This window comes from Mixophyes fleayi, chromosome 6, assembly GCF_038048845.1.
Source record: "Mixophyes fleayi isolate aMixFle1 chromosome 6, aMixFle1.hap1, whole genome shotgun sequence".
NCBI classification, from domain to species: domain Eukaryota; kingdom Metazoa; phylum Chordata; class Amphibia; order Anura; family Limnodynastidae; genus Mixophyes; species Mixophyes fleayi.
In genome coordinates, this window is record NC_134407.1 from 144,096,397 (window position 1) to 144,168,485 (window position 72,089).

Here is a 72,089-nt window from a genome sequence, read left to right on the forward strand (position 1 = left end):
AGTCTATTTGAAATGCTGGGCTAAAATATATATAATATATACATATATATAAATAACATAAACTCATTCTATAAATCATCATGTTCACCATAATCTTATCACTAAATGATATTCTTTACCACATCATTGTCTGTTGAGAAACTGCAGCTTTTCACAGGTGGTTTGGGGTATATTTGCCGCAAACCAATTCCCCCCGCTGCAATTGCCACAGCTCTTGGGTAGCTATAAAGTTGGATGTGTAATACCCTGAAAATCACAGGTATATATTACTGTATGCAATCATTCAGAAAACTACAGTTCCGCAGAGTGCCTCTGGGAAGTTAAATGCAAATTGAATCTGCTATTTTGGGATGGGCAAACTGCAGTGAATGAACTAGAAGGTTCCAGAAGATTCTTGGGTAAAAGGGGAGGAGCAAAAAACAGACTGGCTAGTGAGAGAAGTGATGTGTGTGACTGCTGGCTGAGCTAATAAAGGATCTTCCCACAAAGAGTCACGGAATGCTATGGCTGAATTGTTGTTCTGAGGAATGTTTGCAGCAAGACTAGGAAGAAGCACCGTTGCAGTATAGGAAAAGACCTAACTTGCCACTGCCCATGAGATGTCATCAGGACTCATATGAAGACAGATACATTTCTTTTGCTCTCCTATGTTCAAGTTATTAAGTGAGTAACTATGTTATTAAAACTTTTGACCGGGATGGTAATATTGCTATTGAGAGCTGTTATAGCACTGGCTAAAGGAAGAGTTTGTCCAGCCACATCTGCTCTATTTAAAGTTATCTGCAAGCTGACTGAAACTGCCTAAAATGGATGCTGATGAGAGAATTGCAAGTTGTTTAACCCTACAGTTGCTGGGAGAGAGTTGCTTAGTCAATTAGACGGACTGCTAAGTGGACACTGTCCTTTACTCTGGAAATCGTTTATTGTGCAGAATTGCTGTTGTTTGCGGAGCTCAGGAGTCACGCATGTATCAAGGTGACTACTGATTTCAACTTGTACAAGTAAATAAGCTTCATGTGTCAGCGATAACTTCGCTTAAACCTGTGGATTAAAAATTACCCCATCCGGTTCTGTATATACTAAAATGAACTAGAAAGCATCTAACCTGAACACACTGCATTAATCCTTGTTGCATTTCTGCTGATGTTTGTCTGATAAGTAAAATCAGTATAATTGCTCTAAAAGTATTGTGTTGATTTATGTTTGCATATTGTTGACCCAAGATTCCTAAAATGTTATTTATTTTGTAACATGTTGAAAAACATTGCATGTTGATGGTAGTGTGCTACTACTTCTATTTAAGTCATTTTATCCCTTACCAATAAAACATTGTCCAATGCGATTGTTGTGGTTCCAAAGCATAAAGATCTTTAATTGCAAAATATAGCAGGATTTACAGCAAGCCATTATTACGCATTAAAGATGTTACAATAAAGCAGGAAAGTATAAAAACAGTTAATACATTACATTTTCCTTACAGTGCTTCACCCAGGCCCAGGGGATACAGTAGTAGTCACATGTGGTCAGGATCAGAGAGACCGAACAATGGGGGCCAGCATGCTTATATGCAGCTTCAGTATAGAAAAAACACTGATGATGTCACTATGTATACAGATAACACTTAGTGAGGTCTTCATTGGCCCAGGGTTAATGATATTCCTGTTGCCTGCTGGTCATAGGTCAGTTCATTTGATCCTTTCAAACGGTGAGGGGCAACTTCCCCCAACTGTTGTCTACGTGTCTTCACTCTGAAGAACCAGTTCAAACTGACCCACACAAAGTACTTTTGAGTATTAATCTCATATTGCTTATATCTTGCATTGTGTTCCTTGTTTTATTCCAACACTACTGGGGGGACCTTCACCTCCCTACAATATCACTGGGCCTGTAGAATCTTTACTTATACTACTTTTGGGGTGCCAAACATCTGCCCCATTACAGATATATGAATTTTGTTTAATTTATACATTTATTACACACATTAGTTTTTGTAAAAATTGGAATAAACAGTGACACTTCATCATTACATGCAGGGTTGCCATTAGAAATTTTGAGGCCCAGTATTAATGAAACAGGCAGGGCCCCCACTATCCTTATCCTCATGCCATTGATTCCCCCCTTCACCCCCGGTTGATTCAGAAGTGTAGAATTGTACCATGGTGTCCAGAACAACCACATGCCCTTCAGACCTCCCAACATGCCCTTCAGACATTCCCACGTGCCCTTTACATGCCCATTAAACCTCCAAACATGCCATCACACCTCCCCTCTCCAGAACTTAGACAAGAACTGGACCCCCCGGGCCTGAGACTATTTCGGCAGGACAGCCAGACGGAATATCTCTTTAACAAAGTGAGATGCCAAAACCAGAGAGGAGGTAAGACCGGACAGAGGGATGAAGTGGGCTATTTTAGAAAAACGATCAATTACAACTCATATTGTGGTACATTTCTTTCTGGGTGGAGGGTCTGTAATAAAGTCCATACTGATATGGGTCCAAGGTTCCCGTGGAACGGGTAACAGAAGTAACTGGCTGGAGGGAGCCTGGTGAGCAGACTTGTGTTGGGCACAAGGAGGAAACAAAATCCTTAACATCAGCACGTAGGCTTGGCCACCAGTAGCCTCTAGACACAAATTCGATGGTTTTATGGACCCCCGTGTGACCGGAGAAATGAGTAGAATGGAAGTGACTCAGGAGCTTTATTCGGAGACCAGAGGAAATGAAAGTCTTCCCAGGTAGAGGGGTTGGAGATTTGAGCACCGTGGAGGATAAGAGACATTTGGGGTCCAGGATGAGACGAGAAGGAGTGTCCTCCGAAAAGTATCCAAAGGAAATGCACAAGATTGCTAGTAATTCCTTGTCTCCAATGGCAAAGTTCCTCCCCGCAAGAAGAAATTTCCTACAAAAAAAGGCACAAGGATGAAACTGCCCTCGAGGTGACTTCTGTGAACGGACTGCTCCTATGCCCACATTAGAGGCATCAATCTTCAGGAAAAACGGTAAGGGGGTGTCAGGTTGTCTGAGGACAGGTGCAGATGCTGTAGGCCAAGATTTGGGATTACAACCTTTCCGGGTAAGGGCCACGATAGGAGCCACAATGGTGGAATAATCTTTGATGAAACGTCTGTAATAATTTTCAAACCCGAAGAGCCGCTGAATAGTCTTAAAACCTAATGGAAGCAGCCACTCCAGAATTGCTCTAACTTTATCAGGATCCATTCATAATCCAGATCCAGACACAATGTAACACAGGAAAGGCATTTGATGAAATTCGAAGGAACATTTCTCAAGTTTACAAAAGAGTTGGTTTAGGCGTAACCTGGAAAGAATTTCTGCCACATGCAGGCAGTGAGAGGAAATATCTTGGGAGAAGATCAAAATGTTGTCAAGGTACACGACCACGCATAACTAGGGAAGGTCTCTGAATATTTAATTGAAAAAACTTTGAAATACTGCGGGTGCAATGCACAGACCGAATGGCATTACAAGGTATTCGTAATGACCGTCGCGTGTATTAAACGCTGTCTTCCATCAGCTTTGATCCTTATGAGGTTATAGGCTCCACGAAGATCTAATTTGGTGAAGACTTTGGCTCCTTTCATACGGTCAAACAGCTCCATAATGAGAGTAATGGGGTAGCGGTTTTTGATGGTTATGGTGTTGAGCCCCCGGTAGTCAATACACGGCCTTAAGGAGCTGTCTTTCTTCTTCACGAAGGAGAATACCACTACGGCAGGCAAGGAAGAAGGTGTGCTGAAGCCCCGTTGAAGATTTTCTTTAATGTATTATGGACCGAGTTTCAGGTTAAGACAGGGGGTATACTCGGCCTCTGGGAGGAGTCTTCCCTGGCTGAAGTTCATTGGGACAGTCCTACTGTCAATGAGGGGGAAGATGCTCTGAATGGATTTTATCAAAGACATCCAAGAATGAATGATATTGTTCGGGCAACCACATGGACCTGGGTCCAGGTAAGGTAAAGACAGCTCTGAGCGGTTGGACTCGGGTAAGACATCTCCGAAAGCAAGCAGAACCCCAAGACAGGATCTGGGAAGTAGACCAATCCATCTGGGGAGAATGCTGTTGGAGCCACGGCAAACCCAGGATGATAGGTGTCACGAACACGCTCCCAGCTGCCGTGACTTTGGGGTGTTCGCTGTATGAGGTCACACATGATTTCAGCCTGCAGTCTCTCTCTACCTATCACACAGGTTATAGACCTATGGAATCCCCCCAAACACAGCACTCTCACACCCCCAGATGCTTCAGGTTTGCCACCACCTATTGAATACGGGCAATAGGACCCCAATATACTGTCCCACACTGGAACACAGGTTTCTAGCTATTCCCAGACTAGCAAGACCCACACCAGCAAGCACAGGGTTACCTCTTCACACCTCCTGACTGTTACACAAATGTAAATGCAAGCACACACAGCTTGTTAATCAAATGTATCAACAATTCACACATTGGCTGATGGATTTGTTAGAGTATCAAGGACGCAACATATTAAATTATAGATTTAATATACAAAAGTACAGGGCATTCAGATATAAAGAAAAATACTGAGTAACAATTAATAGATGGACATAACAAGCAAAACAGTTTAAAATAAAAGGGGTTACATTCATAATAGCACTTACTTGAGTTCCATAATCTGCGCCATGGGGAATTGGCTAGGAAGATGAAACATTTTCTATGAAACATTTTCCTTTGAAGCTCATATTTCCATATACCTGTATAGGCTTCCACATGATGCCTACAAGGATCTCCAGCTGTGATCGGCCCCACCAAGTCTATTCAAGTGTCTAAGACTAACCACCAGAGATCTTGAAGCTGCTACTGGTGATATGGTTATCTTCTCACACTGGAATATGCAAAGCCAGCAAATACATTTACATCAGACTCTCTGTCTTCACACTTTACACTTTACCAGCTCAATTGATCCATGGATTCATTTGAGACAACCTATTTACACTGCAGTTATGATTTATCCCTTATAAATAACTGCAAGTTCTCTATGTTCACGACAATAGGAGTAGTGTTAGTAGGCAGTACGTGGAAGGAGATCTGTTTGTGATGTAATACTCCAACTTGGAGGGTCATGGGTTTGGTGCAAACTTCCACGGCTATATTAGCAATGCGGGGCCCATCGATGGCTGTAATAGAAACAGGAACCTCCAGAGGTTCAAAGAATATGGAGCCCTTGCAAAATTAAAGAAAGTGAAATAAAATTCCCAACTGCTGCAGAAAGCGGAGGTGTGAATGGAACCCAAAGCCCCTGGAGAATGACAGGAAAGGAGCAGGTTTTAGGAATTTCAAGAGATGGAGAGGTTTTAGAGAGCCCTAATCTGACCTCTCTGGAGCAGGTTAAGGCCTGGCATTTCCCGATCTCTTGGGACAAACATTCAGCAGATGACCAGGACAAGCCCAATTTATTCTTGAGTCTCCTGTCACGTTCTTCCAGAGTCAGACGAGAACGTCCCATTTGCATGGGCTCATCCTCCAACACTGGATGAAGAAAGCGAGGAGCTAACATGACCATCACCAAAGCATCATTATTCCAGCGAAGTTCAAATGATAAGGTTTGGAATTGAATGACGTATTGAGCCACAGAACGGGAGCCTTGGCGGAGATGACGAATACTGGATGCTGCAATAGTTACTCGTCCGGGCTCATCAAAAATTTTACGAAATGCAGCAATGAAGGCGGCACTGCCTGCCAGGAGTGGATCATCTCGCTCCCAGAGGGGGGAAGCCCAAGCTAAAGCTTGACCCAACAACAAATAAATTAAATACGCCACCTTGATTTTCTGAGTTGGGAAATTTTGTGGTTGCAAGTCGAACTGTATGGAGCATTGGTTCAGGAAACCACAACAAGATTTAGACAAGATTTAGGATCCCCATCAAACTTAGAAGGAGCTGAAATCCATAAGGTAGAGGTAGAAGCTGAATTTGCCATTGGAAGATTCTCTGCCGGTGCAGCAGATGGCGCTTGCAAAGTGTTAATGCAAGCGCCTAAAAACACTGTAGGAGTTGACGTTGAACTGCGCCTTGTTATTCCACTTGATTAAGCAAATGCTGAAGCATATCTTTGTCTAATGGTTCACCAGCTGTATCCAACATGACCTGTTCCTGCTGTTACGGTTTGGTAATGGATCCTTTAATTTGCCTAGATTAGCACTACTCAAGTAAGGCGCTGAGTCTAATGGGGAGACGGTTTTCATCAGGGGCCGCCGCAATGCAGTTTGGTCTTTACTGCGTCTGTTCGCAGGTCGCGGCTCGTACTAGGAGTACCAGGCGAAACCTTTAGGGGAATGTGCAGAGATGGTCAGCAATGGAGGACTACACAAGGGGAGGAGAAGTAGAGGTTAGCAGATTACCACTGGAGGAATGTGAAAAGCTATGCAGAGTGTCAGCTCTGCAGACAACAGGTTGTCACTGGAATGGCGGCAAGTACACTGTGGAATGTAAGCTCTGCAGTCAGCAGGTTACCACTGGAATGGTGATGAATTCTCTGTAGAATGTCAGCTCTGCAGCCAGCAGGTTACCACTTGAATAGCGGCGATGTACTCTGTAACGCGTCAGCTCTGCAGTCAGCAGGTTACCACTGGAATGGCGATGAATTCTCTGTAGAATGTCAGCTCTGCGGACAAGTAGAACTGGAATGCAGTCCACCAGAAGGTAGAAAATACAGCAGGAGAAAATGGAGCCAGAGATGTGTGCTCAGACCGAGGCCCCAGAGACGTGTGCTCAGCCCAAGCCGAATTTTCTAACTCCCTCTATGGATAATTTAGTGAGTCCTATTGCCGTCCCAGTCGGGGACTCCTCTCCTGCCATCCCAGTCAGGGACTCCTCTCCTGCTGTCCCAGCCGGAGACTCCTGTTCTCAATCCAAACTCCCCTCCAAGGTTCCCGTTAACCCATCATCTAAAGTTTCAAAGACTGCTGACTCTCTTTTGCTTTTGAATGCCCACCACCAATTGGGGTATAGGACAATTTAGTGCACTAGTGAAAATCTGTTTATCATATTTTCCCTCCTTACCAAATCTTATTGACAACAAATATAAGCAAGTACTTTTCTTGCTGTCCAATTTTAGAGGGAGGGCGTTGGAATGGGCAAGTCCCTTTAATAAAACCAGAGATCCCATTCTCTCAAACTTACTACCGTATATACTCGTGTATAAACCGAGTTTTTCAGCATACTTTTGTATGCTGAAAAAGGGCACTCGGCTTATACACGGGTGAACTTACCTGGTGTCCGGTCCCTCGGCTGTCAACTTCTGCATATGCGTTCCAACAACAGGAAGTTCCACTGCCGGGTAAGTGAACATCTCTCTCTCTCTCTCTCTCTCTCTCCTTTTATTTTTAATTTACAGTGCAATTACATAATGAACAAACAATACAGCCACCATGTTCATACATTTATATCCCTACCCCCTTAGATACCCCTTTATTTAGGTTAGGTTGTACCCAATGATTTTATAATCATTTATTAATGTTCCTGGTCATCTAGCTAAAAATGATTTCATAGATTGAACCTATCATTTTTATTTAGCTTTTTAAATTAGCGCTCTTTTCCACCCTAGGCTTATACTCGAGTCAATAAGTTTTCCCAGTTTTATGTAGTAAAATTAGGTGCCTCGGCTTATATTCGGGTCGACTTATACTCGAGTATATACGGTACTTTGTACGGACGCTGTGGTTGAAGAATTTGTTCTATCTCTTGCCAATCCAACCTTCAGCACTTCTCCTACGATATCTTATTTACTCTCAGTTACCCCAAACTAGAAGCGTTCTTTATCTTCGGTGCTTATTGTGGTTTATCCTATACCTTGTGCCTCATGTCTCCTGCCTAAACCAGGCTTGTGAGCTTCTCTAGCCTCTGAGTTAGGCTAGTGTTCCCATTTGTGAATCTCTGAGTTATTCATCCATATTATCAGTGCGTCCTCCTCTGCTACCCCTGTCACAGAACATTGCACCTTCCGATCCTGCCTCCTGATGCAGCTACCTGGACCCTGGTGTTTTCATGCTGCAGTTCATCGCATCTTCTGATCAAGTCTCCTGCAGCAGCTACCTGGACCCTGGTGTAAACCTGTCATAGAACATTGCACCTTCCAATCCAGTCTCCTGCTGCAGCTACTTGAACATTGGTGTTAGTATGCTGCAGTTCATCGCACCTTCTGATCCAGTCTCCTGCTGAAGCTACCTGGACCCTGGTGTATACCTGTCGCAGAACATCGCACCTTCTGATCCAGTCTCCAACTGCAGCTTCCTGGACCCTGGTATTTACCTGCCGCAAAAGATTGCACCCTCTGATCCAGTTTCCTACTGTCGCCACCTGCACAATGCTGTATACCTGCTGCAGATTCTCTACCCGCCTGATCCAGGCTCCTGCTTGCTGCTACCCAGACCTCTGTGTACTCCTCCCATCATCATCATCACCATCATCCACATTTATTTCTAAAGCGCCGCTAACTCCGCAGCGCTGTACAGAGAACTCATTCACATCAGTCCCTGCCCCATTGGAGATTACAGTCTAAATTCCCTAACACACACATAAGATGGACGGACCAGACAGATGGACGGGACAGACCCGACAGACTAGGGTCAATTTTTTAGCAGCCAATTAACCTACCAGTATGTTTTTGGAGTGTGGGAGGAAACCGGAGCACCCGGAGGAAACCCACGCAAACACGGGGAGAACATACAAACTCCTCACATATAAGGCCATGGTCAGGAATTTAACTCATGACCCCAGTGCTGTAAGGCAGAAGTGCTAACCACTACGCCACCGTGCTGCTCCCACAGATCTTCCTTTCTGCACTCTCCACTGGGCCTTGCTGAGTACCTTCCTTGAAGGCTACGACCTGTGAGGCAGAATTCGCTATGTCCAAACTCCCTTACGGGGTTCACTGGTGAAAACCTTCTCTCCTTTTAGACTCCGCGCCTCACTGTAGGTGGTGCTGAACCTAGCAGGCTCTAGGGTTCCACAGATACCCGTTGAATGTGACATATACATAATACAATTTATAAAACAATACCAATAACTAAAGGTGCATCTCTTCTCTGTTTCAAACATTGATCCTGTGAACAATGTTTCCAGGCTATAAAAAGTCATGGTCAAAAAGGTGCCGGTAACATCCATGTCCCCCACCACAGCATCACAGAGTCCAGCAACAATTCATGATAGATAGAATAGTTAAGGAAAATAACCTACACTTAGAATGGGATATCTGAGATTTGAGAATCTAGTGTTTCTGGGGAGTGGCTCCAGTGTGGAGGTGTCCAAAATCCACCACTAATTTAAGGTAAAGAAAAAAATAATTGACTGCAGTACTACACAATGCAATCCTAGTGAGATCACAATCTAATGTATAATATATCAGAGTGGTTTGCAAATGACAATAGTTCGAAGGTACTAATTAGTATGTAAATAGGTTCTTACCACAGAGTCAGCTTCTGTTCTGTAGATGAACCTTCCTCCTCAGTTATGATATTAACTGCTGAAAACCTTAATAAAAGAATCATAGTACAGGCCAGCAATGGTCTGATGTCAGGAGGATTATTTTATTGTCTGGGGCACCTGATTCACAAACAATGTCCAATTCAGTAGTCCAGCAATTGAGTATTAAACCAGAAGATCAAAGATGCCCAGGGACAAATTTGGCTTAAAATCAGAGGAAAGACAATACAGACAGATCACAAGACCAGTAAGACCAACATTATATAACATGGACACAAGATCAATGGCTAGTAACGAGTGACGTCACTTCACTCTATCCGATGATTAACCATCCACAGGGCCTTATTAGTGTTGCATGCTTTCTAGAGAAATATACCATACCATACTTGACCCCACACAAGCCACTTTCATAACTCAGGGAATAGATATTATCATTAGACGCATGGTTTGAGGGGATATTCTACCTCTAGAAGACAGGGACAGCCATGGGGACTAGGTTTGCCCGTAGATATTTTAGTCTATTCATGAGCAAATGAGAGAAGGCATCCATCTCATCAGCACATAGCTATGGGGCAAACCTGGTCCTATGGAAAAGATACATTGATGATATTTCCTTTATCTGGAAGGGAACTAAATAACTAAATAACAAAGATAGATACTTGAAATTTACAGCCAAATACAATAACAAGAGTGTGGAGTTTCTAGATCTATAGATCTTCATAGAACAAGATCAAATAGAGAAAAATACATTCCGCAAGACAGTGGACATTAATAGTTAAATCTTATTTACATGTGAGCATCACCCAAATTGACTAAAAAGTATAAGATCCAGTTTAAAAGACAGAGAAGAAACATTTCAGGATTTAAGGAGAAAGTTCAGAAACCAGTTCCTTGAGAAAATTACGAACCACAACTGGTAAAATGATGCATTCTAGATAATAGAATGTAATGTGAGTGAATCTTTACTTAATTTTAACCTAAAAGATAAATCCATAGACACAAACAGCAATACATTTTTTCGTCACATAAATCAATATCTTAGCAGGTGCAATCAAAAACATCTCAAGAAACACTGGCAAACCCTTCTTAAAGGCAAATAGCTGTCCACAATCTTACTCCTCTACCCAGAAGTAATTTTTACAAAGGCTCCGGAACTAAAAACTAAACTAATAAAAAATCATCTTAAATCACAATCAATCATACAAACCTCTCTAAACCCCACTACAACTAAGGGGGAGATGTTCAAATTGCAGGGCACTCAAGCATAAGCGCACAAAACCGACAAGAGAATTTGCATCACAACCAAATGGACAGGTTTACAAAATTAATAGTATTCTGATTTGCAATAGTAATGGAGTAATTAACTTATACAATGCCCATGCAAATCACAGTATGTGGGAAGAACAATAAGGCCCTTAAAAGTGAGACTAGAAGAACATCTGAGAAACAGCTGCAGGGATGGAAAAACACTGCTTATCAAATCATTTCAAAGAACACCATGATTGTCACCCAACCGGTTCAAATTTCTAGGGATTCAATATAGACAATGAGGCACAATCCATAATCAAGGTTGATAAAGATTCCAGTCAGGTATCGAAACGCTTTGGCTAAGCGGGTGTTAATGTTTGTCATCACGTACCAGTTTGTCCGCAGCAGCAGGAGGTGAATCTACCCGGGATTACCATTTATACCCTCCGTTACATGCGCTGTGATAGAGACTCTCAGGTATGAGTACATATGACTTATGTCCTTCATTACACCTTTGTGTTTCATGTATCAGTGTTTTTATCATTTTATTAAAATGGAATCACACTAGAGATGTTCTATTTCTTTCCTATATGCTTGCTGAGAGTGGCGGAATATTTGGAGAACAAGAAATTCGTAAACAGTATCCAGCTTGATGTGCTATATATCCTCAGCGTTTTTGTAAGCAGATTTCCTAAGGGATTTATCCTATGTAAACCTTACACTTAAGAAGAGGTTTTATACTTTCCTGCATCCTGGAAGGAGGATCTACTTTTTCTTTGGGACTTGCCTGCTCTTAATGTGTTTATGCTATATATGTCAAGACTTTATTACCATATGTTTTTGTACTTTTGAGTTTACTCCATAGTGTCACATGTTATGATAGATCTCTTCATCTATGTCTTGAGGAATTACCTCAGTCCAAATGCTATTGGGGAGAATTGGTGCTGAAGGTACACTTCTTTTCGTATATATTTGACCTAATAGGAATTTGGTGGTTTTCCTGAGTGTACCTAGGCTGTACGTTTCTTCACATTAGCGTCAGTCTCTGTCACTTTTGTTTTTTCATTGGAAATTAGTGTTATTGAGGTTAATAATAATGTAGGAACAGAAAAAGAGCAAAATAATGTGATTGTAGCATATTTTAGCTATTTTAAAAAAACAACAATGCAGATCCAAAACCAAAACCAAAACACGCGAGGGTGGTTTTGCCAAAACCAAAACACGAACTTAATCCAGATCCAAAACCAAAACACGCAAGGGCGGTTTTTCCAAAACCGGAACCAAAACACAAACTTAATCCAGATCAAAAACCACATCCAAAACCAGAACACGGGGGTCAGTGAACATCTCTATTTTATCATAATGATTTTGAATAACTTATTTTTGTTGCTGTTTGTGACCTCAACTTCAACCCATACTTCCTACTTACCTCTTACATCCTCTCACATGTACTCATTTTCTGTTTTCTCCAGTTTATCAATAACCTTTAGACTTTCTCAGTCATGCTTTTATTTACCACCTCCACTTTCTGTCACTCCTGCTTATCATTCTCCTAATTTACAGTCGCCCCTCCTCTGCCCTGTACTGGATAATTCAGCTACTCTCATTCCTCGGATATCAAATAGCTTCTACTCTTTCACCACCTTCTCATGTACACATTTCCAACCTACTTACTCCCCCCCTTTTCTTCCATCACAAATCAGTTGCTCCCTGTCTCCTGTGCTCATCCTAGCCACATCTAAATCTGTTATCTCTCTCTACACTGATCTCTTTCCAACATTATTAAAGTATGCACTGATTATTCTGCTTGATAAAAAAAAACAGATTTTGACCCATAGTCTCTCAGATTACCATCCCATCTCACAGCTCCAATGCCCCTCCAAGCTTTATGCTTTCTTTCACCAAACTCCAAAGAGATGGCACTGACTAAGGTAGCCAATGATTTGATCAGTGCTAAATCTACACTTCTAATTCTACTGGACCTCTCTGCAGCACTATTAGATTAGTCTGTCTTAGATTATATTAGTGTTTGTTAAATAAAGTGTCTTCAAATTAGTCTTTATAAGGTCAAATCATTTTTATCTTACTTTATATTGATTATATTACCTCAGAAACATATTTGTGTTTTGATTTGGATTTTTATAAGAAGTTTGCATTTGAATATATGCTTCGTAAATATACAGCTGAACAGAGGCGGAACTAGCGAGCTGTGGGAACCGATGCAGTGGGACCCATTATCTCCATGTGCACCGGTGCACTGCACCTGCTGCACCTATGGTAGTTCCGCCACTGCACTTGAAGCTTAAATAATTAATAACCACGAATTGGTCACTGGGGACATAAAGACCAAGATCAGACATTATCCTCCAGCCTTCTGAGGAAACCGCAATATACAGAGGAGAAACACATCAGGGTTAGCTGGAGAAAATGTGCACTAATTGACAGGACCTGATTATCTAATAGGCAGGCTAGGCTGCAGCCTAGGGTGCAAGACATTTTTTTGTGGGGGGGTGCTCAGTGTTTTTTTGAGGGTGCAAAGCTGTGACAGGGAGAGGTATAAGCTTAAATTAATCTTAAAATGTATTAAGCTTTTTAATTCATCCTCGGGCGGGTGCTTGAGGATGAGTAGGAGAGACAAGGATGGCAACAGGTGCTAATGTAACAGCCCCCTTCATCTTCACATCTTCACCCTCAGTAGCACTCAGTTATACATGATCAGTAATACAGAGATACAGAAGACCGAACCATAATTAAGATACTGAAGGCCAGATTTCTACAAAGTGGGCCTGAGTCATTAAGGAGAGCAAAGCATAAAAAAGGAGTAACTTAGCACCTGGGCAAAACCATGTTGCATTGGAGGGATAGGTATATTTAAAATGTAGGAACAGGTATATAGTTGGGATAGGGCATGTCCTAGATCAACTTTAAATTTCAGTGCAAAAATAAAGGTGTCACGTGTAAGCTAATTTTTAGACATAAATCTGCAAATATGTGTTGGTGAATTAATTTCTAGAAATGGTGTGACATGTCTCAGAGAAGCTGTTTAGATCAGTGGGTTTTGTTTATTTTAAACTACCCAGAGGGGGCTGGTAGATAAGGGTAGCACCTTGTACCATTTATGGCAGGACACAAATGTGAAAGCCTTTGAGGATATCTCTTTCAAGACAATGAAATCTAACACATGTTTGGGAGGCCCAGACAGGCTGACTGCAGAGACAGGGTTATATGTTAATGACAGATTCAAGCTGTAAAGGGTCACAGGAAAATATCATATCATTTTCTCCAATCTTATACTTACCAGAGGCATGTGTGGTGTGCAGATGAAGGGGAACGTATGACATGTTGTGTGGAGGTAAAATGATGTTTGTAAGTCATACTGTTGAAAAGTTAGGACAGTGTAAAGAAAACTTGACTTAAACCTGTTTCAACAGCAGAATCATAAAACCCTAATTTGCATTCTATAGTCCTGTTGGTTCTGACCTCACAGGAAAGGGGGCTGGGTGGCTTGCAGCTTGGTTTTAAAACTGTAGTGGAAATGTAAGTCCTGGTTCACTCTTGAGGGAGTCAATTTGATATTGAAGAGGGTTCCATTTTTCCTGCTTCTCCCAAGCACCAGAAACTTGATTATAAGTGAGGTATCAATTCTGTGTTTTATCTTTTTTATTTTATAAGAAACAATTGCTTTATATTTGTATGCCTTTTTATTAATTGATTTATCTTAAGCATTGTGGATGTATTTTCCATATTAAATTACACTTAATAAGTTCAAGTCTCTGTGTTCTTATGAATTCACGCGACAGTTTGGTCAAGACGCTACATAATTGAAACGGGGAGAACATTGTGGTTTATGTGAACTCTGATTAAAGTAAATTGTGTGAGATAAATGCTAGGGAGAACCGAAGGCTTCCTAAATAAGAGTGTCAGCTCTTGTCAGAAAAAAACTTGGTGGTGGCATAGTTAGTACTGCAAAGCTAGTGTGTAGCATAGATAGGGAATAATTTAATCTTTTTTAGACAGACCAGGTGGTTGTTTTTTGGTTAACCCTGTGTCACACACGCATCACGCAGGCTCCGGTGAGTGCTGTTCGTGAAAAAAGGTATCAAGGATTTATGTGCTAGATGAAAAAGCAGCCAGTATTTAACTTAGGTGCAAAGTAATAAACTAATTTTGTATCCCTTGCATTGTAACATGGTTTGTCCTGGAGAAGATTTACTCCTTGTTTTTGCTTTGCTCTCCTTAATGACTCAGAGGGTGGTGAGAGTTGGCTTTTTGTTTATACTTCAGAGCTAAAGTAATTGGGACAGTGGTGGTTCCTAAATCCATTCATGTTTAAGACTTTCCTCTGATGAGCCTGTTTTGATTTATAACCAATAGTGTCTAATCCTCTATATGGAACTGATCTTTTACTCCAAAGCTCAATGCAAAACATAACATTCATACTTTGTTACCTTGATATTATGTATATGAGGATGCAATTGGTTTTTAACTAACTAAACTGAATTAATTCATAAGTTGATTTTCATTAGAGATTGTGCACAATGTGATTGTTTTTTTGTATATTGTACATATTAAATTGTAATTGTTTTAATATACTGGTTGTTAAGATTAACATTAATATAAGGAGATTCACACATCGGAGTCTGACTGACACTTTTCGCTTCTGGCTCTCTGGCACGTTTCCTCTGCTCTCCCCTCCGCCCAAGGCACAGAATCGTGTGCCACAGTCCTACTTTGCATGGCCCTTCAAGAGCTCTGAACCTGTGGTCATGTGTGATGATCTGAGACCTGCCCTATTTCATCAGCTCAGCTATTTAAAGTTGCATTAAATTACAAGTAAAATGTGAAAAGTCAAAGGGCAGTCACAATTGGGTGAAGGCGATTGTGATCATGAATTGTGGATTATTTTATTGTTGACCATGAGTTGAGCTGGTAACCGGTGTTGACACTGTTACTTCCTTGATTGATAAGAGCACTATAACACAAAAATCTAGTAAGTGAAAGCACAATAGGTTGGCGATCACATATTGTGGATTGGTGTGATTATGAGTTAATTGTCTGCACAAACAGAATTGTTATGACTATTATTTCACACTAGTGGCGACAAAAGAATCATACAGTTTAAACGCATGAGCAGTTTTTTTTTTTTACTTGGTTGAAATATACGTCTATTGAACTCACATCAAAACTGGTGATATTGGTGTAAAGTTACTTTTTATGGTGTTACACAAACTATCTGAATATTTATCTGCATATGTATAAGTGTTGAATATTGTAGAGACAATTTGTGGTGTTATAATCAGGAGCACTATTACATGTAACTGTATTAATTTTTATCTAATGTCATTGGGTTGGCACTGTTGTTATATGTTGGGCAGCACCTTGGGTGCGGTTGGGAAAAAATCATATTTTTATTCTGACATGTTTATAGATAGAGAAAGGTGCCAACCTTACAGAGATTGTTGCTAGTCTTGCCGAAAGAGCTGCCAATCTAACAGGAAATCTGCCAGGTTACTGGACAGGGCTGCCAGAATCAAATAGGGAACTGTCTATCCCAGAGGTTAAGTTGTCAGTGGTCCAGTGCAATCTGACAGAGGTCCAGAGGGAGTCAAGGTCTATGCCAGATGGAATCTAGGTCTGGTGTAGAGGGAGTCCAGCTCCAGTTATTATAAATATTATTACCATGTATTTATATAGCGCCACTAATTCCGCAGCACTGTACAGAGAACTCACTCACATCAGTCCCTGCCCCATTGGGGCTTACAGTCTAAATTCCTTAACACACACACACAGACAGACAGAATGACAGACACAGACAGACAGACTAGGGTCAATTTGTGTTGGAGTCTGGAACTGTTACAGTTGTTTACAGAATATCTTGATCTCTTCCAATTGTTCCATGTGCAATTTCTATGTTATGGTCTTTTGAAGAAAGCCATTGGAGACCCATCTAGGCACTAGACCCATATTTCATGTTTCCAGAACCGGTCAGTGTAAACGGCAAGTGTGAGTAACCCACTACTTACTGCACAGCACCATAAATGGGGATAATCACCAGTACAGCAGTCTGAGCTAGAGGTCTGGCCTTGAACTGTTGGGACTCCTCCTCCCCTCATCTTTTGTATATATCATATATTATCTTACCATATCTCAGCTTATGCTTTCTGAAGGTGTTACTACCCACATCATTATCTTTTTACAAAATATTATAGGTGCTGGGTCTACTACCGACATCATTGTCTTCATCTTACTAGTTATTATTGCTGTTATTGGGACTACAACCCCCATCATCATAATGTTCTTCTTCGAGATAAGTCATAGTTGTCATTGTCCTCATTATAAATTGACACACTGTTATTCTTCATTATTATCTTCATCATCACAGCTGTTGGAAAGACTTTTAACATTTTGTGGCAGATTCAATTGGACGCGAGGTGACACGATGTATCTCCGGAACAGTCTGCAGAGACAAATCGCATCAGAGTTGATACTACTCGACTCATGTTCCCTCGCATGTCCCACATGCGAGGGAAATGAGCAGAGATTTCTGTACTGCATTAGCCTACAAGGTGCACAGCCAGACATCGAGACAATGTCTGACGGCACCTCGCAGTTCTAGTTCTAAAGTTCCATTTTATCCATATTTCCGGTATGAGACATGTCAGAATATGGTGTGTGCCTGTAAAATGTGAGTGTTACTCATTTTATGTCAGTCCCTAAGCCAAGTGATTTATGCAAGGAGTGAGATGTTTAATATGGTATTGCTGCCAGCTTCATTATAAAGAACTTTAAACAATAATCACTGTTATTACTAATTTATGTTATTGAGAGTACGGCCATTGCTAATTCTGCCAATTCATCAACCTTGTTACTGATTCTTTTATGGCATGTTATTGCTAAATGTCATTATTGATTGCCATTAGTCAATGCAATTTGCACTGTGCGATTGTTCAGTTAATCTCCTGAAATAAGATTGTACCACTGACTTATTACCTGTTATTTGCATTTCATGGTTACAGTTATCTCACCCATTTTATTAGCTGTGTGTGTCTCATCACCATTCAGTTACAAAGTCAGGTTGGACCCTGTCAACCCTTGTAGAACATGACGAGCTCTGCAAACCTAAAGAAAGAACAAGATTTGGGTGGAAGCACTGTGTTTAGGAAGAGGTGAGATTACCATAACTGTGACATTTACCAACACTGCAGCTACTGTGAGGCACCATTCTGAACTTATGAATTCTAATTAGTTGTGAGCTTTTGTATTTTTAAGACTATAGTTATCTGTTGTCTGCTCTGTAGGCATTGACTACCAGATAGGAAGACTTAAAAGCCTGGATGGATCAGTTCGCTAGGAAAGTGTCATTTATGAACATCAATAAGGCAAAGCGGTTTAATACAAGTTCTGATAAGTTTCCTTACATTTAGCTAGCAAATAATGTGACTTATATAATAGCAAAATAAGGTTTCAGTATTGCATGTTGATCAGTTATTTTCCTTGTCTTAAGAAAGGTCAATGTGATAAAACAGGTGAGTTTCCACCTGTCTCCTCCCCTCTCCTGGCCGTGTTCTAATCCCCAGAGAGGTGTGTAACACAATAGCTTATAGTGAAAGCAATGAGGAAGTGGAGGTAGAATTTCAGATGTATGATTTAGCAATCACTACACAAAGTGACCTGGCACAATTTGCATATTGTAGAACTCGTCTCACGGGTTATACTCTTACACCCTCCCAGCAATGATTCCAGCACTGGAAAGTCCATGGTGGTGAAATTGTGGCGTGTCCTCCTGGCAGAATTGTACTAATCAAATGTGAATCTCTTCAGTTCCAACTCTGTGCTCACGATGGATGGATATATAGTGATGAATCAGCCAGCACAAAGATATGTAAGCCAGTGGGATTTCGAAGGCTGTTCTCCAGAGGAGCTAAGTTTCAAATCTGGGGATCAGTTCCAAGTGCTGGACAAGACTGGGGACTGGTGGCATGTGGAAAAGCTGAACGCAAATGGCAGTAAAACTGGCAAGACAGGATATGTACCTTATAACTACCTGGCAGAGGAAGGAACAGTTGAAGAACAGTCGTAAGTAACCAAGGAGTTCAATGCACCTACTGGCATATGGTTAATGTATATAAATTAATTTATTAAATACAAAGCAGTGTTGGATAAAACTTCAATCACTTAATTATACTAAGCTAAACAGGAAATGTAATTATAATGAATTCTGATGTTCTCAGGTCACATTATGAGTTTTTAAACTAACAGTCTACTTCTGTATATATTAAGGCAATTAAGCCTAGAGGATTCTGTTTGGAGCATGATAATGATATTAAGCATTACCATGCAGTGTGTACGCTGCTCCTTTCCCTTCTCCGTGTCCCAAAATCCTCCACCACTGCAGGTAGTAGATGTCAGCTCTGCTCTAATTTTGAGCTGAACTGCGTCAGTTCTCTGCTCTACAAGTGGAGAATTGAAGCTTTATGTATTATTTCACTACATAGACTACCTTACCTACTACAAATAATTCTGGTGGGAACCTGGATAATTGCTGCTTTCTTTAAAAACATATGAAAATAAGACAAAGAAAGAGGGGATTGGTCCGCACATTCCAATTCATTAAATGTATGGGAAAAATGAATCAAAGCGCAGGAGCATATGTTAAGCACTAATAACATAATAGGCACAATAGAATATATATGTATAATGAATAGAAAACTGTACCCTCTTACACATTGGTCACATAGGTGACATTGCTGTGCTAGATGAGAATCCACAATTAGATCAAATGTACACACATTTCACAATTTATATGACAGAGCAATATTGCATAGTTCATTACACATATTTTTTATTGTAATCTATACATACACAAATATGCACACAGGGTTGTAACATAGATGAACTAGGGGACTGCCTAGATTAGTGGTGGGCAACAGGCAACCTACAGGCCAACAAATCTTTCACCTATAGCAGTGGCGGAACTACGATTGATGCAGCAGGTGCACGCACCGGGGCCCATGGAGATAAAGGGGCCCACTGCACTGGGAACTAGCAAGCTGTGGGCCCCGGTTCCTTCATTCCTGCTTCCCTGCACTGGGGTCCACAGCTCACTAGTTCTGCCTCTGGCCTACAGATTCCCAGCCGGCTGCTCCTGGTCTTATCAGAACAGGGGTTAGCCATCTTCCACATCACATGAACTCCTCTGCACATGCTCCCAGTCACTGACAGTGTAGAGCAGCAACAAGCAAAATGATGTGTATGATCACATGGCCACAGATATTGACATCCTCCTTTTCTGCCTGCCTGCTTTACAAGATGAGGTGGTGAATGACATACAGGGTGGATGGTGAGGCGGTATGTGAATACAGGGATGGAGGTCTGTGAAGGAGGGGAAAATAAGTTGCAAGAGGTTAGGGGGGAATGGATTTTAAAGAAGGGAGGTGTGGATGAATTACAGGGTCACTAGAGGAGGGAAATTACTGAGGAGGTTACGAGAGAGGAAAATAAATTACAGTGGAGAGTGAGGGAGGTGTAAATACATTACAGGATGAGAAGGGTGTGGGGTAGAAATGAATTACAGGGGAAGTGAGGATGGCGGGGGAGAAAATTCTAGGACTGTGGTGAAGAAATTGAGGCAGAAGGTGGTATAGGAGGACAAAATTACAGAGTTGCATCTCGCACCCCTTATAGCGAATTTCCGGGCTAAACACGTGGCAGATTGCAAGGCAAGATCATGTGGCTACCCTCAGTGCCATGGTCACTCTGGCAGCAAGGTAAGGAGGCACGCATGGGCTGAAGCTTTGTCTAGGATAACTCTTACCGGTCCTGGTAATTAGATATTTGTGGGCCCCATAACAAAATTATGTAAGGGCACCTATGTACATGAAGCAGACATTGTTTTATATCTTCTGGCTTACTGAAGCTCCCTCTACTGATCAGTCCATGACTGCTGTTATAGCAACCGATTAGAATAAACTGACAATATTAAGCAATCACAGGTTTCCTTTGGTTTCTGTGACAGCAGACAATGCCTGATCAATAGAAGGAGGCTTCAGGAAGCTGAATGTGGGGGGGGGGGGGGGTGTTGTATGGGTCTTTTAGTTTTTGATTATCTGCACTCTCTGGGCCTGAGTTATTAAGGAGAGCAAAGCAAAAAAAAAAGAAGTAACTTTGCACTTTGGCAAAAGCATGTTGCATTGGAGGGTGAGGTAAATTTAAAAAGTGCAGACAGATTTTATAGTTGGGGTAGGGCATGTCCTAGATCAACTTTAAATTTCAGTTTAAAAATAAAGCTATCAAGTATTTGTGTCCTAGATGAAAAAGCAGCCAGCATTTAATTTATATGTTAAGTATAATAGAAAATTAAATAATAGATTAATCTGCACCTCTTGCATTGTAACATGGAATATGTTGGCGCTATATAAATAAATGATGATGATGATGGTTTGTCCAGGATCAAATTGACTCCTTTCTTTGCCTTACTCTCCTTAATGACTCAGGCCCAATGTTTGGAGGTCACTTACTACAGCACAACTGCTCTTTTGTATTGTACCTTAAATTGCAGTAAAAGATTACACATATTTAGAACAGCAGTATGCAACATGGTTTAATCAAGGTACAAAGTTACACATTTTTCCTTTATGTCTGCACATTCCACCTATTATTCCACCTTAAGATGCAATAAATATGTTTTCACAACAGCTCTGAGCCTGACGGCTTTTTTCTGCACTCTAACTGCTCCTGGTTATCTCTGCAGATGGTTTTTCGGAGACTTGTCACGGACAGAGGCTGTGAATCTGCTCATGAAAAGGGGAAATGGGACTGGGTCCTTCTTAATACGTGTCAGTGATAAGCAAGACTTCGTGTACGCTCTCTCAGGTAACCCATAATGTGAGGTAACAAACCCTCTATTCTCAATATATAAAACATTTCATTACTCATCTCTAAAGAAATGCTTGTAGATGGGGGAAAAAGTGAACCTATTAAAATAATGTAACATTTTCTTCATTAGTCTGTAATGCTAAATACTTGTTTCAGGAACAGTCAGTCAACTTTGTGTTGAGAGGGAGCTTCAGTTAAAGAAATTGTCAGGAGCCATGCTACTGCTGCATATGGCTTTGACAAGGGAGGTGGTCCCGCTGACCCCATTGTGAGCCCTGAAGCTGCGGCACGTCCTGATACCTAATAAGGTGGAAAAAAAAAATATTGTCCAACTGTTAGAAACCCCTCCAGCCGGCACAACACAACCCGGAGTCTACTCTGCCAGTCAGGTGTTCACTGGAGCCCCTGATGGTGGGGACAGACTGGGCTGCGGACTGACAGAGGGTCGTGAAGTGTGTACCGGCTGGGGAGAACCCAGGCAAGCGGAGTGGAATCCAAGCAGAGGTCAGGGGCCGGCAGCAGACAACAGTACCAATAAACAAGCTGAGGTCAAGGGTCACGAGCAGGCAGGGAGGTCGGTATTCAAGCCAGAGGTCAGGGTCACGAGGTTCACAAGCAAAGTCCAAATCCAAGCCAAGGGTCATACACGGGAAAACAACAGCAAGTCTAATAGACAGGAACAAGGCAGAGAGCAGGCTAGCAGAATGGATACAGAACTATAACCGGCAGTGAGTTTGCAGAACTCACTGCCTTAAATATACAGGTGGACCAATCAGAGCCTAGCTCTGCAAGCAGACCCAGGGGCTGGCTAATTAATAAATTAAGGCCAAATAGCCACCAGGCTATTAAGTATTTCTGTGCACACGCCCGGCTATCCCCTGTTGCCGGGACGCGGCGCTACACTGCGGGGCGTCTGACCGTTGCCTCGCCAACGGTCGGAAGTTGGGAGGAAGTGATGTCAGGGCGCATGGGAAGCGGTGGCTGTGAGTACCGCCGCGGCTCGTGACACCAACCACTTTGTCTTAAAGGGAAATAAGAACATTTATCAATGAAACATTAGTTTCAAATGAACACTCTGTCACTGATTGACAGAGTGGGTTTTTTATACCATTTGAACAATGTCTAGGGGATGGGAAAAGTTGACAAATATACATAAATTGCAATGTTATACAGCAATTCCAAAAAAGAAGTTCATTATAATATTCAGCAGGTCTCTCTTCGGGCAGTTGAATGTTGTCTCTGTTTTGGTCCCTCAGGCAATGTTGACACCTGTATTTTTTGGTCCACCAGATTGTACCTATCACAGATATATCTTAAATGAAAACATTACAATTAGGGAAGTCATATTGAGTCTTAAATCAATAGAGGATTTAACACGATAGTGCCATTTTGCAAGACTCCAACGGCCCGAGTCATCAATGAACGGATCTGCCGCTTTTGTGCGTATCATTCACAAAAATCACGCTGAGCATGCTCGGAACCGGACGATATGCAACAGGATGCAGACAAGTCCAAGTCAGCTTCCAGCGCAAGGGAAACTTACTACAGCCTACGATTTCGGGGAGTGAACGGGGTGTGGAATGGGCGGATGCACTTAGGCAACATACAGTAAGGGTGTTCCCGTACAGCCAAGTCCACGTCTAACTCAGGCGCACACGGAAGTACGCTGGTTTTCTGCCGTATCTCTTGCTCCAGCTAGAGGCCTAGTCTAAGTCCCGAATACAAGTTATGTATGCATGCCAAAACATGTGTTTTCAATCAGGAGCAACTGTAAAAATGTCTGTTACATACAGTAGACATTAAGTACACCCTAATAGTAAAAAAAAAAATAAAATTTTTTTTTAAAAATGTTCTATGTACAATCATAAATTAATATAATATTGACTAGCAACATTAATAGAATATATTTTTTTTCTATGCTCTCTTTTGATATGTTATATTCCATGTAGGTGTAGGCGTCTGGAAACTGGTCTAGTAAAGCACAGTAAAACTACATCTGTAGCCATCACCACACGTATCTTCAGATCCGTTCCTTGTTGACCTGGGGAGTATGCAGGGCTGAGTTACGTGCAGTTTAAAACAAACGCTTTCTGCGCTACAGCAAAAAACTTGTGTTAATTTATAGTGGTGCATCAAGTGCATTATTTTAAAGTTAAAATAACAGTGCAGTTACAGAAATCATGGTATAGGTGGTGTAGCCTTGGATTGGTCTCCCCGTTCAGCCAGTCCTAGTTCCACGTATGTAGCAGCAAAGTGTCAGTGTGGAAAGCATGGGCATATTAGGTGACAGTGCGCTACAAGAAGTCTGACATTTTTTATAAACACATTCTGTGCATCTTTATGTTTCAGTGCGCATGCAGGACACCGTAAAGCACTTCAAGATCCTTCGGAACAGTCAGGCAGAATATCACTTGAATAACACCAATACTTTTCCGGATGTGAATGCGCTCATTGATTTCTTCCACTTGAAACCAGTAGCAAAGGGTATAGCCCTAACCTCTCCTTGCTTGAAGGTGAGAAAACAATAGGACGCAGCCAATTATACCTAGGATGTATATTTGTTTAGTATATGGCTGTAGGGTTGTATTTACTATGTAGAGATGTTGACCTAACCGAAACAGATACAGTTAAGTTTAGTTTGGGCTTTCAAAATGATCATAGATAATTCAGATAGGTTTCCAATTTAAAGGAGTCCGTCACCCAGAACAAAAATTATAGGTTAACTCCCCCTTCACACAACTAGCAGAACCACATATTTACAGTATTCAAGACACCCATCATTTGTGAAATATTCACCCCACCCCTGGCACCTGATCTCTGGTCTTTACCTCTGCCAAAGGATTTAGAGAATTTTGAATGTTAGCTCACCAACACCTCTTGCATGGTAAGCTCTGATGGATGGCTTTCCGGCTCTTCCTAAAAGAATGAGCTGTAGTCTTTGAGTACTTGCATTGCAATCAGTCCCTGCCAGCTTCAGCAGGATAATTCACCAAGTGCCAGGTGAATCTCACAAATGGCAGAGGTACCTTGTTTCATTAAGTCCACATGGAACAACATTTTAAATGATCCAGCTCTTAATTGGTTGTAAAATTATAACATACCCCCTACTTTAGAATTTGTTAGATCTGTGTCCTTATATTTTACACTGTGAAATGCATTATCACTCTAATGCCATTATATATTCACATATCATATCCCTATTATTTAATAGAAATGTCATACAATTTTAATGGAAACTTTACTTTCATTTGTGCATTATTGTATCACGGAGATCTCAATGTATCATGTAGCTTTAAACTAAGGATGAGCGGGCTCGGATTCCGCTAATCCGAGCCCATCCGAACAGTGCGGAGGCTCTGACGTCCAAGTCTCGCGTCGGATCTCGCGAGACTCGGATTGCATAAATTCCCCGCTAGCGGCCGCCATTTTCATTTGGGCTGTGATATGGGTAGAGGGAGGTTGTAGGGTAGTGGTACTCCTGCGTGATCAGTCCAGTTGTGCTTTATGCTTGTGTCCAGTGCTCTGTCCTTGCTGAGTCCAGTGGTGCTTTATGCTTGTGTCCAGTGCTCTGTCCCTGCTGAGTCCAGTGGTGCTTTATGCTTGTGTCCAGTGCTCTGTCCTTGCTGAGTCCAGTGGTCCTTTGGCCAGTGTCTGTCCTGCTGAGTCCAGTGGTGCTTTAGTCCTGTGCATTTTTGTGCTAAGTCCATAGTAATTGTGTAATTATTAAAAACTCCAAAAAAAAATTAAAAAAAAATTATACAAAAAAAAGTAAAAAAAAATATTAAGAAATAATTTATAAAATATAAAAAAATTCTAGAGCAATATATTATTGCAGTCCTGAAATATTAGTCCTGCAATACCTACATTCACAGTTTCTGCAGTCCAAAAAATAGGAACTGCAATCTGTATTACTACGTTCACTGTTTCAGCAGTCCAAAAAATAGGAACTGCAATCTATATTTCTACGTTCACTGTTTAAGCAGTCCAAAAAATAGGAACTGCAATCTATATTACTACGTTCACTGTTTCAGCAGTCCAAAATACTTTCTTTATTTCAGTAGTTCCAAAAAATAGTAACTTCCATTTATATTACTACGTTCTTTGTTTTTGTAGTTACAAAAAAGAGGAACTGCCATTTTTATTACTACGTTCTTTCTTTCTGTAGTTCCAAAAAAGAGTAACTGCCATTTTTATTACTATGTTCTTTCTTTCTGTAGTTCCAAAAAAGAGTAACTTCCATTATATATGCACATATATATCTATCTATATATACATATATATATATATATATCTATCTATATATACATATATCTATCTATCTATATATATATATATATATATATATATATATATATATATATTTATTTATATATATATATATGTGTATATGTGTGTACATATATATATATATATATATATATATATATATATATATATATATATATATATATATAAATAAATATGTATATATGCATATATACGTATATACAATTAATAATATATATATATATAATATATATATATATATATATATATATATATATATATATATATATATATATATATACAATTTTAAACAAATTGAAAAATGTTGAATTACAAACTGGTAGTGGAAACTTAAAGGTTAGCTCCACCCAAAACGAACAATTTGGTTACTTATGTGTGAATTAGTCTTGAAGCGAAATCATGTGGTAAGATGATAAGACAAGAGGTAGCATAAACACATCCATTTATTAGGTTTATTTTGTGTGTATCACTGATCCTCCCTGTCTGCACATCATAGTTATACGCTATGTAACTAGAGTTCATTAACTTCTTTATCTTCTGTCGCCAGGATGAGCCGGAGACCAGTGACTTGTGCCTAATGCCCCTGGACGAGTGGGAGAGGCCCAGAGAAGAGTTTACCCTGGAGAGGAAGTTGGGAAAGGGAAACTTCGCGCAGGTCTATGAAGCTTCCTGGCAGGGACGGTTGAAAATCAAGGTGGCCATTAAGGCAATAAAGCAGAGTGAGTGATGGATACATTCATGGAGCATTTTATTTCATGTCATGATTTTCCCACCCACCAAAAGCCCCTGTGTTTAAGCTGAAGCTACAGTGTGCATCATACAGACCTGTGTGCAATCAAATACATTTATTAAACATCCTTTCATGCTGTCCCCATACAATCCCAGTTAAAGTAACAGTTTTTGGGTTGAACAAATGCAACCAATGCCCTAATTCACTAGGATGCAGTATCCCATGGAGGACTAGAGAAGCCCACAAAATGGCCACCACCACTGTGTGCAGGTGACTAGTCTACTACAAAATGGGTCAGTGAACACATTTAGGCAGCACTGTCCCTACGCTCAGACTCAGAAGTGGGCGTGGTCTTGTGAGAATGTGGGCATGTATTGTTCAGAATGGACACGGCCTGGGTGGATGTGCGTGTGGGTGTGCTTTGGGCAGATCATGGGAGGATCATATTATGTCCCAATTTTACTTTTTAAAATGTTGAGTGGTATAAACTTGCAGTAGAAATAGTCAAGTCAATTTTATGGCTTTCTCTGGTTTAATGCAAATTTGCACTTTAAATGCATCATCACCGTCAGCATCACCAGCTATTTATATAGCGCTACTAATTCCGCAGCGCTGTACAGAAAACTCACTTACATCAGTCCCTGCCCCATTGGAGCTTACAGTCTAAATTCCCTAACATATACACACTCATAGACAGACACAGCCAGAGAGAGACTAGGGTCAATTTGATAGCAGCCATTTAACCTACTAATATGTTTTTGGAATGTGGGAGGAAACTGGAGCACACGGAGGAAACCCACGCAAACACAGGGAGAACATACAAACTCCACACAGATAAGGGCATGGCCGAGAATTGAACTCATGACCCCAGTGCTGTGAAGCAGAAGTGCTAACCTCTAAGCCACTGTGCTGCCCAATGCCCAATTCTAGTGAACCCTCAGTGACTGCAAAGAGTCATTATGGAGGTTTTGTAACAGTTAAAATAGGAGTGGGGAAGGTTATAGAAAAGTAACCTGGGTGGGGAGGGGGAATGTATGTGGCGGAAGGTAGCAGAGCACAACAGGTAAATACAAAAGGAAAAACATAAGCGCAGGACAACAACAAAGTCAATATCATTCACATCACAAAATAACACTCTGCCTACGTGACTGAGCACATGCAGGTGGTTGGGGAGCCTGGAGGACAGCCTGAATGCCAGACCCCAGGAATGTAACTTTAATAGACCAGCTTTCACTTAAGATAATCAATACATTTTAAGAAAGAATTTTATCATGATAAAATTCAAGTTACTTCCACCACTGACCACTAGATGACGGCATAAGCAAAAGTAGGAGTTCTGTCAAATGTGAAAAGTGGAACGGGTTGACCACAAGAGGGTGACACATGCATACATTGTACATTGTGATCATTGAATATTCAGATTAAACCACACAACTACCAAATGCAACATAACAGCTCTACTGTGAGTAGTAAGCACTGTATCACAGTGGTTAAAGAAGTAGAATTGTTTTCCCAATGTTGTACAATATCTCATGCTTGCTAAAATTATCTATGTTATTACTACTAATTACTATATAATTACTACTAATTATTCTGCCTATTTTCTCTAAGTTATAAATGTACAATATAGCAGCCATATTGATTGAGATTACAGAATGCTTTTACAGCATAACAAACTAATAGCATTCCGACAAAGAATCTCAGTCCAATATTTTTATTGTTGTAAAATACTAGTAAAATGTGATATTGTCTGTAGTCGTATAAAAGAGACACGTCCTTCAGAACCTACAAAAAACTAGCGTTGTGCTGCCAGGGTTGACAAGCTGCGATGATCAGCGTTTCATTTAGGAAGTGATACTTCACATTTCTTAAATTAAATTGCAGTGATCTAAATAATAGGCTTGGGAATGATGCTATATATATTGATTAAAGTAAATATTGATGCTCTGCATTAGTCACCTGTACAGCCCTCTTGATCCTATTCCCTCGCAAATTGGTAGATCCCTGTCTTCTGTGCTCATTTCACCTCTAACTCAAATCTGTAATCTCTCACTCTCTACTGGCATCTTTCCATCACTATACAAGCATGCAGTGATTACTCCTATTCTAAAAAAACAAAACTCCGACCCAAACTCTCTCTCAAATTACCGTCCCATCTCTCAGCTCCCTTACCCCTCCAAGCTTCTAGAGAGACTTGCCTACACTCGCCTCACACGCTTTCTTTCCGCTTACAACCTGTTGGATCCTCTTCAGTCTGGCTTTCATTCTCAACACTCCACAGAGACTGCGTTGACCAAGGTTGTCAATGATCTGATCACTGCTAAAACTGAACGCCATTACTCTCTCCTAATTCTCCTGGATCTCTCGACTGCATTTGACACCGTTGACCACTCTCTTCTCATACAAACGCTGCAATCCCTAGGTCTTCAAGACACTGTTCTATCCTGGTTCTCATCCTACCTCTCTAATCGCTCTTTCACTGTTAATTTCTCTGGAGCCACCTCTGCTCCGCTTCCCCTATCAGTTGGAGTACCACAAGGCTCAGTGCTAGGTCCTTTGCTGTTCTCTATCTATATCACTTCTCTTGGAAATCTAATAAGTTCCTTTGGCTTTCAGTATCCTCTCTATGCAGATGATACCAAAATCTATCTATCTTCTCCTGATCTCTCGACATCTGTGTTGTCCCGTGTAACTGACTGTCTTTCTGCCATATCATCTTGGATGTCCTCTCGCCAACTCAGACTTAATCTTTCTAAAACAGAGTTAATAATATTCCCACCCACCAACAAGAGCATACCTGACATTTCTATCTCTGTTGATAACATGACCATAAATCCCACCCCATAAGCTCGCTCCCTAGGTGTAACCCTTGACTCACACCTATCATTTGTTCCCCACATTGACTCTATATCTAAATTCTGTTACATACATCTAAAGAACATTTCCAGAATTCGCACATATCTCACATAAGACACTGCAAAAACCTTAATTCATACACTTATCATCTCCCGCATTGACTATTGCAATTCCCTCCTTACTGGTCTTCCCAAAAACAGACTCAAACCCCTACAATCTATTTTGCACGCTGCGGAAAGACTGATTTTCCTTGCAAATCGTTATTCCTCTGTTGAATCACTCTGTATGTCTCTATACTGGCTGCCTGTTTTGTACCGAATCCAATATAAAATACTTTTACTAACCTACAAGGCCATCAACAAAGCTGCACCAACATACATCTCCTCTCTTGTCTCAAAATATCTCCCAACTCGGCAACTCCGTTCTACACAAGATCTGCGTCTCTCATCCACCCTCATTACATCCTCCCATTCCCGGTTTCAGGAATTTTTTCGGGCTGCACCCACTCTATGGAATGCTCTCCCTCGCACAGTAAGACTCTCCTCTGGTCTACAAACTTTCAAGCGTTCTCTGAAAACCTACCTCTTCAGACAAGCTTATAATATTCCTCAGCCACCCTCTTAACCTCGCTACCTTTAGCCTGTTACACAATTTCACACAAGACAACTACCCCCTGACCAACACTGTTGTGTGACGGGATCATTTAGCTTATGAGTCACTTTTACCTTTGCAGTCTGGCTGGGCCAAAATGCAAAATGTAGACTTAACCTCATGTGTCCCATAGATTGTAAGCTTGCGAGCAGGGCCTTCTCACCTCTTTGTCTGTTTTACCCAGTTTGTTTATTAGTTTATTATGTTTGTCCCCAATTGAAAAGCGCTACGGAATATGTTGGTGCTATATAAATAAATGATGATGATCATGATGATGATGATGATTCTCTTAATCTCTTATTCTCTGTTCTCATAATTCCTCAGATGTGACTAACCGTGAAATATTTTTGAAGGAAATAGCATTTCTGAAGACTCTCCACCATCGAAACCTGCTATCGCTGTATGCCGTATGCTCAGTGGGGGACCCATATTATATCATTACAGAGCTACTGTCTAAGGGAGATCTGCTCAACTTCCTTAGAGGTGGGTGTAACTTGCTACATGGGTAGAGTATACATGTAAAGAGCAATATCCAAGTGATCAAATCCAGTACACCCCATTGTTGAGAAGTCAAATATTAATGATGAAACTGTTTTTAAAATTTGTATGAGGAAGCAATACTTTTAGTTGGCGCAGTAGAGAACACTTATCAAGTGTTAAACTACCCTATACGCAAAGTGATGTTAAGGGGACTTAAAGGTGGGCAAACAATGTAACAAAGCAATGGTGGGATGCTGTTTACAGAATTAGTGGCAAAGAGAAGTGGTGATGCCACTATATAGATCATTGGAGAGACCACACCTAGAATACTATGTTCAGTTCTTGAGGCCTTATTTCCATAAGGACATCAATAGATTATGCAAAGAAGGGCAACTAACATGTGCATGGTTTAACATGGTACAGGATGAAAGCATTCTACAGAGGAAGAGAGGATTCAGAACAAGAGGACATACATTTAAACTGGAGGAGGTATAGCAGGTTTAGGAGAAATTGAGGAAGATTTACTTTACTCAAAGAGTAGTAGATAGGTGGAATAGGCTTTCCAACAGAAGTGAAAGAGAGAAATTTAAATATGCGTGGTACATACATAAGGCAATACTAACTTTGGAAAAAAGCTAAGGATCAAATAAGGTCACAGGTTGTTAGGAATAAAATGAGCAGACTAAATGGGCCACTCTCAGCAGTATGCAGTTTATAAAATTTGACAGCAGATTCCCTCTTCGTTGCACCACACCTTAATAACTGTTAACCTAACCCTCTAAATTCTTATCTACAAATAAAAACACTGACAACTTTATCTTGGCAAAAAAAAGGTCACAGTTTCGTTGATTACAAATTATAAAGGGTGGAGCAAGAGCGATCCAATCAGCCAACCACTAATAGCAAAACCGAACAGTGTATGGCCCACAGGCACTAACCACTGGTCCCAGGACCCAGTCCTTTACGATCTGCCACTGTTAAATCTGGCGTCATCGTGACTACTCCCCTCTGGGCTCACAAAGACGTCCGAGCACAGTGTAGGTCTAGGAGTCCTCGCACAGAGGTACCAAGAGCCAGGGTGCTTCGAAAGGAGTAGTGACGTGCAGCCAATCAGCGGTAGCACCGTGTGATATAGCCGCTCTCCTGCCTACTGTGCCTCTTTTCAACATATTAACTACCTTCCATTAAATAACTTCAGAAACGTAAGGGTGGGAGGGAATTCCTGAAGGCTAGAGGGAGAACGCCTATTGAAGCACTAATATATATAAACACAGCCTAACTCCACCCCCCTGCATCCATAGGCAGCAGCATGTCACCAGACTTAACCCTGTAAGGTAAGTGCCTGCTTCGTGACAAACAGATGCGTTTATCTGCATTCAGCTTAAGGCCTCATTTTTAATAATAATGACAGTAACAGTATTATTGGGTCGACCATTGAAATGTAGACAGTATTATTAGGACGACAATTCAGATGTAGACAGTATAATAAGGTCACAATTCAAATGTAGGCAGTATTATTAGATTGACAATAATATCCCTAACTGTATCTCTTACCCTCACTCTGACCATATAATACTGTCTACATTTCAATTGTCAACCTAATAATACTGTTTAATTTTGAACTGTCGACCTAATAATACTATCTACATTTCAACTGTCTGCCTAATAAAACTATAGACATTTCAATTGTTGGTTTAATGATACTGTCGTCATTTTATTTGTCTACCTAATGTTGTCAGCTTTCTGAATGTCGATTAAATGTTGTCTCTGTATGTGTCCATATAGTTATCCTCTTAATCTGCTTCTGGACAAACATTTCATTCAAAACAAAATTCTGCAAAAAAACAACATCTTCGTTAATAACTTACTCAAAATGTCAGATATTGTGTCACACTTTGTCAACCTGTTAATTGTTCATTGACTGTAGTGAGTTGATTATTCTTGTGTTTCACTAGGCAACGAGGGCCAGGAGCTGAATGTAGATGGACTACTGGATATAGCTGGGCAGGTGGTGGACGGGATGCATTACCTTGAAGCAAATAATTGTATCCACCGGGACTTGGCGGCTAGAAACGTCCTGATTGGACGGAACAACATCTGCAAAGTGGCAGACTTTGGCTTGGCAAGATTTATTAAGGTGAGAAATTATTCCCAAGATAACCACCTAGATTAAACAATGGTTCTCACATTCTTGAAGATATTTTAGGAATTTGTTACGGATAACATTCAATCCCGTACCACACTTCTGCGCGTCGGGTAGGGTTTTAGACAGAGACGGAACCTATTTATAAAAATAAGCACCATGTAGTGACACCTAGTGGAAAGGTACTGTGACTTATTGATTATATTTAGGGTTTCCAGTTTTCAGCTTTGTCTAAAAAACCCACTGAGGGCTTTCCTGGCACTATTAGTTAAAACCAAGTAAGTTTGAAATCTCTTTTCTCAATAAGGCTGAGTCTGTGAATAGCAGTTTAGAGCATGAACTTCACCACACTGCTTCCTGCGCCAGTTTAGCTATATTTATAAGATGTGGGAAACAGCATGGTGTCAAGCTTTACTAAGCAAAGCAGTACCTGTCCTGGAGTGAATCTGAAAGACTTCAGCATTTCTAGTAAGTTGCCAATCAGCCTCAAACCTTCTGTCACTCACCAGACTGTGAGTGTTTCTTCCCGTGTGTTTAGGAACCGTGGCCGTCCACCATCCTGAGGGTCTGCGCATGCGCAGCCCTTTCAAAACCTTCAGTACCTGTTCCTTTAACTTAATTGGCTGATCAGGCAACACTCCCTATTTAAAGCACCTGCTGTCCATACCTCGTTGCCTGATCTTGGAGTCTCATTCCCCATGAGCCTCTGAAGGTGTTCCTGTGTTTCCTCGTGTATTCAGCGCTGCTGATTCCTGTGGTTTCCAGACCACTTCTACTCCTGTGGTTTCCAGACCACTTCTACTCCTGTGGATTCATCGTGACTGTTAGCTGATTCCTATCCGCTGCCTCCGTGCACTACAGTCTTCAGACCACTTCAACTCTCCAGTGTTTCATCGTGACTGTTAGCTGATTCCTATCCGCTGCCTCCGTGCACTACAGTCTTCAGACCACTTCAACTCTCCAGTGTTTCATCGTGACTGTTAGCTGATTCCTATCCGCTGCCTCCGTGCACTACAGTCTTCAGACCACTTCAACTCACCTGTGTTTCATCGTGTCTGTTAGCTGATTCCAATCCGCTGCCTCCGTGCACTACAGTCCTCAGACTACTTCAACTCTCCTGTGTTTCATCGTGACTGTTTGGCTGATTCCTATCTGCTGCCTCCGTGCGCTACAGTCTTCAGCTCATCTCAACTCTCCCGTGTTTCCTCGAGACTGCTACAACTATTCCTATCCGCTGCTCTCCATGCTCAACAGTTCCAGCTCAGCTCTACTCTCCCTTGTTTCATCGTGGCTGCACCCGCTGGTTGCTATCCGCTACCTCCGTGTACCTGCAGAGTCCTGCTGGCTGCTACTCCTCCGTTCTACTCGTGTCTGCAGCAGCTGATCCGCTCCCCGTGCTTCTCAGTGTTCCTGCTGGTGTCTACTCGCCAGTCTGCATCGGATCTGCGCCTCACTGCTTTCATCTCGTCTAGACCATCGCTACTCTTCAGGGTCCTCCAGGAGTCCAGTTCTACATACTACTGCTTCCTGAGTATTTGTTCCCCTGCTGGTCTACCTACCTGTGCGCTGCACCTACTTGATTACCGCTTCACCCTCCAGGGACTTCGCATCCTGCCGGCCTCCAGCCGTTCAGGTATCTCTGCACTCCTGTCTGACAGCCTGCTCCTGAACCACGGTATGCATACTTCTCATTGACTGTGCTGGTGTATTGCATATCTTGCTGGACTGAGTTGTTCTCCTCTGGAGCTTACTATCCGCTGAGACTTTTGCCATCATTGACTGTGTTATCTTTTGCCCGGATAGTTTCTATGACTTTGTATTATTGCAGTGCTGTTCAGTCATTACTATATTGTGCATGTCATTGTGGATCAAGTTCAAGGTGCCCGTGTATCCTCTGTATTGCAGTCTCTCCCCGTGCTCCTCCTCACATATATATTCAGTGGTACAACTTGCTAAAGGCAGACCACTGATTCCTGTTTCCAGTGTCACCTGTTCCAGTGTCCTCTCACATAGCAGTGGTACAACTTGCTAACGCAGACCACTTACTCCCGGATACCTTCACCTGGATTCCATTCCTTCACCCAGACAGCGGTACAACTTGCTAAACGCAGACCGCTGACTCTCATCACCTCCTCGTTTCTGTTGGACATTCCTCCTCACTATAGCAGTGGTACAACTTGCTACCGCAGACCACTGACTACCCTCACGTGTCCTTTGTCCATTCAGTTCCTCGTGTATTACTCCGTATATATTACCAGTGCTGCTTGTCATAGACTTTCCCGAGCATCTCTATCATCTGCTGTCTCCTGTTCCGTGATCACCCCGCTACCAGAGTACCATATTACCATCTATACTCTTTTGGTAAGCTTATCACCTGGTGATCCCTGGGTAAAGACTCCTAGTGCCCGTGACAGTAAGATCCGGCCATGACAGACCCAGATACGGAACCTACAGCCAAAGAGATGCTGCAGCATCTGGTCACCCGTGTGGAGCAACAGGATGCTCGCCAACAGCTGTTACTTCAATGCTACCAGTCGTTAGCCTCCCAAGGAACATCTGGACAGACCGTTACAGCTAATGTTGAAGCTCCTGTGCTTTCCTCCATTTCCCCAGTGCCATCCCAGGTGTCTACGGCTTCCACGCTTCACCTGCCTACTCCGTCAAAGTACGATGGAGACCCCAAAACTTGTAGGGGTTTTCTCAACCAATGCTCAGTTCATTTTGAGCTCCAACCTCAAAATTTTTCTACCCATCGTTCCAGAGTGGCCTATCTTATCTCATTGTTTTCTGGACAAGCTCTGGCTTGGGCCTCACCTCTGTGGGAGAGAAACGATCCTGTATTACAAGATAGTGCCAAATTTATTTCTATGTTCCGAAGTGTGTTCGATGAACCAGGTCGTGTGACCTCCGCTGCTTCCAGCATTCTTCGTTTACGTCAGGGTTCTCATACAGTAGGCCAGTACGTCATTCAATTTAGGATATTAGCCTCTGAACTTCAGTGGAACACTGAAGCACTAATTGCCGCCTTCTGGCAGGGGCTCTCCGATAAAATTAAAGATGCACTGACCACCCAAGAGCTTCCTACGTCATTAGAAGATTTGATCTCTCTTTGCCATCGTGTAGACATGAGGTTTCGTGAAAGAGAATCTGAGAAAACAACTTCAGTTAAAGCACCTCTTCGCTCAACCCCTCAATTTCGTCCAGCTTCACCTTCTGTGATTCCCATGGAGATAGGACGTTCCAAATTAACTTCAGAGGAGAGGAACCGAAGAGTAAAGAATAGACTTTGTATCTATTGTGCTGATTCCACACATATGCTCAGTTCTTACCCTAAGAAATCGGGAAATGCCAGGCCCTAACTAGTTCTGGAGAGGTGAAGTTAGGGTCCCTGGAGTCCTCTCCATCTTCTACGAAATTAAAAGTCTGCGCTTTTGATGTTACGATTTCCTTTGCTACCAAATCCTTTGAGTCTCAAGCACTGATTGATTCTGGAGCAGCAGGAAATTTCATTTCTAAATCCCTAGTGAATCAATGGTCCCTACCAGTGATTACTTTGAAAACACCGATTACTGTGACTGCTATAGATGGATCGCGTCTCATCAATGGTCTCATCACCCAGAGTACGTCTCCAGTAACGCTTCAGATTGGTGTGCTACACCATGAAGAGATTTCGTTTTTAATTCTTCCTGTTACGACAAGTCCGATTGTCTTAGGCCTTCCATGGCTTCAATGTCATTCTCCCCAGATTGACTGGCGCACTCCTCAAGTTACGTCTTGGGGAGCTGAATGTCAACATCGTTGTCTTTCTCAAGTCATTCCTCTTAAAATACAGCAATCTTCCATCTCATCTTCCTCACCGGGACTCCCTCCTCAGTATGCTTCATTTGCCGATGTTTTTGATAAAGCTCAGTCTGAACGTCTTCCTCCTCATCGTTCATGGGATTGTCCGATCGATCTTCTACCTGGCAAGACTCCTCCTAGGGGTCGGGTCTATCCACTTTCGTTACCTGAAACTCAAGCTACATCTGATTACATCCAGGAGAATCTCCAGCGAGGGTTTATTCGACCTTCCACCTCTCCCGCTGGAGCCGGGTTCTTCTTCGTAAAAAAGAAGGATGGATCACTACGCCCCTGCATAGATTTTCGTGGACTCAATGCCATTACTATTAAAAATCGGTATCCCATTCCGTTGATCACTGAGTTATTTGATCGCATCAAGGGAGCTCGGATCTTTACCAAGTTGGATCTTCGTGGTGCCTATAATTTAATTAGAATCCGGCCCGGTGACGAATGGAAGACAGCGTTCAACACCAGAGATGGGCATTATGAATATCTAGTAATGCCTTTCGGGTTGTGTAATGCCCCCGCTGTTTTCCAGGGCTTCGTTAATGAGATCTTTTGGGACTTGTTATATGTATGTGTTGTTGTCTACCTGGACGACATATTGATCTTTTCACAGGACCTGCCTTCTCATCACCAACATGTGGCAGAGGTCCTTTCCAGACTCCGGAAAAATTCATTATTCTGCAAACTAGAAAAATGTTCATTCGAGTTGCCCCAGATTCCATTTTTGGGGTATATTGTTTCCGGAGTTGGCCTGAAAATGGATCCAGAAAAGGTGAATGCTGTATTACATTGGCCCCAGCCAACTACTCTTCGTGCTATCCAGCGTTTTTTAGGTTTTGCCAATTACTATAGATGCTTCATTCAAGACTTCTCGTCCATTGCATCTCCTATTGTGGCCCTGACTCGTAAAGGGGCCAATACTAAGCAATGGTCATCCGAGGCCCTCCAAGCCTTTCAATTTCTTAAAGAGTCCTTCTCCTCTGCTCCCATTCTTCGACAGCCTGATGTGACACTTCCCTTCTTCCTAGAAGTAGATGCCTCTAATGTGGGCTTAGGAGCCATTCTCTCCCAACGATCGGAGCAACAAAAATTCCATCCTTGTGCCTTTTACTCTCGGGGCCTCCTGCCTGCGGAGAAAAATTACACTATCGGGGACAAGGAGTTGCTGGCTATCAAAGTTGAATTAGAGGAGTGGAGATACTTATTGGAAGGAGCTCGTCACCCTGTGACGATTTTCACGGATCATAAGAACTTGTCATACCTACAGTCTGCCCAATGCTTGAATCCTCGTCAAGCAAGATGGTCTCTTTTCTTTTCCCGTTTCGAATTAATCATAACCTTCAAACCAGCTGCCAAGAACAAGAAAGCTGACGCTCTATCTCGAGCTTTTGTGACGTCCTCTGACGTTGAAGAGGTCCCCAACCATTCTATACTAGACCCCAAATGTATCTCGCTGGCTGCTTCTTCCACTAAAGTGCTACCATTTGGGAAGACCCTCGTGCCTCCTACTCTTAGGAGGAAATCCTTTCGTGGTTCCATTCTTCTCGTTTTTCTGGACATGCTGGTGAACGCAAGACCTTTGAGATTCTCTCTCGAAGTTACTGGTGGCCCTCGATGAGGAGAGACGTCAAAGAGTTTGTTGCTTCTTGTGAATTGTGTTCTCAGTTTAAATCCTCCCGCAGAACTCCAGCGGGGTTGCTGCAACCACTACCCATTCCGTCCAAGCCCTGGACCCATATTAGTATGGACTTTGTTACTGATCTGCCATCTAGTAAAAATTGTAATACTATTTGGGTAGTGGTAGACAGATTTTCGAAGATGGCTCATTTTGTCCCTTTGTCTGGTTTGCCTTCCTCGTCTACTCTGGCTGAACATTTCGTTAAGGAAATCTTTCGTATTCATGGATGTCCGTCTGAGATTGTATCAGATAGAGGAGTACAATTCGTTTCCAGATTCTGGCGGGCCCTTTGTAAAACCTTGGGCATACGATTAGCACTCTCATCTTCTTACCATCCGCAATCAAACGGACAAACTGAACGGGTCAATCAAGATCTCGAGACCTTTATAAGGATGTTCTCATCAGCCAATCAAGACAACTGGGTAGAATTGCTTCCTTGGGCTGAATTCGCTCATAACAACATGTACCATGAGTCATCGTCTAAAACTCCATTCTTTGTGGTTTACGGTCACCATCCGTCTTTTCCGGAATTTCCTGTCCTCCCTCCCACCCAAGTTCCTGCTGTAGAGACTGTTTGTCAGACCTTCAAAAATATTTGGTCTCAGGTCAAAACCTGTTTGAAGAAGACATCTGCCAAATATAAGTCTTTCGCAGATAAGAAGAGGCGGGCTATTCCGCCACTAAAAATTGGAGATCGTGTCTGGTTATCTACCAAAAATATTCGTTTGAAGGTCCCATCTATGAAATTCGCTCCCCGTTTTATTGGTCCATATAGGATCATTTAGATGAGTGTTTAGGAACCGTGGCCGTCCACCATCCTGAGGGTCTGCGCATGCGCAGCCCTTTCAAAACCTTCAGTACCTGTTCCTTTAACTTAATTGGCTGATCAGGCAACACTCCCTATTTAAAGCACCTGCTGTCCATACTTCGTTGCCTGATCTTGGAGTCTCATTCCCCATGAGCCTCTGAAGGTGTTCCTGTGTTTCCTCGTGTATTCAGCGCTGCTGATTCCTGTGGTTTCCAGACCACTTCTACTCCTGTGGTTTCCAGACCACTTCTACTCCTGTGGATTCATCATGACTGTTAGCTGATTCCTATCCGCTGCCTCCGTGCACTACAGTCTTCAGACCACTTCCACTCTCCAGTGTTTCATCGTGACTGTTAGCTGATTCCTATCCGCTGCCTCCGTGCACTACAGTCTTCAGACCACTTCAACTCTCCAGTGTTTCATCGTGACTGTTAGCTGATTCCTATCCGCTGCCTCCGTGCACTACAGTCTTCAGACCACTTCAACTCACCTGTGTTTCATCGTGTCTGTTAGCTGATTCCAATCCGCTGCCTCCGTGCACTACAGTCCTCAGACTACTTCAACTCTCCTGTGTTTCATCGTGACTGTTTGGCTGATTCCTATCTGCTGCCTCCGTGCGCTACAGTCTTCAGCTCATCTCAACTCTCCCGTGTTTCCTCGAGACTGCTACAACTATTCCTATCCGCTGCTCTCCGTGCTCAACAGTTCCAGCTCAGCTCTACTCTCCCTTGTTTCATCGTGGCTGCACCTGCTGGTTGCTATCCGCTACCTCCGTGTACCTGCAGAGTCCTGCTGGCTGCTACTCCTCCGTTCTACTCGTGTCTGCAGCAGCTGATCCGCTCCCCGTGCTTCTCAGTGTTCCTGCTGGTGTCTACTCGCCAGTCTGCATCGGATCTGCGCCTCACTGCTTTCATCTCGTCTAGACCATCGCTACTCTTCAGGGTCCTCCAGGAGTCCAGTTCTACATACTACTGCTTCCTGAGTATTTGTTCCCCTGCTGGTCTACCTACCTGTGCGCTGCACCTACTTGATTACCGCTTCACCCTCCAGGGACTTCGCATCCTGCCGGCCTCCAGCCGTTCAGGTATCTCTGCACTCCTGTCTGACAGCCTGCTCCTGAACCACGGTATGCATACTTCTCATTGACTGTGCTGGTGTATTGCATATCTTGCTGGACTGAGTTGTTCTCCTCTGGAGCTTACTATCCGCTGAGACTTTTGCCATCATTGACTGTGTTATCTTTTGCCCGGATAGTTTCTATGACTTTGTATTATTGCAGTGCTGTTCAGTCATTACTATATTGTGCATGTCATTGTGGATCAAGTTCAAGGTGCCCGTGTATCCTCTGTATTGCAGTCTCTCCCCGTGCTCCTCCTTACATATATATTCAGTGGTACAACTTGCTAAAGGCAGACCACTGATTCCTGTTTCCAGTGTCACCTGTTCCAGTGTCCTCTCACATAGCAGTGGTACAACTTGCTAACGCAGACCACTGACTCCCCGGATACCTTCATCTGGATTCCATTCCTTCACCCAGACAGCGGTACAACTTGCTAAACGCAGACCGCTGACTCTCATCACCTCCTCGTTTCTGTTGGACATTCCTCCTCACTATAGCAGTGGTACAACTTGCTACCGCAGACCACTGACTACCCTCACGTGTCCTTTGTCCATTCAGTTCCTCGTGTATTACTACGTATATATTACCAGTGCTGCTTGTCATAGACTTTCCCGAGCATCTCTATCATCTGCTGTCTCCTGTTACGTGATCACCCCGCTACCAGAGTACCATATTACCATCTATACTCCTCTGGTAAGCTTATCACCTGGTGATCCCTGGGTAAAGACTCCTAGTGCCCATGACACCTTCGTCTCATAGACCATTTTGGCCCCTCCCTATGGCACCATATCACCTGCGACTTTCCCCCTTATGAGTATGTATCTGGCATCTCTCCTCTCTCCTGGTACCATGTTCCTTCCCCTGGAATACTTGTCACCTTTTCCCTTGGCACACTCTCCTGTAGGACCCTTTGGATCCTCCCCTGGCACACTCGCCATGTTACCATTTGTCTTGGTGCTCTCTTCTTGTCCCCTAAACACCCCCCTTCTGTCACTTGTCACCTCCCCCACCCCCACTGTCATCTCCTCCTTCATAGATCCCTCTTCTCCCTGGGTCCAACCTTCATGGTACAATTATTTTACTGACATACCAAAATACATTTTTTTAATGGAAAAGAAGAAACTCCAAAAATGAGGAATGATATATACCAAATTCCCCCAAAAATAAATGTAGAAAACTGGAAACCCTAATTATATATTGAAAATTAATGCTTATATACTAACCATTTATTTTTCACTGATGCTACTCTCGGAAATTCACTTTACAGATCATTGATATTCTAATATTTAAATCCCCTTTCTTCAAACAGGATGAATGCTACATATCATATTCTAAGGAAATCCCTTACAAATGGACAGCCCCTGAGGTGCTGGCTTTCGGTTGTTTCACCCATAAGTCAGATGTTTGGGCCTTTGGTGTTTTATTGTATGAGATCATGTCCCGAGGGATGAACCCATACCCAGGTAATAATTATATTTTGCTCTACAGTACACATGTAAGCATGGCACATATAACCATTAACAAAGTTAGACAATGTGTAGCACTGCTGGGTAGGAGTTGTAGAACTATAAGCACCAGCATTTACTGCCAGCCTTGGACCAACCACTGTAGAAATACAAGTTGCAGCATGCCCTGTGGGGGGAAAGTTAAACAATGCCTACTTCTGTCTGCTATTCCTAATTTTATAAAACAAATGCTAAATATTTAGTTATATTTAGTAAGATTATAAAAAAACTTAATACAGGTCCCCACTTTAGCATAAAAACATATTCTCTGCTTATTCTGATGAGCTGTCTCCTTTCCTTCTTTAACTAAAAATAACTACTGTCAGAGACAGTGCTGGGATTTCCATGGTGCCACCTGCCCTTCACTGCACATGCTCTGGGGGAGCTCTTCACCGCACATGCCCTGGGGAAGCTCTTCACCGCACATGCCCTGGGGGAGCTCTTCACCACACATGCCCTGGGGGAGCTCTTCACCGCACATGCCCTGGGGGAGCTCTTCACCGCACATGCCCTGGGGGAGCTCTTCACCGCACATGCCCTGGGGGAGCTCTTCACCGCACATGCCCTGGGGGAGCTCTTCACCGCACATGTCCTGGGGAAGCTCTTCACCGCACATGTCCTGGGGAAGCTCTTCACCGCACATGCCCTGGGGAAGCTCTTCACCGCACATGCCCTGGGGAAGCTCTTCACCGCACATGCCCTGGGGAAGCTCTTCACCGCACATGCCCTGGGGGAGCTCTTCACCGCACATGCCCTGGGGGAGCTCTTCACCGCACATGCCCTGGGGGAGCTCTTCACCGCACATGCCCTGGGGGAGCTCTTCACCGCACATGCCCTGGGGGAGCTCTTCACCGCACATGCCCTGGGGGAGCTCTTCACCGCACATGCCCTGGGGGAGCTCTTCACCGCACATGCCCTGGGGAAGCTCTTCACCGCACATGCCCTGGGGAAGCTCTTCACCGCACATGGCCTGGGGAAGCTCTTCACCGCACATGCCCTGGGGGAGCTCTTCACCGCACATGCCCTGGGGGAGCTCTTCACCGCACATGCACCGATACTATACTCTTTCCGATACCTGCTCTATTTAGAGTTTGGACTTGGAACATGGGGGTGTCACCCCTGATGGGCTGGCTGGGCCCCCCTGTATACATGGCACCCTCCTGCCGCGCTTACCATGTTCCGCCAGCCCTGACTAAATGACCATTGCAGTATAGGCACTTTAGATAAATGTAGTTTTAGGTGTGAACGTTTCTCTAAAAGATAGATGTAAAACTAGACAAAGAGGTTGTACTTAAATACATTACTTGTGGTATATGGCAAATGCTGGTTATAGATTTTTCAAGAGGTGGGAGTGTATAAATTATTGGAGGGTAGCATGTGACTGGCTATGAGCAGCATAGAACTTTAAGTCATCCCCTACAGCACTGAACATGCCCTAAAGGCTTTTACCAGCAGTCATGTGTACGGCCCCTTTAAAGTGCAGTTATAGAAATGGGGAGGAGGACAACTAGAGAAGTAGACAGATAGATAAAACCAGTTTCTGTGTGAATCCGAAATGCCAGTAAAGGTGTTAGTTAAATGTTTACACTGGAACCATGATAAAAATAAATTACATACAGAAATATTAGATGAAACAAAAATTATTTTTGCTATTCTACACCAGGGACAAATAAAATATAAACAGCCCAGTTATGCAGATCCTAAAGTACATTGAGAATGTAGAGTGACACGCTTGTCATGCTTTTCGTAGGTGTCTCAAACTCAGAGTTGCTTGAGTTCCTCAAAAAAGGCAAGCGGATGAAAGCTCCAGAGAACTGCTCCAATAAAGTCTACAATGTTATGTTGGAGTGCTGGGATGAAAACCCCAAAAAGAGACCAACATTTAATGAATTAAAGGTTTCTATAGACAACCTGGCAAATTATGAGCCCTCAGAAATTTCTCCCAAACCTTCCAAAACAAAAGGATGGCTGAGCAAGCTTAAGAAATAAGCAAGCCCATTGATTAAGGCACTTTACATCAGCAACAACACAGCACTAAAGGAATATGGATCACAGAAAGGCTGCTTTGAGTGACAGAAAAATAGAACTTAGAATCATCACATCATATCCTGAATCTATGGTGTATTCATGGTGATACAACAAATGGCAAAAAAGTACAAAGGAAATCTACACATATACTATCTGAGGCCTATTTTGTGCTTCCAAGAGTTATTAAGCATGTTGCACAATAGTTTGGTCTCCCAGCTGTCTTCCATATCAGGACAAATGTGTGGACATTGGGTTTTCAAAATGTTTAAAATGCAAGTTTTTTACAACAAAGGATTTTAGTATAAAAACCAACAGCTTTATTGTCCACTTCAGCCACACACGTGGACACCAAATTGGATGAGATCTTTCCATTCCTGTTTGTGTTGTCTGATAATGACCGCAGACACAGGATGATCACAGTCATATTTTGAGCACCTTTACTACATGCCAATCATTATCAGACATTGCAGTTGTTTTGGAACTCTACATGCAGCGGTCATCGGCCAACTGCAAAATCTCAGCATAAGATAATATAGCACTAATATATCGGTCAGGAAATACATTCACATACATCTTATATATAGATTGTGAGTCTAGTTATAGGACAAACTTGTACTGCATACTTGCCAGCTCTACCGGAATGTCCGAGAGACTCATTTCGGGTGGGTCTTCGAGACTCCCGGGAGAGTGTGGTAATCTTCTGCATCCGCCCGAATTAGGGCCAAAATGCTGCGATTCGCGGGGAATCGCGTCATTTTGGCCCCGCCCCAGCTGTAAAATGACGCGGTTTGCGTCATTACGTCATGGGTGCATACTGTGTATTCATATATAGCCCTTTCATTTTTGTTATTATTGAGGCATTCTGTCATTGAAATTTCTCCATTTCTCCCTATGTCCCTCCGATGTTTGGATCCCTAATAATGTACACTATATTCAAGATGTAACTTCCAATCCACCAATATTCTACAGTATAATCCTTTTCCCACAAAACAGACTATCAAACGAGTGTCATTGTTAAGTGTTAAGCTACAAGTCATTAACTACTGCCGATCCTTTGGTAATGAGAAAGTACTGAGACCCATGTGAAAGATCATTTTATTTTACCTATATTCGTTCTTTTCAAAACCCAACCCTGCAGAAATCTCTGGGATGGAAAATGTGCAATCAGATCCTGAAGGTTAAACAGGGAAACATATCTAGAAAGTATTCCAGGCTCCACTGCTATGCAGTGACAGGGTTGCTGCTGTCCTTCAAAAAGGGACCGAGAGTCACAGTTTCCCAATGTCATCCCCACATCCCTCAATGGCACTCCCGCCTTCATGATTTCCCTTACACCTCCCTGTCTCAAACATGCAATATGAGGATGCAGAATAGGAACTGGGACAAAGGTTACTCATCTAGTGCCAGACAAGGAGAGGCTGTATTCTGGTTCTGCTGACAACAAAACAGTGTTCTGCTGTGTATGTCTAATCTCAACAGGTTACTTATTAATGTTCTTTATCATGAAAGGCAGATCAGGAGGAGGCTGAACATCTTGTTTTCAAACATTTCCATGAAAAACAAAGACACAATGTTTTTTCCCATCTAGTAACCACAGATTGTTCTTTTAGTAGCCCTTCAAGGGGCGTTATATGAAAAATAGACTCTTTGACAGTTTTATGTTAAGTATATGACACTTTTTTATGAATGTTACAGCAATACAATGTGAAGTTAATATTTCTGTTTTATTGGTTTGAAATTATTGAGTACAGTATGCCCATTTTCTCTACAAGAGTGGTTACTGTCATTAGATATTATCTTGGATTCAAGCCATTGAGACTAAGGACAGAAGAAACAGTGAGAAACAGCTGCAGCTCCAACAATAAAACAGCTAAAATATTGGGTGTGATTCATTAAAGAATGGGGCCCTTACTACGGCCTACGATTTCAGGGGTGGGAAGGGAAAGGGCGAATGCATGTAGTCAATGTACAGTAAGGGCGTGCCAAGCTCGAGCGCACGCAGCAGTGTCCAATTCAAGCTTTGGGCATCTCAAATGTTTTTCTGTTGTATCATTTGCACCAGCTAGAGGACAGGCGTCAGTTCTGATTAGTAGTGACGACGGTTGCATATACATGCTACAATATGTGTCTGCAATCAGGACCATCTGTATAAATGCATTTTATGTACAGTAGACATTCATTACATCCTAATAAAAGTATGTTATGGAAGGGGGGGGAATCTTTTTTTAATGTTTTTCATTGATGACTATATCATTAACAGGCGACATTAATTGAATTTTATTATTCTGTCCTTTCTTTTGAGGCTTTATATTCCACATATGCATTGGACGTATCCTTCAGTGTGTTGTCTGAGTGGAATGCACCAACACCCATATTCAACAGATATATCTTTAGTTCCCCTCAGAGTTGAATACAGACGTACGTATGCCTGATTTATGTGTGTTTTAAAAAAGACAAAAAAAACCCCACAGTTTACATTTGTTTCATGTGCCTTAATGAATCAGGCCCATCGTGTGCAATATGTAGTCCACACAAGATAGCTACTTGATATGTTTTTAAAAAGCAATACACGTGTATAGTTACTCTATCGAGATATCTAGACCTGCTTCCACATTGTTAGTTATCAGAAATAGAGACATAATTCCTTTCCTAAAAACAACAGAGACATTACACTGACTATTTCTCACTTGCAGAGTTCCAAATTAAACCATAAAAAGGTCTACTTGTAGAACACAGTTTTGTTATACTCTTTGGGACTCAATGTTGGATTTATGCCAATTATTTTCACTTAATATATTTGTGATGCCCCAAAGCCTTATTAAACAGCACAGAGGAAGTGCATAAACGCTTTTAAAAATGCAGGGCTACAAGGGGTTACTAGAGGTTGAGGAAGACACAGTGGGAATGACAGTTGACAGTTGAACTGAAAGTACGTACCCAGGAGGATGTGCAGGAAGGAGGAGTGTGTGATATAGCAACAAGAAAGGGGAAGCTGACATGAGAGACTGATCTGCTGCTGGAATTGGTGATATTGCCAGCACACATGGCTGGAGAACGGCTGGAGACACACAGTGGGGCGTCCAACACAGTTTCCACGAACTGCAGAACCTTTTCAAGGTAAAAACCTAGCCTGCAGTGTACTGCACACACCCCAGCGTCAGAGGGAAGAGTGATGAGAGAACAGCGCCATCTTGTGACTGAATTGAGTAACAGTCCTGTGTTTTGTTATAATCTTTAACACTGCCTACAGTTTAACATCTACCTTTTTAGAGAGAAAGTACAGAGACTTAATCGGGATTATTAACCCTTCAGGAAACTTCTGCAGGATATTTAAACACTACAAAATTCCTGTGCACAGTTCAACCCAGGACTGAGTGTAAAATATGGTAACGTTACCAGGGATAATATTGGTGCACCAAATGTTTTAGATGAATGTTAATGTTAAGTGATTTACCTAAAAATGTATTTATTGATATTGAAGAAGTTATAGCTATTGTGCCTTATACTCTCCAAGTGTATATTATATGTTAAATGCTATTGTGCTCTATGTTGATCAAACAATTATTTTGCCATTACCATTGAGCTGAAGGGGTCAGTGGCGCGGTGGCTTACCAAAATTATCCTTACCGCATTCTTAATAAACCTAAGTTATTTGACTAATCCTTGTCCCTTTCATTGAAGTATTTATCTCCTGACCACCGGATATCCGAACAGAAAAGAACCTGACTCGTGTCTGGAGGACAAGGTAAGGGAAGGAAATCCCATCCGTCTCGACCACCACATATTCATATCAGTATTGTGATTGTACACCACAAATGTATTTGTATCCAGAGTTTTGTGTATCATAGCTTGCATCAGGGGCGCACGCAGGGGGGGTTTTTGGGTCTCCAAAAACCCCTCCACTCCGCTAACGAAGTGCCCCACATAACGGCACTGTACTATACAGCAGCCGAGACGCTGTCAAAGAAGCGTCCGCGGCGATGATGAATTGTAAATAAGTTAAATACTCACTGTTTTTTCATGTAGCACACAAATTTCAACTTTAAATTTCAGTGTACAAATAAGCTATCAAGTATATTTGTGTGCTACATGAAAAAATAGTCAGTATTTAACTTATGTGCAAAATAGAATACTAATTTGCACCCCTTGCATTGTAACATGGTACAGATTCAGGTTGCCAAGTTAGCGGATGAAGCAGGAGGCATGAGACATAGGTTAGCCAGGAGGCTAACCGGATGATCCACGGGAGAATCAGGCAAGTGGAAGGTTAGGCAAGCCAGGGTAAGAAGCAAGTAGATCCACAAACAATTTCAGGGAGCAGACAGGAGTAGAGTCAAACAAAGCCATTGACTAGGTTATACACAAAGGTGCAAAATGGTGGAACAGGCAGAAGTTAGGAAATCAGGAGAACACCAGACACAATTTACAGGAGTACTGACAGGAACCAGAAGCAACAAACAAATGATGAACTGCAAAGAGCAATGTTTGGGGCGGGTATATAAAGTGGTGGAACAGTTGCAAATAATGACCAGGGAAGGAGGTTAACTCCTGCAGGCAATATGGGAATGCCTAATGGCAAAACAGCAGCACCTCTGGTAGCATAGAGGTATTGCAAGTCAGATACAAATTAGGATCAGAGTCCTAACACCTATCAAGCTCAATGCCTAAGTCTGATACTTGATTCAGAACTATCTTTTGTTCCCCACATCTAGTCTATATATAAATCATGTTACATACATCTAAAAAAAACATTTCCACAAAAGGCACAAATTTCACTAAGGATAGTGCAAAAACTTTAATTCATGCACTTTTCCCAGTGGAAAATAGCAAGTTCGGATCACAGAGGATTAATAACACAAGACACACAGTCTGTCAAACAAATGTATAGTTTATTTTGTGAAGAATATAGTAGAAAGTGTAAATAAAATGCAAAGAGTAATATAATACAAAGAGTTAGTAGAATAAAAAGAGTAAATAAAAGTGTAACTTATCTGCTGCCAATAGATTGTTCCAGTAAATATGTTTAGTCACTGATTATCCTAGGGTCCCGTCTTTCCTCGTCTGAAAGCTAGGAGTAAACAACTGGATACAAACAAACAGAGTACTTGGCACCCCTGCAGGGGTCCATGTAGAAGAGTTATGTCTCAGTTACTTTGCTTTTGATGGCAAGGACCCTGAAATCATTTGCATATAAGGTGCAAACATGATTTTTCCTAGTTTCTATTGATTCTCTATTGATAAGAATTTTGCACATGAGCAGTACGCACAGAGACACCACTTTAGCTGGATATGTGAAGATGTCTCTGGTTTGGACTTGGTTATATAAGCATTTAAAGTAATACACACATGAAAGTACCAATGTCAAAATGGATTTTCAGCAGTCATTTTGTTAGACCTACCACAATGCACTAATCATCTCCCACATTGACTATTGCAATACCATCCTTACTGGTCTTCCCTGAATGAGACTCTCACCCCTACAATTTGTTTTGCACGCAGTGGCTAAATTGATATTCTTTGCAAATCGCTCTTCCACTGCTGATCCGTTCTGTCAGTCTCTACATTGGTCGCCTGTTTATTACCAAATCCAATCCAATATAAAATACGTGCAGTGGGGAGGGGGAGTATGTGAAGGAGTAGTTACAAACGACAGTTGGAGATTCGGAGAGGCACTCAGTGAGGCAGACATCCTGAGGAAGTCTTCTGCAGCCTGTCATAGAGAGTGTAACAGTAGTCTGAGAGGACTGAGAGCCAGAGGGATTAAGGAGACAGACACCCTGTGAGAGTGGAGAATACTTTACAGTAGATGAGTGCAGGTAGTTACCGGAATCTGTTACAGAAGGGAGCCATGCTAGATGTCGGAGACCTGTTGGTTAAGTACATCTTATTTCACTAATTGTGGTATTATCTGGACTGAGTATCTTCTTGTTAGTTAGACAGGCAACAGGTGGCGATAGCTGAAGAGAGTTGGTAATAACACTTTTACAGGACTGATTTATTGACAAGAGTACAGTGCAAGGAAAGGTGGACAGGTTTTGGGACTGAGTATTTCATTAAAATAAAAGTACCACAAGAGTGAGCTGTAGTAACAATGATAATCAAGGACCTACTAGTTGTCATATTATAGAGAGAGGAAACTACATTTGTACCACATGTGTCTCTGCAGCCATATTGGATTGGAGTAAAGTTTAAGTAAAATATTGAGCTTTATAAGATCTTCAAGGGAAAGACAAGTGCTTCATTAAGAGGATATGAAAGAAGTTGCTATTGCCTGGAGGCCTGTGTATTGTGTTCATTAGAGGGATTCTGAGAATTATAGAATCCTTCTGTACATTCTAACAAGCTGATTCAAGTTGTTTCTGAGAAAGCAGAGAGGAGTATCTCACTTAAAGCCAAGTTTTGAGAAATAAATTTGTCAATATACATTTGTGATGCTTATGTCAGTTTATGATGGCTTATGTAAAGCAAGTTTAGTAATTTTAGTGAAATTGTAGGATTGCAATCAGAAAGGATAGGTGGGAAGAGGTACCCCTTAGAGATAGAGAGAGAGTGTATATCTACAATTGTGTTTATTGCTTGCCATTGTTAGTCATTTCTGAGAAATTGTATATATCTTGCAATATACTTACCCATCATTTTAATGTGTTACTGTGTTAAAAGCTACCTCAAAATATTTTTTAACATTGAGAGCTATATTTGTGCTAACTAAACCCACCAAAAAATGTGCCAGTGTGGCTTCTAAAGACCTAAAGCCTGGTGTATAGCTAATTTTATTATGTGTGTGTGTGTGTAGTATTAAATAGGTGGGTGGAGGGTTTCTTAGTCTCCCTCGGGTGTTGTTATTTAATCAACATTACCCAATGAAGATCCGGCTAAACAAGACTAAGGTGGAGGCACTGTGCAAGAAGATATCATGGTAAAGATTAAAATACAGAGGCACACGCCCACTTGTACACGCACCATATTCGAGGAAAAGGGATGTTACATTGGTGATAGTAATGCATTAAGAAGTTGAACAACATAAGGGCTATTTTGATTTATGGCCCACCTGAAGTGAGGAACCTAGGACAGTAAAGAGGGAGGTACGGCCAGTACAACAGCCCATGGCGCAAGGCCAAAGGGGTGCTGCAGCTGTCCGCTATTTTCCCCAGGCACTGGCATTTATTAGATTGCTTTTTGAAACACTTGTACTGCTCCAGGATCTGTATTCCAATATGACAAGGGAACATAGCATTCCATACTCTTGCTCTTGGTATCAAAAGATGACCAGAGTCATAGGGGATTTACTAATGATAAAATTGGATCGATGTGACGCTCTACAGAAAAGTTAGATCACATAGTAGAATTGGTTAGTAAATCAGGCAACATGCAAATTGTGATTGAAAAAAGTGTCACAGGCCACAACCCCCTAGGGGCAGGGACAGGTCTTTAAAATGCTGAGACGAGACACAGAAAATGGTCAGACTTTTGGGGAAATCAATTCACATTGATAAATTGTCCATCTTCCAATCCAAATTTCCCTTGGCCAGAATGCAATTCATGTAAGTGTTAATCAATGTAATTTTATTTTAAACTGTTTTGCTTGTGTATGTTTTATATCAGTTGTTTATTAATTATTTTACTTTATATCTGAATGCCCTGTACTTACTGCATATTAAAGCTATAATTTAATATGTTGCGTCCTTGATACTCTAAATAATCCATTAGTCTGTTATAAGAAATAGCTCGACCAAGTTAACCCAGTGTGGGATATGTTGATACATTTGATTAACAAGCTTAGTGTATGCTTGCATTTACATTTGTATAACAGTCTGGAGGTGTGAAGAGTTAACCCGGTGCTTGCTGGTGTGGGTCTTGCTAGTCTGTGGATAGCTAGAAGCCTGTGTGCCAGTGTGGGACAGTATATTGGGGTCCTATTGCCTGTATTCAGAAGGTGGTGGTAAACATGAAGTGTCAGGGCGTGTGAGTGCTGTTTGGGGGCAATTCAGTAGGTCTATAACCTGTGTGATAGGTGCAGAGAGACTGCGGGCTGGAATCGTGTGCAACCTCATTTAGCAAACACCCCAAAGTCACGGCAGCCAGAAGAGTGTTCGTGACATGCTACTATTCAGTTTCTGACTGATTCACTTATCTCTCACAAGTAGAAGTCAGTGGCGGATCCGACCGGGGCCTCCCCGTTACCACCCCCCAACAACACTCTACATGCCTTTGGTGTCCGAGGAGGTTTGATCAAAATAAAGGAGGGACAGGGCCAACCGGGACGAACCAATCAGAGTGGAGGATGGGCGTGGATATGATAAATCGCCCCTTCCCTTAAAAAAAAGTCTAGGTTCATCCCTAGTAGGGGTCCTACATGTTCTTCTACTGGCTCTTAACCCTTCGGTTCTGGGCCTTCCATTGCTTCAGCTACACTCTCCAGTAATGGATTGGAACTCGTCAAAATTTTAGCTTTGGGAATTCCATTGTCTATCACAGTGCCTACTTAAGGTCAAGCCTCCTTGCCAGTTGTTGGCGTCTACTTCCTCATGCATCCTGTTATCTTCTCCAGTATGCTGCCTTCCAAGATGTTTTTTGCAGGCAAACAGCAGAGGAATTATCTCCACATAGTAAGTGGGATTGTTCCACCTAAAGTTGGGAACACACTACAAGTTTTTCATACGATTATTGTACCAATCACATGATAAATAACTGTTAGGTCCGATATTGCATTAGTGTGTACGCTCCCACGATCATGTTTTATTGAACCAAAGCACTTTGTATTGTTTCATTTGATTTTATAACTAAAAATCTCTATAAATGATGGAATGATATCAGGCAAATTCTTAAGTGTGTATGCACTTTTGACCAAAAGTGTACACAGATCCCAATAGGCCTTACAGAGGGACAATCTTTTCAGCAGATGGTTATGTCAGATGAAGACCACTGATCTGAAGGTAAATCTTGTAAAATCATGTATAGTGTGTACACATGAATTGGCATGCTGATCGGGACTTTCAACCATTAGTAAAATCATTAAAGATGTCACATCAGGAGAAATTTTCTGTAGTGTGTACCTAGCTTAACCGCTTTTCTGACAAATCTCTTCCTCATAGGTGTGTGTACCCCCTCTACCTGCCAGAGACTCAAGTGACGTCTCCATGCATCAAGGAGAATTTGGAGCAGAGATTCATGTGAAAATCTTCCTCTCTGCCTGGGGCTAGCTACTTCTTTGTTTAAAAGAAAGATGGAGGCCTACAACCTTGCATAGATTACTGTTAGCTCAATGCCATCACGGTGAAGAATCGCTTCCTGCTAACTTTAATCTCTGAATTATTATTCAATTGTATTAAAAGGGCTTCTATCAAACCAAACTGGATCTTCATGGTGCTTATAACTTCACCCATCTAAGGAAGGGGAACAAATGCCTTTAATACCAAGGTCGGTCACTATGAATATTTAGTCATGTCTATTGGGTTGTTTTACAACCCAGCAGTATTTCAAAACCTTCACACCAGGCATCTGACATCGTAAGGCAGATGGCTTGTACCATTCATTTGATTCATCTGAGAGTGAGTCCCCTTCTCAGTATTGGCTTATCCTGGATCCCAACTGTGTTCTACCTACCACCATTCCCATCATCTTTCTTCCCAGGAAGACTTTTATTCCGTCCAATCTATCTACTACGTGGGCGAATACCTATCAAAGCTTAATACATGTTATTGTTCTCTGCTATCAGTCACTTTATACAATAAAATGTAAAAGAATCTCACTGCAGTGTCCATCAATGGGAATTCTGAAAGGAAATCTGCGTTGGAAATTAACTCCCTTCATGATCCCAACTTTATCTCAGATATTTTCTTTTTTTTTTTACAAACTCCCAAGACTTTTCCATATATATGTGAATATCTTTAGTAGATTCTTAATATAAGCCAACTTGCTTTGGGAATTTAGTGGTCCTTTAAGATCATCTTATAAATTGGCTGATGATCTACTCCATTGTAATTATTTTAATGCTTCTTGTACTGCAATCAGGAATCAACGATTGTTCTATGTGTAGGCACTACCCATTGTAGTTTTTGCATTTTACATAGCGCTCTGCACTGCTGAAAATAATCTTCTGTGCACGGCAAGCTGGTGGTTGACTTGGGGGATATATTCCCTGAACAGAAGTGAGTCTGGGCACTATTCATCCAAGAAACTAATATTTGTTCTATATATAATTGGTTACACTCAACCTTCAGGTTGAACTAATGATTTATTTTACTTGACATTATTATATGTATTCCTCGCTAAATTACAGACATTTTATTAAAGTGCTATGAGTCCCATCTAATTTGGTAGTATACTGAGATACATGGTAGACACATGGATGTTGTTATATATAGAAGAAACATGTTAAAGCTGGAAGCTGGGAAGTGATTTGGGAGTTTGCCAGAAGTTGGAGCAGCTGCAGGATCAGTTCCACAGGAGTGATTGAGTTTGTTCTTGCTGCTGAGCAAGAGGGAGTCCTGGTTTCTTCCAGTCATAGAGCTGTACATTTTATTTATAATTCTTTATTTTCATTGTATAACAGTACATTAACAAGCTTAAGTAAGTAAAAACAGACCATGTTTTATCGAAGTCATAGGGCCTGAGTCATTAGATAGAGCAAAGCAAACAAAAGTTTCTCCTGGACAAAACCATGTTACAATGCAAGGGGTGCAAATTAGTTTATTATTTTGCACATAAGTTAAATACTGGCTTTTTTTTCATGTAGCACACAAATATGGTGGAGCGCAAAAGGAATAAAAGAAATAGGGTTATAGAGATTGAAAAAAGAAAGGAAAATAAGAGCATCCAAGGCTTACGAGAGGCCTGGCATAGAACTGTCGTTAAAGCTATACCAAGGATCCCACACTTTGTGGAACGTGGGAACTGTGTCATGGAGAAGGCTAGTCACATATTCCATGGATGCCGTGTGCCAAGTTCTATTCATAACACCCTCTCTAGAATGTTGTGAGGCCTTCTTCCATTTGCTAGCTATTTGCAACTTGGCTGCATTATATATGTGTCGAATAAGCTTATCCGATGTTTTGGTGATGCCCTTAATGGGTTGGTATAGAAGTATCGATAGAGGATTCTTAGGTACATTAATTGAGGTAACCTGTTGAACCAACAATATTACCTCGTCCCAGAATTTGGCCACCAGGGGCAATCCCACCAGATATGAAGGAAAGAGCCCACCGCCCCACAAACACGCCAACAAAGAAGTTAATCCTTTTTTATGCTTTACTTTCCTTAATGACTCAGGCCCATAGACAGTAAAAGTCGACTAGACATAGCAAAGACATTATAAACTGTGTATAATAACTTGTTATAAACTTTATTTGAGATCCAAAAAAATCAGAGTTTAGTAAACAATATACAATAACATCACACAAAACATAAATCAGTCAATATCTACTTCTGATATTGTCCCCAGCACTCATAAGTCCTATAAAGTATACAAGTTGCTTTATGTTTCTACAGAAATATAGGTGTGAAATTTCCCATACCTTGACAGAACTTGAGCTGTTTGACACTCTGTAGTTGAATGCATGCTATTGTACTCAGTCTATTTCAGTAATATGCCATAGAATCTGAATGTAGTGTCCATCAATAGAAATACTGAGAGGAAGTCTGCTGTGTGTGTTGTAAAATAACTCCTCTCGTGATTCCAATTTTATCCTTGCCTTCTAAAACTTTTACTTCTATATACATAGGAGATGAATATTCTTTTCATCCTGTTAAACAGGTCTACATTGGGGACAGTCATGAAGTGGCCACAGCTTTCATGATATCTGACACAATTGTAATTGCAATCGTTACTTTTCTTGATATATTGTAGCTTTTCTGTTCAGTCTACCATTCTGCACTACAGAAAATAATCGTCTGTGCACTCCGGGGTGGAAGTTGACTTGGGAATTCATCCCATGGACAGGAGTGCAGCCGGACACTAATCATCCAAGTAACTTATATTTGTTTTATATACAATTGGTTGCACTCAGGAGTACTGATACATGGAATGGGGGGGAGGGGGGGCAGTACAAAGTATCAGAGCCCTGGTCTGCCTGTTTAGTGGGAGAAGCCACTAACCTTGTGTAGCCCTGCTCCCTTCTGTGTCTATGGGAGGGGCTCAAAGAAGCTGCTGTACCAGGGCACGAAATTTCTCTTGGTGGCCCTGGGTGCTCATAACCTCCAGGGTGAACTAATGATTTCAATATTCAAACATTCACATCAGTCCCTGCTCCAATGGAGCTTACAATCCATAGTCTGAACACACACAAACACACACACACATTAAGGTTAATTTACTCAGAAGCCAAATAACCTACCAGTATGTTTTTGGAGTGTGGGAAGAAACCAGAGCATTAGGAGAAAACCCACGCAGACGTGGAGAACATGCAAAATCCCCACAGGTAGAATCCTGGTTGGAATCGAACCCATGACTCCAACACTGTGATGCAGCAATTCTAACAACTGTGCTGCCCACATTATAGGCACAACCCATGGCTCTGACTGTTAAGAGGAGTTTGTTGTTGTGGAACAGAAAACCTTATTCACAATCACTGCCGTATTTTCTGCCACTCACTGCAAACTGGCAAATGCTAGTGAACAAACATCTGGAGGGTATTACACATTGCGCATTCTGGTATAAGCTGGTGGAAGAGAATGATTCCACACAACTACTTATGTCTGAAGGTACTATGGGAGCTGACTCATAAAAAAAAGTGCTCATATAAACACACTTTCACAGGTACACTGTGTTCTGGGCAGAGGCAAACAAACAAAGTCCAGGATCCATGTGTGCCAACTGCAGTGCCAGCCAGAATCAGCATTAAATTAACCCCTACCAGAGCCGGATTTACACACACAGTGGCCCCTCACACACACACACAGTGGCCCCTCACACACACACACACAGTGGCCCCTCACACACACATAATACATGCACGCAGTGGTCCATCACACACACACACATAATACACGCACGCAGTGGCCCCTCACACACACACACACAATACACGCACGCAGTGGCCCCTCACACACACATAATACACGGACGCAGTGGCCCTTCACACACACACATAATACACGCACGCAGTGGCCCCTCACACACACATAATACGCACGCAGTGGCCCCTCACACACACATAATACACGCACGCAGTGGACACACACACACACACACACACACACACACTATACTACCCCACCCCTCCCCCAACTTACCTTTTTCCATCTAGGAGCTGTGGAGCCTTCATCCCCTTCACACATGGGACGGCACCTGTCATGTGGTGCACGTCCCATGTGACACACAGCAGGCCACACAGAGGGGGGAGGGAGGAGACCAGCCACCACACTAGCCCCGTGTGGCCCCTCCCCCGACTTCTGTGTAGTAAACCTGTCTAGAGATAGGGACCAGGGACACTTTAAATTGCTCCTGTCCCCCCCAGCTGTGCCCCCCGAGAGCCGCTAGGCCCTAGGCAGGTGCCTAGGTTGCCTAGCGGTAAATGCGGCCCTGACCCCTACAGATGATTCTATGAATATATAGGAACCACTAGGATGTTATAAAACTTTATTTTTACAGGAAAGTTTGTACTTTATACTGTAGATTATACTCTGCACACTCACTAGAAAACAAAAAAGTGCATTAACTGGATAATTTGTTTGCTAGCAATGATACTGCATCATGTATCCACCACCCTTCTACTTCAGATCCCTGACAGTGCCTTAATCTAGGTACACACTACAGGAGATTTCTCACGATGAGCTATCAGTAACAATTTTACCAATGATTGAAATTACTGATGAGCATGCAGATTCATGTGTACACACTTCCACAATTTACCTTCAGATCTGTGCTAACCATCGACTGAAAAGATCTATGGAGGTCTACCTACACTGCTGGCCGTGAGTGCACACACACTTCAGAATTTCCCCTGACATCGTTCCATCAGTGATAGTGATTTTTAGTCAGTTTATGTAATCAAACAATATGATGTGCTTTGGTACGATAAAACATGATCATGGGAGCGTACACACTAATGTGATATCGGAACGAACAGTCATTTATCGTGTGATTCGCGCGATATTTGGGTGAAAAGCCTGTAGTGTGTACCCAGCTTTAGACTCCCTTTAGAAGCACATAGGTAGTACATTTGGTGGAAGGTCTTTGGCACCTCTTCCTCCCCTCTTACCTTAGCAGTGGTGGCAGCATCTCCCTTTCCTGACTGAGAGTATGGTGTTGGATTGTGATTTCACAGATATGGAGTTGCAGCAGCAAGCCGCTATACAGGTAAGAGACTACCCTCCATGCAGGGCCGGACTAGGACTAAAAATCAGCCCTGGAATTTAAAGCACACAGGCCCATCTGTGTTGATGAGTAGGAAATAAATTGTGTGCCGCCGCGCAGTGGCGTCGCCAAGGGCGTGGCCACATTGTATTGGGGGCATGGTCAACATGGGGCATTGATACATACATTAAAATAAAGCATTACATTTATCACGCCCTCCCCAGCCACATCCCACCACCCCACGCCAGACATATTATGACATCCTCAGTCCACTGTACTTATCTATGCTTCTGATGCTGCTGACATTCATCAGGTTGGAAACGTCCAGTAGAGTGAGAAGCGAAGCTCTCAGTCTCACGAGATTTCCAAATCTTGTGATACTTAGATCTCCTCGGCTTGCTCTGAAGGCTGTGTCCTGTGAAGGGACTGGGAGCAACTATCAGCTTCCTCCTGCTAACCAGAGCTGGATTAAGGCTCTGGGGGGCCTGGGGCACTTAAGACTCTTATGATGTAATATGGTTATTAGACAAATTTTAGACAAATACACAGGCAATACTGTGTGCACTACTGTTAGGTGCAGGCAGCTCCCCCTTCACAAGCAGTACAATGTGAAGCAGTAGAGACCTCCCAACTGTCCTTGTAGTCAGATTAAATCCTGACTAAGTGAGACAGTCACCCAAATTTGTGACTGCCCTAACAGATGCAGGACAATTGGCAGACTGTCCTGCTCTCTCCTACCTGTCTTGTGACTTTACTACCTACAGCTGCTGGTTTCTTTAGTTTCTGCTTGTCTGGTTTTTGGAATGTTGGATGTCCTATTTGGAAAAAAAAATGGGTACATGAAATTCATAAAACTCCAACCACATCCGTAGTTAAATTAATAGCACCCGCCTTTAATAGTGAGGTCTCCCTCCAGCCCTAACATTAAAATAATTGTATAAACATTTCATAAATAGATCTATTACACTCCAACCAGCTCCAACATTAAATTAATAGTATACACATTTAATAAATAAACCTATTTCCCTCCCTTCAAACAGCCCCAGCAATAAATTAATAACATTTGCGTTTAATAAATATTACCATTTCCGACAACCATCCCCGGCCTTCATATTCATATTCCCGGCCTTCATATTCATATTCACATATAATACATAGCCCTCCTCCCCAAACTCCGCCCTACATTCAATTAATAGCTCCAAACCACCCCAGCATTATATTAAAGGTCCTGTCACCTCACCTTAAATTAACACACTCCACTATTAAATTAAATAGCCCCACTATAACCCTACAAATAAATGAATAGCACTTAGCATTACATAATTAGCTGTGACCCACAGTTCACAATTAAATTAATAGCCTACCTCTCACCCAAACCAGCAATAAATTAATAACATTTCCGTTTAACAAATATACCAAATTCCCTCAAACCATCACTGCCATTAAATTAATTCCTAACTACATTTAATAAATAGACCTCATTCTCCTCAAACAGCCCCACATTCAATTAATACCCCCCATACCACCCGATTTTAAATTAGAGGTCCCATCTCCCCATCTTAAATTAATAGGTCCCACAATTAAATTAAATAGCGAACCAATACATTTAAAGCTCCCACCCATCATTAAAAGATTGTCTCCTACCCTCACCATACGATTAAATTGATAGTTTACGCCTCCACCCGCACTACAATAAAAGCCTCTTCAAACGCTCTCAACCCAACCCCCTTCCCCGACACTTAGCTTCATCCATGTGGCGCTATAGCCTGCTACTGGAGCTGAAGTTTGCTTTCTTCACACATGCCGTCAGTGGGGGAGCTGCACAGAAGTTGCCTCTCTACTGCTGAAAAGTGACCCTGTTGCCAATATATCTACTTCACTCAAATTTATGACGCAGTTCCTGAGCAGAAGCTCATCCTGAGCTGGCATTGCCACATACGTTAATAATGGATATATGTACACAATGCAGTTAGGCGCTCATTGACTTTGTTAGTCGCTGTAATTAGATCTGAAGGTAGGTATGTATATATAAGTGTATATTGGAATTCAGTGGGTGAAGGTTAAGGTTCGAGGCTGATACCTTATCTAATTTAGGAATGTTGGATGTGAATGGAATAATGCCTCTAGTGTGTAGATTTTTAAGCGCGGTATTCAACTAAAGCTGGATCCTCATCTATTTCCAAGGATCATCATCATCATCATCATCTATTTATTTATATAGCGCCAACATATTCCGTAGAGCTTTACAATTGGATATTTGTTTTTATTGAATTTGGAATTAATTGTTCATAATACTATATTTAATGTGGGACATATCATTTAATGGGACTAACTGATGTTGAATCAATTTAATTTTAATACTGATAAAAAAACACACAATACATTAAATTTGTTCAATAAAACCGATTTTTAAAAGAGTGGGAAAAATAAAATCAATATTTCATCAGGACTGATAAGACGTAATGACTTGATCAGCCGTTAATAATTATAAATCCCTGATTTGCTTTCAACACAATAATACATAAAATTGTTACTATCCCTGATTGCAATAAAACAAACATATAAACCAGTAAAATAATAAACTTTTATGAATGGTTTATAGGAATTAGATAGACAAATAATAAATAAATAATGTATAACATAGGTTCAATGAGGGCTTATAAATATTCCCAGCAACAATGCCCATGATTAAAGCTATTGTAACCAGTCTTTGAGGAAATCACAGCAGTACAATATGAACAACAATGAAGAGTCGAGAAAGAATTAACAAAATCCAATCATAAAGGTTGCAGCAAACAATGGTTTTTAGTCCTGTGAGGGGACAACTTGAACCTGGTCAGAGCGAGTGGTTTCCAGAGTGTGAAAGTAAAGTCTCATCTCACCTTGTGTGTTTTCCTGGGGCTGCAGGGCAGGTGGCCAGTGCTCCGGTGCTCTATAGCAAGAGTGTGAGCTGGACACTGTGGTGAGAGCAGAGGGCTCATCAGCGCTTCCGGGTATAGGAAGCACAATGCACATGCCCTCAGTGCTTCCCCTTAATCCGGCTCGAGGGGGGGGGGGGAATCAGAGGGCGGCACAGGTAGTAAGGTGGCTGGTTCCTGGGGAGAAGCCAGCCACTAGGAAGTCAATCAGTGTTGGGACCGGCCATTAATAGGCTAGGGCCGGCCCCATGGCAGATAGGATATAACAGATAGAAATGAATGCCCAATTCCCCCATTTTTGTCAGTCCCTGCACGGGCCCATCTAACTTTCGACATTTGTCAGAACTGTCAGATGGCCAGTCCAGCCCTGCCTCCATGTCAGCGCCAGGAGCTGTGTGGGTGCACTGGGGGGATATTAAAGATACTGAAAAAATGTAAGGGTTCTAGTCCAGTAGTTTAGCTGCCCTTCCTCAACAAGCAATGTGGACAGTTTGACTATGAAACAAGGACTAACAGCAAAGGAACACGTAATGATACAGTCAATACAAAAGCGAAAGTCCGGAGTAGATTATTGAGAGCCACGTGGAGATGTATAGAGAGGAACTACATTTACAGGCATGCAGTGGCTTACAGTGTCACAAATCTGTCAGGTCATTCTGTTGTCCAAGAATGACCTGAGGGAGCATGAGCCCAATAGTCAGCATAACAGTGTTCTGTTTAGTAAACCTGTCTAGAGATAGGGACCAGGGACACTTAAATACTGTGGTGATAACCTGATGCATGTTCATAGGGTCAACTCCTACAGGTCTTTTTACTGTCCTTCCCGATTACCATCTGGTAGATCATAAGCACGCGTTGAATGAGATGTGCACACTTTCTGGACTACTGAAAACTGTAGCATGTATGTAGACCTCCAGTTTTTAACTTGCTTGTTTAAAATAAGCTGCTTATAAATGGTGAAGGTTTGCAGAATTTAATAGCCAGCATTAAAAATGGTAGTTACTGTATACATTCATCAGAATGTCATATTTTATTTTACCTTCTACATGTGTATTAAGCCATACATAATAAGGTACCTGACCCCACCCTAAAACACTTACCAACCAAGATAAGAAACCTTGGCTAAGATGACAATCTAATGAGGTCTTGGCCTATCGCTTCTCCACAAATACTATAGGGCCATGAGCAGACCCAAAACCTGATATGGCACATCCTTACAAAAAAAAAAAAATCAATAAGAGAGATTCTTAAAAAACTCTGCAACAGGTAGTACATAGTATTATTACAAATATTTTCTTCAGCCTCTAATCTTTGTGGGAGGGAATACGGGCAGATAGGCACTCAAACATACTTTTGGGCATTACCACCATATAATACCCAACTGGCACGAATACAGGGTTAATTAAATAAACCACTCACAACTATTGTCAGGATCTGCCTGCAAGCCCCTTGCAGTGCATGCAGCTTTGCCTGGCAGCTCCTGCCTCCTGGACTATCAGACTTTATTATTGTGTGTTGCAGCAATACCTTTATCCTCCAGAGGTGCTGCTATTGTGCCTTTCTAGACCCTTAGGAGTTTACCTGCTGCACTAATTATCTCTGGCACCTGGGTGTTCCCTATGTATACCTGTCTCCCCCAGCATTAATTGCTGGTTATTGATGTTAAGTTATTACTACCTCCTGCTGTGCTCCAGGGTTTATGCTGCTTGGGATCTCTACTTACATTCTGCTTACCTGTATCATCTGTGAACCTGGTAATTACCTCTGCATTTCCCTGCACTTGCTGCCTGGAATTCTTCCATACCTCCTGTTTACCTGCAAACTGCCGTATACAAAGCTCATTATTACATCATCTGTTCATACTCTTCTGCAAATAAACATTGAATGTTTTTCACCTTATTCGTGACTCCTTAGCTGTATTCTTGCATTGATTCGTGACAAATATAAAGACATGCATTGGAATAATTAACCTTTACATGTAGACAAAGTTATGGAAGCAGTCTTTAAAAATTCATAGAGATAAACCAAACATAGTTAGTCTAAATGCTTATATAGTCAAATGCCATTTATCACGGATGAAATGATGTTCATCCTACTACTGTGTACTTCATAAGTTTCCTAAAACAACTATCTCCTAGCAACCTCCATGACCCTGCCTATCTCCCCTCTAATCCCCATCTTTTCTATACCAAAACTAAAGCACTTTGCTCTAATACTGTCTGCTTTTATGATGTAGATGTTCACAAGTGTCTCTTCTATGTAACTTCATATATTATCAACCCTGCTTGTATGTTGCCTGTTTTACATTGTATAACCCTATGAAAATAAACCTAAACACAAATAGAGCATATAAGTAATTAAAGATATATTACATGGTGCTATACACAACCCCTTGCTCAAGAGTATGCATTGGTTATGGGAACCTCCATTTGAACCCCAGGGGGATGCAGCTGACCCCCATACTCAACTGCACTAGAAGCAGTCTGAGAGATCCAGGATCCTACACTGGGAAACATGATAGCCAGTCCCTGATTGGCTGCATCACTCAAAGAGGGGGCTAGCTCTCATTTCAGTCAGGAGACCACTGACTTATGTATACAACAGGGATCCCAGGGGATGAACCACTAAAGGTCAGTATTCGTCCCTTATCTGAGAGTGCTTTGTTGTGTTTGGTGTGAAAGCGCTTACACGGCTCCTTCCATCAGACTTGTGGAAGTCTCTCAGAAATGGGACGAGTACAGATTTTAGTTTTAAACGCTTTATCTTATCTCAGACTATACAAAACAAATGCATTGCAACAGTACTTTTTACACTACTATAAATTAAGGGAATTCAGCATTAAAGACCAAATTTAGACTAGTAACAAAACAAATAACCAGAAGACCACACAATATTTTTTTTTAAAAGACTGCCCACCTTTATTACACAAGTACAAATAAAAACCAAGGCCTCATAAGGCAGGTAATCAAACAATTAAGAATGCTTCAGTGTTACTGATGTAGTAAAAACAGCTTATTTTTTGTTATTTTAATATTATATTAACAAAACAAAATGAATAACTAAAGCAATGGGAGTGGCAGTCTACATGGGGGAGAAGGGGGTGGGGAGGGGAATGGGCTCCACCACCCAGCGTCTTCCAGTGAGGAGGGGAATGCAAGAAGGGGTCAGGCAGAGGCGCTGGAGTCATTCTTGGTGTCACTGACAGTGTTCTTCCTCACCGTCTCCTGAGCCAGGCCACATGGGAACAGGCCATTGGTCGTACGGAAGCTTCCTGAGCTATAGAGGCAAAAAAAAAATATTAAAAGAGAGTTACCAAGACTATTAAGATAACAAGTGAAACATTGAAGACCAGACTTCACAATATGGGTGGTAGAGATACTAAATTAAGTCCCACCATTCTATTCAATCTAACTGTCCTGTGGGCACAGAAAAGACTAGCTCATTTACATTTATGGAAATACGAAGTAAGAGGCAGTGGTGGACGACATGACATTTTTCAGGGCCCCTACAAATGGATGGTCCTTGCTATACGGCAAGTTCTGCACACTACTTTTGCTGAAAAGAAGTTCACTTTATGGGGCTAACCTGCTATATAGACTTGGTGGATGCATTATGACCACTCTGGCATCTGAATCACAGAAAGAGGATGCAAGAGTGGAAATTACTATGAAGGGCTGTAGGTGACCTAAAGTCTAGGTGTTCAATAACTATAAATAAGGGCTCTAAATCCACACAAATAAAGACTGTAGAAATGTATTATTCAGAACCAGCTATACATCTATATTTACAATTGTAAACCGCTGTGGGAAAGAATGCAGATGTGGCTAGTCATGATGGTTTGGTAGCAGTATTTACAAGCATTTATGAAAGAGGATCTCCAAATCCAGGTCATAAAATTTGGGGTAGTTTTTACCATTCTTGGATCGTCCAAACAACCTTGATCCAGCCAGTTATTCTCAGACTACTGTGTTGCTAAATACAATAGCGCTATCTAAATAAAGGATGAACCCATTTACTCAAAAAGCATGGATACTGTAAAGGAGACTATGTTACCTACACACTGTGGGGATTAACTTTTTGTGGGCTGAAAAAGCATTTTGACAATACAGCACATCAATTCACTAGGAATTAACATCACCGAACTATTTCCTGAGCAATGTTAATAATGTACTTATGAAGATTTCATTCATCCAACTAAATGGCCATCTCCATTATGTATAGGTGATAAGATCATGAAAAGGCATTATACAAAGTGTATCCTTTGTCACTCAACAGTCAGCCGAATAGCTTGGGATAGTAGCAGGCGTAGGCAAGTCATTTATCAGTCAGGAACAGTTGTGTTGTGAGTAACTCAGCTAACTAGTTTGCTAGAGGAAGATTAGAGACTGTATGTATGAAGGATTTAACCATTACAAAATTGCACGTGCCAATTATCTGCCATACATGCCATCTTATACCACTCTAATATACTCACTTCTCTGGGGATTCCGAAACAGTGGTCATGATGAGATGAGATGGTTTACCAAAGAAGAAGCTGGCCCACCAGTGACCAGGATCAGACTTTGGAAGACCTGTGGAATAGTAGAAAAATCAGCAATGTATCAGGTGTTCAATAACAATAAAAAAGGGCTCTAAATGTTTTACTTCCTTTGAACCTTTATTGTTTATAGCTGCAAGACTTACATTTCTCTAGTTTTTAATCATAAAACTAAGAGATGTGAAAGGCAAATTATATTCAGCTTTACATATTAGTTTCACCATATATGAAGCCTTGTAGCCTCACACATGTCTAAAAGGTGCCTTCAAGAAAGCAAACATTAGTACATGTAAGAGACATTAAGGGGCATATTCAATTAGGGTTCGGGTCCAAGTGCGCGTTATTGCCGGTATTACGGTACCGCAATAACGCGGATTTTCGTACGCAACCCTATGGGCTGCGAACGAAAATCCACGTTATTGCAGTAATGTGGATTGAATTCGCGGCCCGTTCCCGCGGACCGGAATTGTAATTGAATATGCCCCTAAGTGTCAGTAGGACATGGATGGACTGGTCACATAATGCTAGGTTTAAGTCATGTATGTTCTATCCTCTAACGATTGTTGATTTGACCTACTAGTTTGCCTCTCATTGGTGGAATTAAAGACCAAAAATGAGAAGAGTCTCACACTACACTTTTTGGTGAAGTATAGCCAAGGATAACTTTACAATTACCCAAGTAAGGATAGAGTCTTTTCTCCAGAACTCCACAGTTTGTGGGTAGTCATCTATTCCCAGAAAGTGTGTAACCCTAGTAATTACACACTGTTGACAGAAGCCATTAACAGACATCCTCTTCCTCTCCTTTTGCCCAAATTAATTTTTGAGTTCTATGGCCATCATTTTTGTTGACAGACCCATATTTTACTTCTGCCAAGTATTTTCAGGTTAATGCTCAATAGATCATTTCTTCCACGTGTAAATAAGTTGTTTAACTAGACTCAACTTATCACACAGTAGTAAATACTGTGAAGAGATACAGGCCAATACAAGGTCAATATTTACAGTACAGACTTTTACAGCTACTAGGCGGGTCACACCCCCCTCTGGTGGAGGTCATAACCTGGTTCTAGACAGCACCTAGTCACAGTGTGTACCTGGGTGGTGAGGAATGACCTCGCCAGCATAGTCCACACTCCCACAAGAGCTGTTACTGGAGGTGGATCCCAGGCGTCCTGCAAGAGAACATGAAACTAAAGTTAAAAACAATCATGTTATTCTATCCATGTGGAGCGTATTAGAAGGTAACAGATGGGTCAACAGAGATTAAACTGAACCAATGGTTAATAAGTGACAGGATCTTCAACACGCCTCACTGTAACATGCTGAAAATGACTTCTAAAAACACTCGGTGACAGCTGTTGTGAAGTCACAATAGCAGAACAGCATACACTTGAAAACCAAAAAGACTTCTGCTGTACTTCTATACTTGTCTTATCAGAATCATATGCAACACATCCATAGAGGTATGCCTGATAGAGAAGGGAGCAAAACAGCAGAGACCTGACAACCTTTAGCTATAGTTTATTGGATTGCCCATGTCCGACAGCAACTTTTACTAAATACATTGCTTTACGTTTTGTTCTTCCTTTATTCTTTTTTAGCCATACATTTATAACAAATGGTTATTTTTGTTGTCCTGAGATATGATTGTGCTGTGCTCTCTACATTGGATACAAATGTAACCAGAAAGCAGCTTTGTGTCCCATATAAATAGCTGCTGCTGATGATGATACCACGACAATAAAAATAAAGATCTGCCAGACCATTACATGACTGAAGAGCACAGCAGGGTGCTAGGAAAACAAAGCAATGTATTAAGTAAAGGTTGCTGGGGGGCAAAAACCTTGGGGATCACTGTGCTTCAAGTCTCCTCAGCATCCTGCAGTATTTAATGACTACCACATCCTGAACATTCTTCATGTAGTGGATTGTAAATGTTGGAGAACTGTCTAAAGGCCAAAAGAGTACACCATACATTATTATTACAATAATGTTACCCCTACAGGGCTTCTCATCAAAGCCCTGCACAAAGTGGGTTCTGAATACAATATATAAAAATAATTTATTGTTTGCAAGTAATGCTGATTCTTTAAAGAGATGGAGGAAACAACATTCAATCAAATATCATCATCATCACCATTTATTTATATAGCACCACTGATTCTGCAGCGCTGTACAGAGGACTCATTCACATCAGTCCCTGCCCCATTGGAGCTTACAGTCTAAATTCCCTAACGTACACAGAGAGAGAGAGAGACTAGGATCAATTTTGATAGCAGCCAATTAACCTACTAGTGGCCTTATCTGTGTGGAGTTTGTATGCTCTCACCGTGTTTGCGTGGGTTTCCTCCGGGTGCTCCGGTTTCCTCCCACACTCCAAAAAACATACTAGTAGGTTAATTGGCTGCTATCAAAATTGAACCTAGTCTCTCTCTGTCTGTCTGTGTGTGTATGTTAGAGAATTTAGACTGCAAGCCCCATTGGGGTAGGGACTGATGTGAATGAGTCCTCTGTACAGCGCTGCGGAATCAGTGGCGCTATATAAATAAATGGTGATGATGATGAAAGGTGGCAGCATGTCCAAGACTCTTGTGGATTGCAGAGACATGCATGTTTTTTATTTATAGACTGGTTTATGAGAATGGGTTTACAGCATATTACTATTTCTAATAGTGCAGGGATGGGCAACAGGCAGCCCTCTAAGCCTTCACCTGCGGCCCCCAGGTCATTCCTGCTGTATAGTCAGATTTTATTTTGCTATAACCTGTAGCACTTTTCTCAAGTGCATGTTGTGTTGTTATTACAAGTAGATATCTATTTGAGTAAATATATAGTTTTAACTTATTACTGAGATACAGAGTATTGTGCGGTCCTTTTGAAGGTTAGCGGAGTGTATGGGTTCTATAGTGTATCAGGTTACCTATCACTGCTTTAGAGCATAGATCTTGAGAGTATGAGGAGTATGAAGTTCTGTGACCATAAGTTAAAAGCTGCAGGTTGTTTGCTTGTACGAAATAGGTTACCCACCAAATAAACAAATGCTTGTAATGAATAAGGAGATGACATGATAAGATATATGATTGTGTGATTAGTCCCCAAACCAGAGGATACTCACTGCGGTAATAATCATGGGTTGCGACAAGTGAGCCACTTGATGGAATGGATGCCATGTTTCAATCCTCGTTTTTCTTAAGATGATATAAACCCTGCAAGACAAAAGGGGAAGAGCAGTGAAGCTTGGGGTAATATTATAAAGTCCAGTCCTCCACTGACTACAAAAACAAACCAACAATTCCAACTACACTATCAAACATTAAAGAACAGGGCAAGTACCTGGCAATACCATTCAGGAAAATATTTGGATGCATTCTGTGACTCAGGCATGTTGCTTGCCCCTATCTTTATTCTAAGGGCAGCCTTAAAACACCTGGGGGTAAATGATTCAAGCTGAGAGTTTCCGGCGGGTTTGAAAAGTGGAGATTTTGCCTCTAGCAACCAATCAGATTCTAGCTTTCATTTTTTGGAATCTGCTATAGGATGTCACTATATCATATCGTGAGTTGTCCACGCCAACTTAGTGACACAGTCCTTGATTCTATATAAAGATTCATATAAAGGGGCATATTCAATTGTTGCCATTTCCAGTGGCGTTAAATATATTACTGTTATTACGGTAATTCTAAGATGGATTTCAGCTCGCAGTTCCCTGAGCTGTGAGCTGAAATCCAGCGTTAAAAGTACCGTAATAACGGTATTTACGCGCACTATTACCGTAATGACGATAATAGTGCGTACGTCGCATTACTTTTATATGTAACGCCAACAATTGAATATGCCCCACAGAGTCAATCTTTATATAAAATCAAGGAATTTGTCACTAAGTTAGCGTGGATAACTCATGATATAACTCAGGATGTGGGAATAATTATTATACTTTCCAAGTTCTGTTATTCTATATATCATTCATAAATAGAGATTCATACACATTTAAATCACTTTTTCACTTAAATTTCGCTGCAATTTTAGTTAATTTTATTCAAATTATTAATAAGTTATTTTTAATAATACTAGTGATTTGGTTTATAAGGTTACAAATGTCATAATATATCGACTACAGAGTGCACCACAATTAAATCAGCTCTGTGTTTATCTTTTTGGTTGATATGATATAAAGATGTCAGAACATACAGTGCATCGCAACTTGCTCATACTAAGTAACACTGCATGTGAATTTATCTCAAGTTATGATAAAGGAACGTGAACGTTACATGTAGATAAATGATTATATATTATATAAAGGAACTTTTAACTTGGGCATAGTGGACTTTAATCCACTGCGTGTGTACAAGAAGAGTTGCCAGTGGGTGACATTTTAAAAGAAAATTCATGTATACCTGTACAATTAATTTAATGTGTATTCTATAATGTTCACTGGTGTGGTAAAATGTTCCATTACTTGACAATACTATTTGACAGTCTTCACAATCTCCCAAAATGAACCCAGGCTCTGCCTCACAACTAAAATTTATGGCGTTTCAGGAGGATGTGGAGAAAAAGTCAGGAGTAATTAGAACATTCCCACACAATGTGAATAGGTATTTAAACTTCAACTTACTAGGGCAGCACGGTGGCTTAAGTGGTTAGCACTTCTGCCTTACAGCACTGGGGTCATGAGTTCAATTCCTGACCATGGCCTTATCTGTGTGGAGTTTGTATGTTCTCCCCGTGTTTGCGTGGGTTTCCTCCGGGTGCTCCGGTTTCCTCCCACACTCCAAAAAGCATATTGGTAGGTTTATTGGCTGTTAACAAATTGAGCCTAGTGTGTGTGTGTTAGGGAATTTAGACTGTAAGCTCCAATGGGGCAGGGAGTCATGTGAGTGAGTTCTCTGTACAGCGCTGCGGAGTTAGTGGCGCTATATAAATAGCCGATGATGATGAACCTCCAAAGCATAGGCTCTGACTGACCTGGAGTGGCATTCGCAAAGACCAGTAAAGTAGGTCAGTGCAGGACAAATATGCACTAACTGCTCTGACGGTCATTACCGGACCAAACATTCCTAATGGCAGCTTACCTGCCAACCTGACTCTTCTTCCAAGTGTGATAATAACATTCTGGTTTCCTTGCCTCTTTCTAGTTAGAATAACAATGAAACTGATACTGAAGACATTTCTTTAACATTAATTCAGCCCAAATTACAGCCATTGGAAAGGCACAGGGAGGGAGGGGTGCGGATGGACACTGTAAAGGTGTTCGATAAAACTTAAAATATTAATTGTTTACAGAGATTACAATGCTTGGAGAAGATATTATAAATACTACTTTTTGTGCTAAATTTTTGTTATACATCAGACTACTTAAGCCAAGTATCTTTGCTTCTTATACATCAACCCCTTCATGCTTATTAGTGGATGCCATATTAAAAAAAAAAAAAATAGATATCCAATGTATTGTGACATTATAAGCAGACATGACATATTCTTTAATTAGTCTGGCCATTTCTTAGCAAGTGTTAGTATATTGTGCTCCTTGATCACAGAATAGCCAGTCTCAGAATCCCAGGTGCGGTATGAGTCCCAATTTAAATACAGCCAAAGCGGCATCTTACCAGGTCAGTTACCCACTTAAATGCACTGCCGGTACAAGCATGCCTATGGGGACAGTTTCAATGGCCTCATACCCATTTCTGCAATTGTGAGCGGCAGTGTTAGAGTGAACACTTGGTAAATACATTCAGTGTCACAGGCAGTTTTAATACCAATGCCTAACTGGCCTTTATGCTAACGATTGTGCAATACTGTTTTTTGTTTGTTTTACTGAAAAGCAACTATTGTGTGCAGTTTTGTTGGATAGAGTCCAAGTAGAGGTAAATATTGTGTTAAGCTTTGTAACAAAGTCATCTGTTAAAAATAGCAGATTGTGTTTGCCCAAAAAACACAGATGGTTTAATGTCCACATTTGTGGGTGACCAGCAGAGGGATGGTCTGGTTAGCAGCTATAAGACCTAACATGTGGGCAGATGGAAGGGGGGGGGGGGGGTGTAACTGAGCTTGTGCTCTCCACAGCAACTAGAACTGCTTTGGACTGGTTTAGTGAGGAGTATGGGAGTATTGAAAATTTGCTGTCGCTACAATAGTTGCATCTTTCACTGGCCTTCTAAATACAATTTCCACCAGATGTAACCTTCTGCCAGTAAAGGTCTGTATGGTTGACAACCAAATCAACAAAGCTTGCAGTCTGTTACAAAGCTGTTGGTGTTTGGATCAACTAGTCTGCCCAGTTGCTGTACTCTGGTGTGATTGGCCCACAGGCATGTCAGTCCTGACATTTAAAGAAGACGCCATATAAAATACACAATGCAAGTATCCATTGCCATTAGTTCAAATACAAGTTGCATCATTGTTTATATTAATATGCAGTTTCGTATTTATTTATTTTTTACAAAAATAATATTTTTACATTGCATTGTTGGTGCTTTAGATGAAATTTCTCATAACAAATCTCAGAGACAGACAGGAAAGGGTTATAGATGATGAAGTCTCTCTCTCTCTATAGTTAGAAAACTGGTCTGAACTGGCTAAACCGCAGCATCTCCCCCTCCTTCCTCCCCCTCCCTCTGTTCA

At 41.6% G+C, this 72,089-nt stretch overlaps 2 protein-coding genes across 4 annotated transcripts in view; one reads left to right on the forward strand and one right to left on the reverse strand.

The window, feature by feature from the left end:
- Positions 1-18,412: 18,412 nt before the first annotated feature.
- On the forward strand, positions 18,413-47,377 carry PTK6 (protein tyrosine kinase 6). Of its 2 annotated transcripts, XM_075176684.1 has the most exons (8): positions 18,413-18,786; positions 21,461-21,582; positions 23,935-24,098; positions 26,420-26,591; positions 30,434-30,592; positions 32,545-32,726; positions 41,494-41,647; positions 43,440-47,377. In XM_075176684.1, exons 1-8 carry the CDS (start codon positions 18,551-18,553, stop codon positions 43,676-43,678), a joined length of 1,428 nt encoding a protein of 475 aa, XP_075032785.1. In that variant the 5' UTR covers positions 18,413-18,550; the 3' UTR covers positions 43,679-47,377. The 2 variants fall into 2 exon arrangements, with proteins under 2 accessions (XP_075032785.1, XP_075032786.1); XM_075176685.1 differs by lacking the exon at positions 30,434-30,592.
- A 16,444-nt stretch (positions 47,378-63,821) lies between these two features.
- PPDPF (pancreatic progenitor cell differentiation and proliferation factor) overlaps positions 63,822-72,089 on the reverse strand; it is a 9,279-nt gene continuing 1,011 nt past the window's right edge. For both annotated transcript variants that reach the window (XM_075176686.1, XM_075176687.1), the window contains exons 2-5: positions 68,584-68,674; positions 66,563-66,640; positions 65,403-65,499; positions 63,822-64,204 (exon numbers count right to left, since the gene is read on the reverse strand). In XM_075176686.1, coding sequence (XP_075032787.1) covers positions 64,093-64,204; positions 65,403-65,499; positions 66,563-66,640; positions 68,584-68,638 — 342 coding nt within the window. In that variant the 5' untranslated portion in view covers positions 68,639-68,674 and the 3' untranslated portion in view covers positions 63,822-64,092. The remainder of the gene's footprint in view (positions 64,205-65,402; positions 65,500-66,562; positions 66,641-68,583; positions 68,675-72,089) is intronic.

Excerpts from the sequence above, each read along its gene's own strand:
- PTK6 (XM_075176684.1), top strand. The coding sequence starts at position 18,551 with ATGGATGGATATATAGTGATGAATCAGCCAGCACAAAGATATGTAAGC. Across the intron at positions 18,787-21,460 it reads GGAACAGTTGAAGAACAGTC|ATGGTTTTTCGGAGACTTGT; the intron begins GTAAGTAACCAA and ends TTATCTCTGCAG. Across the intron at positions 24,099-26,419 it reads TAACCTCTCCTTGCTTGAAG|GATGAGCCGGAGACCAGTGA; the intron begins GTGAGAAAACAA and ends TTCTGTCGCCAG.